Source organism: Maniola hyperantus, chromosome 16, assembly GCF_902806685.2.
Source record: "Maniola hyperantus chromosome 16, iAphHyp1.2, whole genome shotgun sequence".
NCBI lineage: Eukaryota > Metazoa > Arthropoda > Insecta > Lepidoptera > Nymphalidae > Maniola > Maniola hyperantus.
The window spans coordinates 172,887-244,975 of NC_048551.1; the positions used below are offsets into that span (position 1 = coordinate 172,887).

The 72,089-nt window shown below is 40.3% G+C and overlaps 7 protein-coding genes across 8 annotated transcripts in view; 1 reads left to right on the plus strand and 6 right to left on the minus strand.

The window, feature by feature from the left end:
- Window positions 1-5,384, minus strand: part of LOC117989349 (uncharacterized) — a 7,062-nt gene extending 1,678 nt beyond the window's left edge. The window contains exons 1-4 of the mRNA XM_069503923.1: window positions 5,341-5,384; window positions 4,549-4,780; window positions 2,826-2,842; window positions 295-417 (exon numbers count right to left, since the gene is read on the minus strand). Of these exons, the coding sequence (XP_069360024.1) occupies window positions 295-417; window positions 2,826-2,842; window positions 4,549-4,780; window positions 5,341-5,352 (384 nt within the window). The 5' untranslated portion in view covers window positions 5,353-5,384. The remainder of the gene's footprint in view (window positions 1-294; window positions 418-2,825; window positions 2,843-4,548; window positions 4,781-5,340) is intronic.
- Window positions 5,385-11,580: 6,196 nt separating this feature from the next.
- LOC138403431 (neuropeptide-like protein 31) lies at window positions 11,581-12,923 on the minus strand. The gene is made up of 2 exons (XM_069503924.1): window positions 12,810-12,923; window positions 11,581-12,161 (listed from the first exon to the last, which is right to left on the minus strand). Exons 1-2 carry the CDS (start codon window positions 12,921-12,923, stop codon window positions 11,910-11,912), a joined length of 366 nt encoding a protein of 121 aa, XP_069360025.1. The 3' UTR covers window positions 11,581-11,909.
- Window positions 12,924-27,095: 14,172 nt separating this feature from the next.
- Window positions 27,096-30,103, minus strand: LOC138403421 (uncharacterized). Its single transcript, XM_069503886.1, has 3 exons — window positions 29,956-30,103; window positions 28,795-29,031; window positions 27,096-27,561 (listed from the first exon to the last, which is right to left on the minus strand). The coding sequence occupies exons 1-3, from the start codon at window positions 29,965-29,967 to the stop codon at window positions 27,334-27,336; spliced, it is 477 nt and encodes a 158-aa protein (XP_069359987.1). The 5' UTR covers window positions 29,968-30,103; the 3' UTR covers window positions 27,096-27,333.
- A 6,234-nt stretch (window positions 30,104-36,337) lies between these two features.
- Window positions 36,338-38,259, minus strand: LOC117989713 (lamprin 1.8-10-like). Its single transcript, XM_034977126.2, has 2 exons — window positions 38,232-38,259; window positions 36,338-36,817 (listed from the first exon to the last, which is right to left on the minus strand). Exons 1-2 carry the CDS (start codon window positions 38,241-38,243, stop codon window positions 36,440-36,442), a joined length of 390 nt encoding a protein of 129 aa, XP_034833017.1. The 5' UTR covers window positions 38,244-38,259; the 3' UTR covers window positions 36,338-36,439.
- Window positions 38,260-44,671: 6,412 nt separating this feature from the next.
- LOC138403379 (involucrin-like) lies at window positions 44,672-48,563 on the minus strand. Its single transcript, XM_069503698.1, has 2 exons — window positions 48,549-48,563; window positions 44,672-46,441 (listed from the first exon to the last, which is right to left on the minus strand). Exons 1-2 carry the CDS (start codon window positions 48,561-48,563, stop codon window positions 44,672-44,674), a joined length of 1,785 nt encoding a protein of 594 aa, XP_069359799.1.
- A 1,019-nt stretch (window positions 48,564-49,582) lies between these two features.
- On the plus strand, window positions 49,583-53,696 carry LOC117989715 (gastrula zinc finger protein XlCGF8.2DB-like). Of its 2 annotated transcripts, XM_069503732.1 has the most exons (6): window positions 49,583-49,974; window positions 50,156-50,375; window positions 51,705-51,883; window positions 52,567-52,650; window positions 53,028-53,281; window positions 53,556-53,696. In XM_069503732.1, exons 1-6 carry the CDS (start codon window positions 49,698-49,700, stop codon window positions 53,565-53,567), a joined length of 1,026 nt encoding a protein of 341 aa, XP_069359833.1. In that variant the 5' UTR covers window positions 49,583-49,697; the 3' UTR covers window positions 53,568-53,696. The 2 variants fall into 2 exon arrangements, with proteins under 2 accessions (XP_069359833.1, XP_034833018.2); XM_034977127.2 differs by having other exon boundaries at window positions 53,028-53,686.
- A 5,328-nt stretch (window positions 53,697-59,024) lies between these two features.
- LOC117989716 (histone-lysine N-methyltransferase SETD1B-like) lies at window positions 59,025-61,554 on the minus strand. The gene has a single exon (XM_034977128.2). The coding sequence runs from the start codon at window positions 61,552-61,554 to the stop codon at window positions 59,263-59,265; it is 2,292 nt and encodes a 763-aa protein (XP_034833019.1). The 3' UTR covers window positions 59,025-59,262.
- Between the last annotated feature and the right edge of the window lie 10,535 nt (window positions 61,555-72,089).

The window sequence follows — 72,089 nt, forward strand, 5'->3', positions numbered from 1 at the left end:
AATGCTGTATGCCTTGTACACAACAGCATACAGCGCTGATTTTCAGGCGGGACCCTGACTTAGATGTGCACCCGTAAGTAACTCTAAAAGTGTCTGATGAACTTGGCTTCCTTTCCAAAATATTTTCACTACTATAAACACTAAAAGTAATTTAAGTTATTAAACAAAACACTATTTGATCACTTTTGAAAAACACTTTATGTAAATATTATATGATTTGATCGTCAACACAATTTAGTACTTATTTTGAAAAGGATTAATTAAGTTAAAGTTTAATAGTTAAGAATGACTTACAAGGAATTTCATGTTGAGAGGAGTAGTCAGTTTCGGGAGTGGCGACTGAGTATGTGTGTTCAGAGCGACTTGATCCTTATATATCGCGAGCGAGTCCTTGCGCGCACGATGACTCGCTACTCGCTACAATATAGACGTACGCTAAACAAGGCTATAGCACATCTGATATATAATAATTGCAGAATATTGATGATTGTGTCAAAGTTCACGATGTGAGAAGGACGGCCTCCCCCACTGATGAGTTATAAATAGCATCAGGATCCGTCTAGTTGGCCCAGTAATACATGTCATGTCTCACTGGTTGTATGTCATGTCATATACATGTCAAAATATAAAGAAAATATAACATAGTCGTGATAGCCTAGTGGTTAAAACATCCGCCTCCTATTCGGAAGTTCGGTGGTTCGATTCCGGGCACGCAACTCTAACTTTTCGGATTTATGTGCGTATCAAGGAATTAAGTATCACTTGCTTTAAAGGAAAACATCGTGCAGGAAACTTTCATGCCTGAAAGTTCTCCATAATGTTCTCAAAGGTGTGTGAAGTCTACCAATCCGCACTTGGCCAGCGTGGTGGACCATGGCCTAAGCCCTTCTCATTCCGCGAGGAGACTTGTGCTCGGTAGTGGTAATGGGTTGATCATGATGATGATGATCACAATTTGGTTAAAGTTTCAACAGTCGATGGTAGAGGATCCATAAGTCAGGAAGAGCGAGTATAACAATCAAGATCATCATCATGATCAACCCCTCACCGGCTCACTATAGAGCACGGGGCTCGTCTCAAAATGAGAAGGGTTTCGTCATACCACGCTGTCCAAGTGCGGATTGGCAGACTTCACACACCTTTGAGTACATTATGGAGAACTTTTAGGCATGCAGGTTTCCTCACGATGTTTCCTTCATCGTTAAAGCAAGTGATATTTAATTAATTAAAACGCACATAACTCCGAAAAGTTAAAGCTGCGTGCCCGGGATCGAACCCCCGACCTCCGATTGGAAGGCGGCCGTCCTAACCGCTGGGCTATCACAGCTTCACAATCAAGATACTGCATCGAAATCTATTTAAACAAACTTTATTTAGCATTAAACTAATTAGTGCCTATAAAAGGGTTATTTCAAACAAACCGTATTCTACGATTAAGCTGTCGCCTACAGTTGTCGTCGTCAGCCGTCGCCTACGTCATAACAGATATCTACATGCCAAGTTTCAGCCCGATCCGTCCAGTAGTTTGAGCTGTGCGTTGATAGATCAGTCAGTCCCCTTTTCATTTTACATATTTAAGACGAAAGAAAAAGCTGACTGACTCAGTGACAAAAAGTTAGAGAGGGTAAAATAGGTTGGAAATTTTGTCATCCACGCAGACAAAGTCGCGAACATTAGCTAGTCACAATATGTTAAGTTTATTTTTTGACACAAACCTCTAAGCAAGGGAAATCAAAATATGGTATCTGTTGTCTTTAATATTAATATTATATTATGTATTATGCAACCCCATAGATAACACACTATATACTGCAACCGTGCCGTATCATTATTTGGGGTCCGCATGTCGCCGATTTTCAGCAACACAAACAAAAATTACAGAAATAATTTGAAAGACTGTTAAGCATTCAAATCAACTTGAATTAAACTGTAACCCTATGCCAATAAGTCCACTTTTACAATGCAGCGTAACGAGAGGTCACTGACCACCAGCGTAAAAACAATCCCACGCTTCTTTAAAACTTCAGTTCTACACTTAAACAAACTGCTTCGTCAAAGCAAAGTTAAGCTTAAAGCTAACCCTTATGTTTCACTCAAGGACGCCCTTTAGTAATGGATTTGAACTTTACGTCTTTTGGTCCGGAAATATTAAACTGTTTTATGTTGTACGTTGGGTTTGTACCCATGAGTCAGTGGGTGAAGTTGTAGTTAGTAATGGAGTTGTTTGTAAACTGTTCCAGCGCTCCAAGTTGATATTTAAATGTTACATGTAGCTGATATTGCCGTGATAAGCTTGAGCTTTTCAAATCAATCATTTTGATAGAGCTAGTCGTTGCCCGTGACTCTCCTGTTTGTTGCCCACCATACAGTTTAAATCTAGTTCATGTCAACTCGTCACCAATCTATTACTGACGAGTCACCTATCAGCTGATGTTATAAGCGTGCACAAGTGTCTGCACAAATATTATAAGTACTTATCTCTTTATTCCGCACTCTCAAAAGTCAAAGTCAAAGCTATTTATTCAAAATAGTACAGTGTTTGAGTGTGAATTGTTGAATTTGTAAGATATCATAATCCGTTCTGACAGCAATCCGACATGACCAGCGAGAGATCAGTTGACTCTCCGAGGCACAGGAGTGTAGGTAAGGTAACAACATCTACTTTCTGACTCGAATTACTTGACAGAAAAACCAACAACTGTTCTTGGTCCAAACTAATACTCCATCCGCAGCCGAATAACTAAGCACTACACCTAAGAGGTAGTTAAGTTCGTAAGTTTTCATACTCGGGATTCGGACGTCTACAAGTAAGTACCTATACTTACTTTCAGAAGCCGAAAGGCTGGAAGTTGGAGCCGAAAAGTCCTAGAGTGGAGACCGCGAATAGGCAAGTGTGTGGGGCGTCCTTTACAAGTATTCAAAGAGGGTGGCGGGAAGTCCTTGGATGAGGAAGGATATGGTGGCAGTCATTAAGGAAGGTCTATATCCAGCAGTGGACGTCCACAGGCTGATGATAATGATGATGACTTATTTTCAATAGAAATTACGAACCAGAATAATAAAAATAATTATTTTCAACTAATATAGTTAGATAAACTTATTGACGTTGTGTCTAGTGCATTGGCGAGTATGGCGTAATGTGCAGATAATCAAGTGTACAAAATGTAATCTAGTTGCTAGTATGAAATAACAAACAGACAAGTAGATTGTTCCAGTTCACTTGCGTCACAAATACATTGCCAATAACTATCATATATACATATATTATTTCACATGCCCTTGATTTGTCTTATTAATTTGTATTTATAAACGATACGAGTGTAATGTGACCCAAATTGTAAAACCCCAATTTAGCAAATTTAAAAAAAAAAGAAAATATGAATATTTGATTCATAAGGTGACGACTCAAATCTAGTCTCTATAGGATTACCTATAATTGTAATCTTATCTTATAAATATATAAAAGGAAAAGGTGACTGACTGACTGACTGACTGACTGACTGACTGACTGACTGACTGACTGACTGATCTATCAACGCACAGCTCAAACTACTGGACGGATCGGGCTGAAATTTGGCATGCAGATAGCTATTATGACGTAGGCGTCCGCTAAGAAAGGATTTTTGGAAATTCAACTCCTAAGGGGGTGAAATAGGGGTTTGAAATTTGTGTAGTCCACGCGGACGAAGTCGCGAGCATAAGCTAGTCGTTGTACAAAATCCATACTATACTTAGGATGAGACCTATAGAGCGCACTCTGACTTTGCTTAGACTTAAGACAGAGTTAAAACGAGACAGAGCTATATCTCTCACATAAATCTGTCTCTTTTTAAATCAATCTTTCTTAAAGTCTGAGCAAAGTTAAAGTGCGCTCTATAGATCTCAGCATTAAATGCGCAAGGTATCTGTCTGTCTGCTAACTCTTCACAGCCTATCAATTTAACCGATTTTGACGAAATTGGGTGCAGAGATAGCTTGCATCCCGGGGAAGGATATAGGCTACTTTTTATCCCGGAACTTTAAAGAGAGGTGGATTTCACAATAACAAAGTCGGTAAGCTTAGCTTTGATTTGAATTAATTATTTAAATAAGTAAGTACTAAGTCTTCTTATTCTTAGTAAGTAATCTTTTGTGGAAAGCTTATAATTCAGGTACAAATAAAGTAAACAGATGTATACAGGTTGTAAACTAAATATTTATTGGCACAATAATGCACGTATCACATTACATATTTTAAAATATTTATAAAATCACAAAAACCTAGTTTCGCGCCTTTCATTTTAAAAAGTTCAAAGGTTAGGATTTAATTGACTCTTTTGATAGTGAAATAAAATGGTAACAGAACAAAGAACAAAATATATAATTATAAAAATACAATCTGAAGAATTAAAAAATTGACTAGCTAGAGCTACGAGTATAATAAGTCAATACCCTGGTGAGTCAGTTCTGTTGGCCTAGCAGCAGGACTACCTAGAGGACTGACTTATATTTTTCTAAAAGATTATTTGGTAGTAGTTGCTGTCGATTGGTTGGTTTACCACCATCCACCTCGGTTCCAGCCGTTGCCGTAGCCGCCGCTGTAGCCGCCGCCGTAGCCGCCGCTGTAGCCACCGCCGTACCCGCCGCCGAGACCGCCGTAGCTGCGGGAGATCACGATGGGTCTGCTGTAGCCACCACCGTAGCCACCACCGTAGCCGCCACCGTAGCCGCCGTTCCAGCCGCTGCGGATGTAGCCGGCAGACACCGCGCTCAGGGCGACGGCCGCCAGGAGTACACACATCTGTTACAGACAAGCTTTTAAAAAATCTGTTTTGTCCCCAGAATATAATATTTTAGGTAGATAATGATCGACTGTTATTTGACGACCTTCCTACCCTTACCTACTAGATGCAGGTAAGGGTAGGTGGGTGTGTGAAATGCTCTACAATATTGAAACCACTTTTTAGGGTTCCGTATCTTCAGAGAAATATCACTTCGTTGTCTGTCTGTCTATGAAGACCCGAGCCCTGCGTGTGCGGGTCCGTCTCGCCCTTGACCGGTTTTTATTAAGTTTTAATGTATGAGTTACAACTCAAAGGCTTAATTTTAACTACACTGTTATATTTAACCGCTGCACCGAGAAATAGTTTGCGCCCATGTGCATACATTGTAGCGCAATATGATGAACTTGTTCCTTTACATTTTGGCACTGTCCACTGAACATTTAAATTCAATTTTACTACTTAATCATTTTCGAAAAACACTTCCTAAAATAAATATGATTTATTGATTTTATTGTAGATGCCTCATTAAACTTGATATTTTAAAAAGATGAAAGTTAAAATTCTAAATGAGACTTACAAGGAATTTCATTTTGCTAGGAGTGGTCAGTTTCGGGAGTGGAGAGCGAGTATGTGTGTTCACAGCGACATAGTCCTTATATACCGCGAGCGAGTCCTTGCGCTACAAGTCAGTGCAGTCGAGTCCGTATGCTAAACAATTCATATTCTAATCGCTTCCGATACTAAAATAATAATTACTTACACAAAAATTCATGGCTCTATCAAAAATTCATGATATATTATCAGAACGGCCTCTTTCACTGACGAATCAAAACCAATGTTATAAATAGCATTAGAGTCAGTAACTCTTTTCTTTTCTTTATGGGTACATTCCTCATGCAACATTCCACATGTTTGGCTGTTTGTATGTCATAGCCATTTTATTAGAAACTGTTAAAGTTTTGAAGCTAGACTGTTGCCAAATTAATGGATCTTGTTAGCGTAGGTTAAAAACCAGCCAAGTGCGAGTCAGGCTCGCGCAATGAGGGTTCCGTACTACAGTCGTATTTTTTGACATTTTGCACGATAATTTAACAACTATGATGCAAAAAAATAAATAAAAATCTGTTTTAGAATGTACCTTTCATATGATACCCCACTTGATATAGTCACTCACTTCGAAAGTTGAAAATACTAATTATTAGTTCATAACCACAATTGAATTTTTTTGTGTGATCTAACCCTAAATTCACCGTTTTCAGATTTTGCCCCAAATGTCTGCTATAAGATCTACCTACTTGCCAAATTTCAAGATTCTAGGTCAACGGGAAGTACCCTGTAGGTTTCTTGACAGACAGATAGACAGACAGACAATAAGGTGATCCTATAGGGGTGCGGTTTTACCTTTTGACGTACGGAACCCTAAAAAACATTGTATAATATCATGAAGTTTGGAAGGTAGTACGATTTCAAAAGTGAAATTAAAAAGTAAACATATAACTGAGTAAGTATTGTAATCTAATCTATCTTATCTAATTATTATTATATATAAGGAAAAGGTGACTTCATTTTGTCTGTCCTGCTTTGAATTATAAATGAGTGGATTCAGCCATTTGTCAGGGTCCACGTTTCAGCGCCATTTATGTGAGAACGGGAAGCACTGAATTTTGTTGTAAATGAAAGAATTTAAAAATATTTTTTTAGGGTTCCGTAGCCAAATGGCAAAAAACGGAACCCTTATAGATTCGTCGTGTCTGTCTGTCTGTCCGTCCGTATGTCACAGCCACTTTCTTCCGAAACTATAAGAGCTATACTGTTGAAACTTGGTAAGTAGATGTATTTTGTGAACCGCAAAAATAGAAAAAAACAATAAATTTTGGTGGTTTCTAAGTATGTAGAAATGAAACTCAATTTTTTTTTTATCAAACCCGTACGTGTATCTTTGGATAGGTCTTCAAAAATGATATTGAGGTTTCTTATATCATTTTTTTTCTAAACTGAATAGTTTGCGCGAGAGACACTTCCAAAGTGGTAAATGTGTGTCCCCCCCCCCCCCCCCCGCCCTGTAACTTCTAAAATAATAATGATAAAACTAAAAATAATGATATTTAATTTAATATGCAAAATGTCGATAAAATACGATTGTAGTACGGAACCCTCAGTGCGCGAGCCTGATTCGCACTTGGCTTGTTTTTTTAATATACCTGAGGAACTTTGTTTTGCTTGCTTTTATAATGGGGGGCGATAAATCTACTCTGTGGCGATAAGTCATGATTTATGTAGCCCCTTTTCCTAAATAACTCATATTGCACTCAATTAAAAATCTATAGTTTTCTAGAACCTGGCACGAAATTATAAACAAAATTATCACAATTTTTTGTTTATGATTTCAACAGTCAAGGATTCAATATTCATGAGTTATCAATTTTATGCTCGCATAGTGACTCATGATAATATATTATGTGTAGTGAAGCTCATAAAAACAAACCAACCAACATTTACTAAATTATAATAATAATACAGATATCTTACAGTTTTTAGAGTTCCGTACCTCAAAAGTAAAAACGGATCCCTTATAGGATCACTTTGTTGTCTGTCTGTCTGTCGGTCTGTTAAGAAACCTACAAGGTACTTCCTAGGGACATTCGGGGAAAAATAAATTTGTGGTAACATCACACAAAAAAAAAATTGTGGACATGAATTAATAATTAGTATTTTATATTTTCGAAGTAAGATAACTATATCAAGTGGGGTATCATACGAAAGGTCTTCACCTGTGCATTCTAAAACAAATTTTTATTTATTTTTATGCAACATAGTTTTTGAATTCAAAATGTCGAAAAAATACGACTGTAGTACGGAACCCTCGTTGCTCGAGCCTGACTCGAACTTGGCCGGTTTTTTCAACTTATCGTGCAAAAAATTATATGGTCTTAAAAAATAAGGACCTACCAAATTAACAATAAAAATAAGTAAATTATGCCAGTACCCGTAGTACAAGATTTTACGTCTCACCAAACGAAACCAAATTCGAGAGTCGAAATATTTCCGCGTTACAGTAAAATGGACCTAAACAGCCTTGAATTGAAGTCAAATATTCAATGGCACTGATTTGAATTTCGCAATGTTGCCGCTTGGAGCGCTGGCTGTAGAAGTGTAGACAAACTTGAGCTTTAAAACAAGGCTTTTAAGATCCAGTTTACTGTAACGCGGAAGTATTTCGACTCTTGAATTTGGTTTCGTTTGGTGAGACGTAAAATCTTGTGCTACGGGTACTAGTTCAGTAGTAGGCAGTAATGTAAGGAATTGTAATGTAGGTCTACAAGTCCTGCCTAGTTACATGTCTCGGCGAGATCGCCTAGTTAGCGACAGGACCGTGTTTGCACCCTGTTTTAATTATTTTAGGTGTAAGTTATGTTATGCTTCTTTGTATTTGTAAAGTATTTTGATGTTTTTTTTTTCAGAAAACCCCCTGATATTTATATTTCAGGGTTCTTGAGTGTCGGTAAATTTAATATTAAAATGTTTTTAACATTTTAATGTCTATTGTATAAAATAGTAGGTAGGTTTATTTATTTTAGTGTCTATTGTATAAGGTAGTAGGTAGGTAGGTTTATTTATTTTAGTGTCTATTGTATAAGGTAGTAGGTAGGTAGGTTTATTTATTTTAGTGTCTATTGTATAAGGTAGTAGGTAGGTAGGTTTATTTATTTTAGTGTCTATTGTATAAGGTAGTAGGTAGGTAGGTTTATTTATTTTAGTGTCTATTGTATAAGGTAGTAGGTAGGTAGGTTTATTTATTTTAGTGTCTATTGTATAAGGTAGTAGGTAGGTAGGTTTATTTATTTTAGTGTCTATTGTATAAGGTAGTAGGTAAGTAGGTTTATTTATTTTAGTGTCTATTGTATAAGGTAGTAGGTAGGTAGGTTTATTTATTTTAGTGTCTATTGTATAAGGTAGTAGGTAGGTAGGTTTATTTATTTTCGCCACTGCTCTCATGACACCGATGCAAAAGTCCTGAACGTTCCCCACATACCAGGGAACTCCAGTCTCTGTTGTCCAGCTGACTCCACCTGCGTGCAGGACACGCTCAACTGTTAGCTGGGTGTCCGTGGAGCAGAAGCACCCGGGTGTGTCGTCGGAGAGAATGTGCAAGTCCACCGTGAGCGGTCTATCTCGAACTGTGGCGGACCTACTAGATAGAGGTCGTTGGTGTACGCAATAAAGTACTAAATAAATAAACTGATAATTTAAGGCTTTGGTATTTCATGGTTTAACGACATAATAAAATGTAAATAGCGGATACCTACCACGATAATATAAAATCGTCGTATTAATCGTGTGTTCGGTTTAAAATTGCATTTATTATTCGTGCATGTAAAGTAGTAAGTCAGTGGCCAATAAACAATGAACTAAAGTAGTCGTGTTTTCTTTCTCCTGAAGGCCAACTCAAGTGAACCTTATTGCAGCCACCATCGTGGTAGGTACGTAATACCTACCACGATAATATAAAATCGTCGTATTAATCGTGGTAGGTACGTAATACCTACCACGATAATATAAAATCGTCGTATTAATCGTGGTAGGTACGTAATACCTACCTACTTACATTGTACTAGCTTCTGCTCGCGGCTTCGCCCGCGTGGCCTACAGGAAACAAATAGCATTTTTTTTCAGAAACAAACATTATAACATCAGGACGCACACCCTGAACAGCACCGAATAACACATATAACCTTCCAACCCCCAATTCATCCCTTTAGGGGGGGTTAAATAGTTAAGTTAATAACATCAATAAATAAAACTGTCCCATACAAAATTTCATCCCCTATTTTACCACCCTTATGGGCGAATTTTCATCACTTAGGGGTGGAATTTCGAAAAATCCTTTCTTAGTGGATACCTACTCTTTACAAAGAATAGACCCTCCAAATTTCATGTCTTTAGGACCAGCGGTTTAGGCTGTGCGTTGATATATATGTCAGTCAGTCAGTCAGCCAGTCAGTCAGGAATCTCTATATATATGTATATAAAAATGAATCCCTAAATGTGTTGCTGATCGCAAATCTCGAGAACAGCTGAACTGATTTCACTAATTCTTTTTTTATAATATTCCTTGAAGTACGAAAATCCTACGAGGATGGTTCTTACGGAGAGAAAAATTTAAAAAATTTGAATCGACTGTTAGGCGGAATAAAGTTCGCCGTAAATAAACAAACCTTATGCATATAACAAATATGGCTTCGATCCAGCTTAGGTACTTAAATTAGGCATTTCACCGTGCATGCAAGGTACAGGTTAACCCATTACCATCTTATACTGCATCGTCACTTACCACCAGGTGAGATTGCAGTCAAGGGCTAACTTGTATCTGAATATTAATGGAGATGTTTCGTAAACAGTTCCAGCGCTTGAAATTGATATTTAAATGTTACGCTGAGCTGATACATGACTGCCATAAGCCTGAGCATTTCCAACCACTCATATCTGCAGAGCTAGTCGTTGGCCGCGGGTATTGGACCACAATACATCACGGATCATATTATACCTACTTAATAATTCTTATTATTTTCAAAAACTTAGGTTTCATGCTCAAAATACTTACATAAAAAGCCGCTCAAGTGCGAGTCAAACTTGTATACGAAGGGTTCCTCCCTACCATCGTATAAGCATCTATGCGTATAAGATGTATTCATGGCAGCCATTTTGAAATTCGTCACCTTGATTTTTTATTATTTGTTGCTATAGTGACAATAGAAGACACATTGTGTGAAAATTTCAACCCGCTCTATCTATTATGGTTGATTCCAACATCAATGGTTGATAAGATACAGCTCGCTGACAGACAGACAGACGGAGAGCGGAGGCTTAGTAATAGGCTACTGCGTTGTCACTCTTCCTAATAATAGGTAATCAGGGTAATCCTGTATATTTTCATTAAAAGTTCAATGAATGTAGTCGGACAAACTTACATTGATGTTATGTTTAATGTACTGAGTAGAGACTATGGCGTAATGAGATCATGAAGTCTGCAGATAAGCTAAGTGCCTAGTTGCAAGTACATCTAATACTACACTGACAAGTAGGTCCAGTTTAGTTGCGAAACTAATACGTTGCAAATATAATATTTGAGAATAGGAATAGATTTATTTGCATGATTGTAGGTTTTATAAAAGCCGTGATAGCCTATTGGTTAAGACATCCGCTTCCTATTCGGGAGGTCAGGGGTTCTTCTACGTTTTGAAGTTATAGCTTTTTGGAAACCTGCATGTCTGAGAGATGTGTGAAGTCTGCCAATTCGCACTTAATTGAGGAATAAATTGGGCATAATGACTGTTCTTGTACCGAAAACCTGCCAAAGTATCCAATTTATTCTCGGATTAGTGTTATTTTACGTTGGTGAAATCAGCTCTTAATAATATTAGTATTTGATCTCCCAATTTTACAACTAATCTCTAGGTATATTTCTGGCGCATAATCAAATAACGTCATAAAATAAGTAAGTTCTGATCATAATTACCTAGCTTTAATTTGTCAAAGGTGAAAATAAAGTAAACAGATGTATACAGATTGTAAAGTAAAGGTTTATTGGCACAAAAATGCACATTTCACATTACATGCTATACAAGATATTTACAAAATCACAGATAAAAATTCCTTCCCTTTAAAGATTGATTCAAAGGTTAGGATTAAATTAACATATTAGATAGTGGAACGAAACAAAACTTAAAAGGAAAACTATACAATATTATAAATACAGCAGAGGATCGAGAGCGGGGATCGTGCTAACTCCCAGGCCTGCAGGACGTACTAATGAATCACTCTTGACACTTGGAGAGAACAAGTAGCTAGCGATCAGAATAAAACCGATTCCAAATATAAAGCGTACTTTGAAATTCTTACGGCTTTACTTGTACTTGTAAAGTTTCATAATGTTTTAGAGTGATTTATTAATATGGGCCCATTTTCCTGAAACTCTAAACTCTAAAGCCCTGACTCCGAAACTGAAGAATTGAGCATTTGACTAGCTGGAGGGCATAATAACTGCGTGAGTCGGTATTCTGATGTGCCGAGATAAGACTGGCAGAAGACATTTCAGTGAATAGAAGGAGTAGGTATTTGGTAATAGTGAAGTTGTTGTTGGTCTGATTACCACCAGCCTCCGCGGTTCCAGCCGTTGCCGTAGCCGTTGCCGTAGCCGTGGCCGTAACCGCTGCCGTAGCCGCCGTAGCCACTGGAAATAACGATGGGGCTGCTGTAGCCGCTGTAGCCGCGGTTCCAGCCGCCGCCGTAGCCGCTACCGTAGCCGCCGTTCCAGCCGCCGTAGCCGCCGTTCCAGCCGCTGCGGATGTAGCCGGCAGACACTGCGCTCAGGGCGACGGCCGCCAGGAGTACACACATCTGTTGGCAAACGTAAATGCTGCTTTAAACTCATAGTCTTTGGCGAATGTCCACTTAATCCACTTAGGTATATATTCCACAAATCGTCATCATGATCAACCCTTCGCTGGCTCACTACAGAGCATGGGTCTCGTCACAGAGTGAGAAGGGTTTTGGCCATAGTCTACCACGCTGGCCAAGTGCGGATTGGCAGACTTCACACACCTTTGAGAACATTATGAACTGTTGCATAGGTATAGTTAAAAGCCACTTTAGGGTTTTGCATGGAACACTAAAAAAGTTTTTAGAAAAATGCATGCAAACTTTGGAATCAACTCCCTTCGGCGATGTTCCCATTAGATTGCAACATGGGGTTATTCAAGGGGTGGACCAACAAATTCCCGAAAGGCCGGCAACGCATTGGTGGTTCCTCTGGTGGTGCTGCAAATGTCCATGGGCGGCGGTAATCACTTAACATGAGGTGACCCGCCTGCTCGTTTGCTCGCTATTTTTTATTAAAAATAATAATAATAATCACGTCCAATTAACACTTAAAATGAAAATATGATCCTTTTTATGTTACTTAATCCAAATTTTGAAATAAACAATTTTAATTTATATGTAACACAAATAAAATTAAATGATTTTATTTTAAAAAGAATGACTTACAAGGAATTTCATGTTGAGAGGAGTAGTCAGTTTCGGGAGTGGCGACTGAGTATGTGTGTTCAGAGCGACATAACCCTTATATACTGCGAGCCAGTTCCGAGTCCTCGCACGCATAGTGTCGCTGCGGGCGACATATTGGCCCAAACAAGTATTCACATCACCTCCTTTAATTGCAGAAAAATTCATGATTCTATCCGAGTCACAGAACGACCCGTACGTGCGAGGAGGACGGCCTCTCCCACCGACGAATCAAAACAAATATTATCACAAAATTAGCCATTATATCGCCCATTAAAGCTTTTATCAGAAACACGAGCATGCCGCGTATAAATATTGCACATAAATTATACTAAATAGTGCCAAAAATAGCGTATCCTAAAAGAGACAAATCGATTTACCTTCTCAAGGCGATCCAAGTGCGTAGGTTTGTGAAAATGCGGATGATGTTGGGCAGGTCTACAACATCGACGTCCTGAGGCTATAAACTCCAAATGCCACAGGGCCCGGTTGGCGTTTACGCCTATTCTATGAATATCATAAATAATTCACGGAACAAAAATAATTCGGAATTCGTTCAGTTATTTATTATCGCTACATTATCATAGACGGCTACGAACACAAACCATTAATTTATTATTAATGTTTATAATTTGAAGATTGATTATTATTATAACGCGGAGTTCATGTTAGGTCACACCTGTTGTACCTCGTATATAATGATAGGGGTACGTATACGATGCTTGTGTATGTTATTAACTTTGAAGGCTCTTCCTGTGAGAGAGGCTCGGTCGAGTCCCGATACCAGATGCTGGTTATTTCATTCTTTTAATCAGTATCCTTAAATTCTTCGCCACTACCTGAGTTCAACTAGTCAAAAGTTACCATTTCCTATACCGAACGATCTTTTGCCTTCGGTATAGAAACTATCCTATATATTGACCTAGATTATTAACTATAAGTAGGTATTATCTAAAAAGAGTTTAGCTATAACTTGCGTTTAACTCTCTGAACTCTGATTTCCCGGGATAAAAAGTTGCCTATGTCGCTTTCCAGGTCTTCACTATAGCCATGCACAAATCACGTCGATCCGTTGCTCCGTTGCGATGATTGAAGGACAAATCAACACACACTTTTGCATTTATAATATGGGTAGTGATAGCATGGATGTAGATATAGATTCCCATGTTTCTGAGGCAAAGTAATTATCTAGTTGATAGATTACTCCAATCAGCTCCGGCGCTGAGACGCAAGTCGCCGTCCTCGCCCGAGAGTGGCCACTTGATGGTGACGCTGAACACATTATGTTGTGACACGGTGTGACTAAAACTTACAAGGAGTATTAATGCTAAGCTGCAAGTGTCGCAGATTTGCATACAATAAATACGATTGACGGCAGGTATTGATGAGTTTGTTTAAGGCTAGGACAGACAGCGTGGGTAGAGTTATTATAACGAGTAAAATTTAACTCCTCACGTACCATTTTAACTTTATGTGTCAAATTTTATGTGAAAAGTACGATTTTAGTCCTTATTTTAAAGATGAACTGTAATTTTGACATGACAGTTGACCCATACCCTCTAACAATTAAACCTGGAATAGCGGTGGAATAGTTATACTCTGTTTTGTCTTTCTCTGTCATCAGTAATTTGACATTTGAAGGAAAAAGACAAAACAGAGTATAACTATTCCACCGCTATTCCAGGTTTATTTGTTAGAGGGATAGAGTAGAGACAATGGCGCGTGAGGAGTTATTTTGTACGGACTATATTATGTTATTTATGACAATGTCCCGACCGAATTTTGGTCACGACATCAATAAAGATTAGCCAACACGTCACCCGCACTCGCCCGCACCGGGTCAGCGCGGGGGCTGTGCGGGTGCGCGGGGCGTTCCTTCCCCGATTGTCATCTCGACTTGTCGCGTACTATAGGTATGCTGTGTTGTTCAAGCCTTAAGGCACGAAAAATGTGAATTAAACTAGTATTAAATAACTGTAATAATAATGTATAGTTTAGATATCTGAGACACGCCTTTGACTGAGTGTTCTGCCATTAAGGGTTGGACGACAAGGCATCGGATGTAGGAACTTCGGAATAATTTTTGTTGCTTCTTTGGAGAAGTACTTAATTACATACTCGAGGCGCTGCGGAGTGCGGAGTGCGGAGTGCGGAGTGCGGAGTGCGGAGTGCGGAGTGCGGAGTGCGGCGCGTTGTGAGTGATCTTACTCTTTCCTGTAATTAGCGACGGACGACGGTGTCAGTTCATATTATATGTCAATTATCGGAAATTACATTATAGTTTCCAAGCCTAGTGGTTAAGACGACGCCCTTCTATTCGAGAGGTCGGAGGTTTGATTCCGGGCGCACACCTCGAACTTTTCGGAATTTTGTGCGTTTTAATTTAATCAGGAAAACATCCTGCATGCTTGAGAGCTCTCCATAATGTTCTCAAAGGTGTGTCTAGTCTGCCAATCCACACTTGGTCAGCGTGGTGAACTATGGCCTAAAACCGTCTCACTCTGAGAGGAGACCTGTCCTCAATAGTGGGCCGGCGATACGTTGATCATGACGGTGATGACATATTTCCCGCGCGACTTTATTACTTGCGACATTTTAAAGTAATTAATTGAATGACACAAAATCTTGAAATTGGTAAAACCGAAGTAAATATCAGTTAAGTTTAGTTGTAGAACAAGTTGCTATAATAAGACATGTTGTGGTGATTTTTGTAGCGCAAGGCTTCGCTGCACGTGCTTTGTATTACAAGTCAAAATTTGGACAGTCTATGTACAAAGGTCTGGCTCTAGTTAACGCGCAGGTGTAGCCAGTGCAGGCACTAGTGGCAAACTTACGCCTTACTATTTAATGCTAATGCTGGGCTCAATTTATCAATTTACATTAAAAGGGCATGGAAGCGAATTTCCAAAATATTACTTACAGTAGTATGAGTACAGTTATCATCATCATCACCAGCTCAAGCACACACAGCACAAGTCGCCACGCTGGCCAAGTGCGGATTGACGGACTTTACATACCTGTGAAAACATTATGGACTCTCGGGCATGCAGGTTTCCTCACTTAAAGCTAATTATTATTTAAACGCATATAACTTGGAAAAGTTAAGGGCGCGTGCCCGGGATCGAACCCTAGACCCTCTGAATAGGAGGCCGAAGTCTTCCACAAGACTACCACGCTAAGTACGGCACAGCGCTGAGTAGAATTCAACGCGGGGTTATGGATATATATATATATATCCATAACTTGTATATTATACTTGCCACTTCTATGCTATCCTTTCGGTCGAAGATGGAGAATGACAAAGTCGTTTCATGGTGCACTCAGGTAGATCAGGAGTTTTGTCAAATCACTAAATAGTTTCGTGCATATGTACTTGAACGTCGTAGGTCGTATGCTTCTGAGAATCAAGGACATTCAACACGTCTATCATTTTTATGATAGTGTTTTTACCTACACTTCAAGGAAATGGAAATTTTTAAATACAAATCAAAAATTGCGGACCTGGCAGCATTCGAACCTGCATCTCCGTGGGAACCGCGCCCGAATGCCTCGACCGCTAGGCCACGGTTCACTTGCTGTTGCTGCCAGTGACGTAAAAAAAAAATTCAACACGTCATTTAGTACGACCAACAACAACATAATATTACTTAAACAATATTTTAATGTAACGTGTTCAGGAAACTAGAAAACTTAGTATCAAATTTCATCAAAATCAGTTAAACTGTTGGGGCGTAAGAAGCTAGCAGTCAGACGACAGACAGACACTTTCGCATTTATAATATTGGTATATGATATAACACATGTTAATAAAAAGAAATGAATAGAATGACCGTGACTTTGTCCGTGTGGATTTAGGTTTTAAATAGATTAGCTTAATCCCGCGACTTCGTCCGCATGGACTACATAAATTTGAAACCCCTATTCTACCTTGTTCGGGAATTAATGAAGGAACTTAATATCTAGAGAATTGTCTTCCATTTAACTTTTGGTAATGGGACAGGGTGATAAAGACTGCGTACATACAGTGAATGAAGTAAAACAAATATAATCTGACATGTGCGAGTCGGACTCACACACGAAGGGTTCCGTAGTACATGAAATAACACTATTTAATAATTATTTATAATTTCCATGGCGGCTATTTTGAAATTTCTATTGTTTGTTATAGCGGTAAAAGAAATGCATATTCTGTGAAGATTTTACCTCTCTAGCTATTACGGTTCATAAGATACAGCCTATTGAGACACTTACAGACAGACGGACGGACAGCAGAGGCTTAGAAATAGGGCCCCGTTGGCACCTTTCGTGTACGGAACCCTATAACGAAACTGTAACTTTCATTTTTCTTACTTATAAAAAATAAAATTAAAAAATTTCAATGCTAATATTACGCAAGTGTAAATGTAGTAACATGCGCCAATCACACTAATGACTGGATCTTAGGTGTCCGTATATATAATAATATAATGAATAATGTTCAATTGTAGCTAAAAGCAAATCGCTATTGCTATGTTGTCGTAATTGGGAGCTCTACTTAGGTACTGCAAAAGTGCAAGAGCGTCCAATCATCGAAAATATTATGATAAGTTATGTTTAAATAAAAACGTGATGAAATGATCACTTAGGCATAGGTAACTGCAATACATTTGTAAGAATTGTCGTAAAATCTATAGTTACTTATAATATAAAACTCTAACTGGACCATTTTTGTATATTAAATATGTAAGTATTTTCAAAATCAAATAATTTATTGAAAATAGGTAATAAATTACACTTTTTGATTGTCAGATATTGGATTTTTTTTTATTTTTTTTAAAGAATATAAGCCATGTTAAATGACTAATATTCCCCTTTCCTCTCCAACAAAGCATCAAGCTTGTGCTAGGAGTAGGTACGACAATAGTGCAACGGGCGGGGTTTGAACCGTCGACCTTTCGGTTTTCAGTCCACTCCTTTACCCGTTGAGCTATTGAGACTCTAAAATTTTGTAAGATATAGTGGTGATAATTTTTACGCAAACTTAAAGCTAAAGCTACGAGGGTTCCAAACACGCCCAGGTCTGAGAAGAGCCCGTTTTGATAATTTTAATCGCAGTAAGCATTATTCATCGTCATCATCATTATCAAGATGTCCACTGCTGGGCATAGGTCTCTTGTGGAGAGTTCCACACGCCACGGTCTTGCGTCGCCTGAATCCAGCGGCTCCCTGCGGGGGATCCACTTATGGGGAGTTTTCCAACGTTGCGCTTTCCGGTGGAAGATCACCATCCCACCGTAGCGACCTCTGTGCCCTGCTCATTATTGAGCCAAAAACAGTATTTCTTTAATTTACACGCACAAGTGAAATATACAACCTCTAAAATGGGTCCTAAAGTCAAGGGAAACGTTGTATATTATAATTGGTTTCTGATCTTGAAAATAGAAAAAATGAGACAACATAATATTTTGTACATCCGACATACATTATGATAATATGGATCGTCTTGGATGTAACGATTTTGCGGCACACAAACATGTCCGTTCCGAGGTCCACGCGTTGCGCAAGCGTCTCTACTGTACTAGAATATAACATCATGTTACTAGCCGTGAGCCGCGACTCCACGCTTTTTATCCGACTGCGGTGAAGCTCAAAGGAGGGTTATTTGTTTGACCTATGTATGTATGTATATATGTCCGTTCGTATGTCCCCTCGTAACGGCTCAACCGATTTCAATAAATGATACGTTATTAGATTTTTCTTGGTAGCGCGAGTGTCACTACGAAGCTAAAATTCTAAAAAATCTAAATGGCGGATTTTATGCGCTTTAATGTGCGGGCTGAGAAAAAAAAACATTATTACTCACATTTGAAAAAAAATCATTTCATTTCATTTTACTTATTTCAATTCATTTCATTTCAATAATCTTGTCTCAGTCTGGCATGAATTTTGTGATTATTGTGCGCGTGATTTATATTATGGTCGTAATTTATTCTCCAAATTTAAATTTAAATTTGATATAATTTAATTATTATTTTGTTTTCAAAAAAAATGTTTAAATCTTGATAAAGTATGTCGGCGCGAAGGCGTTAATAGTTAATCGTAGTCAATCAAAAGTTAAATATTACCTTGTTAACAAAGTACTAAAATAGCCTCAGAGTTTGTAAAGTTCATTAATCATAGTGAACAATTGAAAGTGATGACGAATTGTTATTGTGTGCGAGTGATTACGCATGTTTTGGTATAAATACAGGCGGGCGACGTCTCAGGAAGCATTATTGCTTGAGACGTCGTGCTGCTCGAACCTCTCGAGATTTGCAATGAAAGTAAAGTTCAAACGAGTATTGTGGTTTCATTCATAATGGATGAAGATACTGAACACAGTGACGTCAGCAATGCTGACGTCACGCTTTTTAAATATGGCTCTGAAACTCTTTAGCCGTCATCAGAAGTGGGATCGACCGCTATTCCACCAGGTCGATCATTAGATTTGCTGCAGCAAAACAACCTTGACGTCGAACCTCGAAATGAAGTAAACTGTCAGTCTATTGGTTGGGGTTCCGCCTCAGTTCTACATGCAAATGATGCAGATGATGCAGACAATGTCGGAACGTATGTGTGCCCCACCTACTGAATCAAAGATCAGGCAACAGAATAAAAACGGTGTGCTACCATAATCTAAAAACTTATTATCCAAAACCCTGTGCATGACACTACTCCTTCCCCATCCTCTACGAGATCCACGAGTTCTATCCACGAGTTTATCCACGAGATTATCCACGAGACTATCCACGAGACTATCCACGAGAATATCCACGAGACTATCCACGAGACTATCCACGAGACTATCCACGAGACTATCCACGAGACTATCCACGAGACTATCCACGAGACTATCCACGAGACTATCCACGAGACTATCCACGAGACTATCCACGAGATTATCCACGAGTTTTATCCACGAGATTATCCACGAGTCTATCCACTTGTTTATCCACATCCACAAATATCCACAATAAGTGAAATCTTTCACTTATTACCCAAAGACCAGAAACATAAAAGATGTGCTGGTTTACTAAAAACATAACTAAGCATCATCTGATGCTCACAGATACCAATCTCAAAAGAAAAATAATTGTTTCAGAATCAATATCAATCGTCAGGCTGGTGCAGAGCGCGCACCGCCTGTCAGTATGGCCGTGTCGGCGCGAAGGCGTTAATAGTTAATCGTAGTCAATCAAAAGTTAAATATTACCTTGTTAACAAAGTACTAAAATAGCCTCAGAGTTTGTAAAGTTCATTAATCATAGTGAACAATTGAAAGTGATGACGAATTGTTATTGTGTGCGAGTGATTACGCATGTTTTGGTATAAATACAGGCGGGCGACGTCTCAGGAAGCATTATTGCTTGAGACGTCGTGCTGCTCGAACCTCTCGAGATTTGCAATGAAAGTAAAGTTCAAACGAGTATTGTGGTTTCATTCATAATGGATGAAGATACTGAACACAGTGACGTCAGCAATGCTGACGTCACGCTTTTTAAATATGGCTCTGAAACTCTTTAGCCGTCAAGTATAATTATGTAAATTTTAGAGTAACGTTGAAAAATAGGTTACAACTCTATCCGTATACCTTACACGTGCTAAAGCCTAATACAAACAAACAGACAAGTTATAAAACTTGATTATTAGTAGAGGTTAAAAAGTACGTAAATATTTCAAGTTTTCCCGTCGACGGTTCACATCTCGTCGTGAAGTTCAACCTTTCCACAATTCGCTCCACTTTTCGTAGAAAAATACAAGTTTTGCGTTTATTTACCAATATAGTTACTGTCCTTCAAATAATATACAACTGGTTTTAAAATAAATACAGAAAAAAAACAGGATCTAGATTTAATTTTATGACTCGACCTGCCTACTTAATTAATGTGACTTGATGAGTAGTCACTAGAGTCACTAATCAGAGAAGAATTAAATTATTACTTTTGACGGTTCCGTACCCGAAGGGTGCCAGTCGGACCCTATTTCTTAGTTTCTGCTGTCCTTTCCTCTGTCCGTTCATCTGTCTGGCAGCGGGCTGTTCTTATCTCATGAACTCTCATCTCAACATCTCAATACTTAGAGAGTCGAAGTTTTCACATATTATTTTTGTATTGCCATAGCAAAAAATAATAAAGAATCAAGATGGCGAATTTCAAAATGCATGCAAATTAAAGAAAATAAAAAGTAGATACGTAGTGTTAGATCTTGTACGATGGTACGGAACTGTTACGGAACCATTCTTTGGCATGGTGACTGGTTTTAACTCTACTGTATAATTTAGTAGGTGTGTATTCAGGTTGTTATTTATTTGTTATCGGTTCATCCATTTCCTCATCCAGTTACCAAACTACACATTAGATATACCCCTACCCCTTCCAAGTTACCCCCTTCCATTTTCGACTGCATCATCAGACGAGATCACTTACCATCAAATGAGATCGCAGAAAAGGCTAACTTGTATCTGATTAAAAAAAATAGATTCTCAGCGTTTCAAGTATCATATATGTATAGGCTATATGACACCATATCCAGTCCCATAGGGTGGATACGACAAACAAAAACACGACCACAAAAAGTTAACTACAGATAAATAGATTCGTTTTGTATCGAAGATGACATTCCGAGTAGATATATAGGTACTATACTTAGATATCCTAACCTAAATACTAATTTAAATGCGAAAGAGTGTCTGTGTGTCTGACTTCTATCTTTTCACGGTCCCTTCCCTTTAACTGATTTTGATGAAATTTAGCACAGACTTTTAGCTTATATCCTGGGGATGGACATAGGCTACTTTTTGTCCAGGGAAATCAAAGAGTTCTCACGAGATTTTTTTAAAAACCTAAATCCACACGAACAAAGTCGCAGGCGTCTTTAGTATTTAAAAAATGGTCCTTCCGGGTTGGCGTTTTTACGGAGCGTAGGTACTTAGTCGGATTTTAGTTTAAAACACAGAAATAAAATGAATGTACCTACCTACTTATAGAATAGCTACTCCAAACAACAGTCACGTTCCGCGCCTTCTAACTAGTCTGTCGCGTTTTGTACGTTTTTTGTTGAATTCTCTATTGCACATAAACACGTACATAGGTGAACTTTATACTTAGAGGTACCTATTCTCTTCCAGTTGACCTTCCAGTTGATAGTGGAGATGGGGGCAAAGGGGATAGAACAGTGCGTGGACCACCAACATAGGTACGTCAGCAACTCGCATTAGAAGGTAGAATTGTTGTTGGGAACGACCTACAGAGAACATGAAGATCATCATTGTTTGCAACTTGATCTTGTTCACTTTTTGTTGATCTTGTACGATACACGTTACTTAACTTAAAAAGTGAATTCTCAGTTCAATTGAAATAATACCTATTAACTTACTTATCTTATATATATAAAATTCAAAGTCCTGACTGACTGACTGACTGACTTATATATCAACGCACAGCCTAAGCCGCAAGTCCTAGAGACATGAAATTTTGAGGGTGTGTTCTTTGTAAAGAGTAGGTATCCACTAAAAAGGGTTTTTTGAAATTCCACTTCTAATGGGGGATGGAAGTTTGTATGAAAGTCCGTCATTTTTTAAAGAAACATCATCTTTTTTTTAAGAAAAAGAAGAAGGACTTTCATACAAACTTCCATCATCATCGTCATCGATGAAAATTGGTATTTGGGTTTTCGGTAACAAATGAAGAAATATGTATTGCAGGATTTTTGGAAATTCAACCCCCACCTCGATTTTCTAAATTCCACCCGAGCGAAGCCGGGGCGGGTCAGCTAGTGTTCAAATAAAATGTTATCTCTACGATATACTTAGTGTACAAAGGGCTTCCTTTGTACAAATACTGTTAATGTTTTGGCGACGGCAAAAAGGAAGTTCTCATATTATGTAAATTATATTTAAATCGATTTTAAAATTTACGAGCGCCGGATTTCATTGGGTTTTTACAACACGGTGTCGAATTAGTGATACTGTTTACTGCTTAGCTAGAGGCTAGAGGACGGAATATTAGTTGTGACAGCGGACCACAAGGTTCTATTAGGCAATTTTGTCTCAATTTAGTTGTTTTAACAAGTGTACAAACTTCCGACTTGATTAGATTATTAATTAGTGAGTAAAAGTGTTCAAACACATTACGATAAGGATATTATGGAGCTTAGATACCCACCACGTTGCAAAACACCAGGCAGGTGCGACTCGGACTCGCACAAGGTTCCGTACTCATAAAAAAAAATTCGTGGCGGCTATTTTGAAATTTTTATTATTTATTGTTATAGCGGCAATAGAAATACATATTCTGTGAAAATTTCAACTCTCTACCTGTTATGGTTCACGAGATACAGCCCAACAGACAGACGAACGGACGGACAGCTAGGCCTTAATAATAGGGTTCCGTTGACACCCTTCGGGTACGGAACCATCAAAAAGAAAATAATTATATTTATCCGCTGTTGGTGTCACAGACAGTACATACGAATGTTCTATTGTCACGCGTCACACCACGCATGGGTGTACAATATAAACTGCTGTACAGTGTACGTCCCTCCGACAATCCGGGGTTCGATCCCGGGCAGGGCACGAACCTCTTACTTTTCAGAGTTATGTGCGTTTTAAGCGATTTAATATCAAGTGCTTTAACGGTGAAGGAAAACATCGTGCATGCCTGACTCCTCCATAGTGTTCTCGAAGGTGTGTGAACTCTGCTAATCCGCATTGGACCAGCGTAGTAAACTATGGCCAAACCGTTTTCATTCTGAGAGGAGACCCGTGCTCAGTAGTGAGCCAGCGATAAGTTCATCATCATGATGATATAAATAATTACTTATGTAGTGTGATTGGTGGGTTACATTACAGAATTTTACATTGGCGGCTGGCACTGAGTCAGCATAAAAGAATTTTAATAACAATCATAATATGTCAGTACATCGTATTCCTTATTGCTTGCCCTTTTCTTTAGATAATAATCAATGCGATGGACTTCCAGATCCTTCCGCGAACAACTCCACCAGGATAAGTGTTCAACTCTTAAGTTTACTGTCACTTCAACTCTAAAGTTAAGTTAGTAAGTTAAGTTTACTATAATTGTGATAAAATTCCATTTATTTTACTTTCTAGTAGTAAGTAGATACATAACCGACAAAAATAACAATGTTTGGCATATACAAGGACATCAAAAGGTACATAGGTATTAAGAAAAGGCCTGACTCCCAACTGACTGACTCATCAACGCTCAGCCCAAACCATTGTACCTAGAAAACTGAATTATTGCATACCTAATACATATTTAGTTTATAATGTCAGCTAGGAATAAGGCTAGAATTTCCTGAATTCCCATGGATCCAATTCTAGTTTACTTATATGAAGACCGGTATTGCAAAATGAAAAAAAAATATATCGAAATTACTTTAAAAAGTGTTATTAATAATTGTGTGTGTGTGTGTCGACAGTTTAACGTGCTCTTCGAGGTACGAAGTCAAGGCCCAATGAAGAGCTATTAAATTGGTTACCCAACCAGAACCTGAAATAGAGCAACGTAGCCTAACCACAACAATCGACTTAAAAACCATAAACGAGAATATATCAATTTATCTACACTAGTAGTATGTGATAACGTCTGCTTATAAATAATTATGATATTCAACTGAGTTGGGTTCACCTTAATCATACTTTAATTTAACCGATGACGTGATATATTGCATAAAGCATAAAGCATAAAGTATATAATTTGCATAATATACGAAATATTATGATAGCTGTTCTCTATCGATTCATCAAAGTCACTGATCTAATGCTTCTGTAACACTTTCATTCATAAATGTTTTATAAATACTACTTACTTATATATTATAGTTTTAACCTTTACTAGTTCATTCATACGCATTACAAGTTCCTATGTACATACTAAAACGTGAGAGGGTTTCCCCCCTTGTTTCTGAGACGAGCACTCACTGTCATCGGTGCTAATAAAAATGAGCAGAAAAAGTAGTTTTCCAGAAGTTTCTGACTACCATTTACTTTCCTACTTCATTTTAAAAATAGAGCATAAATTTTTCAGAATGTAGCAACTTATTAATTTCATATAGACCATCCAACGTTTATTATAAAATATCAGCTAAGTAATATAACAATTAACTTTGAAATGCTGATGTCACTTATCAACTTTATAAACAAACATCATTGTTTTTTATTACTTTATGTTTTTTTTGTTTATTTCGATTCAATCCTTGACACAATAAATGCAACCTTTCAAAACATTTAGAGGTCCTGATCAATATTTAATACAAATATTATTTAAATGTTCATTTTTGTAAACTGATATTATTTTATATATTTTTTCCTTGAGACGTTATTTCTTCTATTTCTATATATAAAAATGAATCGCTGAATGTGTTGCTGATTGCAAATCTCGAGAACAGCTGAACCGATTTTGCTAATTCTATTTTCATAATATTCCTTGAAGTACGAGGATGGTCCTTACGGACAGAAAAATTAAAAAAAATCCTGAACAAGAATCGACTGTTAGGCGGTACGAAGTTCGCCGGGCCAACTTGTCTTATATATAGCAAAGTTTTGTGATAATGTTGATGTGAGTTTCATGATATAAACTTGAAAAAAAAACCGGCCAAGTGCGAGTCAGACTCGCGCATTGAGGTTCCCGTACAGACGTATTTTTCGACATTTTGCACGACATTTTGCATATAAACCAAAAACTATCACGCAAAAAAAAAAAAAAAAATCTGTTTTAGAATCTACAGGTAAAGTTTTTTCATATGATACCCCATTTGGTATAAGTAGTACCTACTTAATCTTACTTTGAAAGTTGAAAATACTAATTAAGTATTTGTTTTTTTTTTTTTGAAATTATTTGAAAGTAACCAAATAATAATACGTAATTACATAATTATTATTTAAATCTAAATCTAGTTTTAATAGAAGACCACAGGAGATTACATAAAATTATAATGAAAACTATTTTAACAGAATAGTATTAGAATAATGCTCATGAACACATTTTAATTTTTTGTGATGTAACCACAAATTCACAGTTTTCGCATTTTGTCCCTTTACGTGTGCTATAAGACCTACCTACTTGCAAAAACTTCATGATTTTAGGTCAACGGGAAGTACCCTATAGGTTTCTTGAGATACAGATAGACAACAAAGGGATCCTTTTTTCCTTTTGAGGTACAGAATCCTTAAAATAAGAGCTTTCCAATAAACAGACGGACTGACCCGATGCTATTAGTATTTACTAGTTCTTCCAACAGGAGCTGCCTTAATCACTACCCATATTGTAAATGTAAAAGTGTGCTTGTTTGTTGGTTTGTTTGTTTATTGGTTTGTCCTTCAATCACGTCGCAACGTAGCAACGAATTGACGTGTTTTTAGCATGGGTCAATGACCAGGAGAATGACACAAACTACTAATTATCCCGGAAAATTAGATACCCACGGGATTCTAAAAACCTAAATAAACGCGAACGAAGTCGCCGGTATCAGCTAGTATCCTTATATATTGTCATTTGCATAAAAGAAAAACAAGACTAGATAAACCTTACCACGCATTTGATGTCCTCATTTAAATATTAGGCATTAGTACTTAATAAAACAAATATTATATTAGCATAAAAACATGGCCTAGTATGTATTTCCGGATACGTTTGCATTAATTAATTAATATTTTAAAATGCAAAGGAGACCGATCAGTTTTGGGCCCAGTTTTGGGCCCAGTCTTGTTACAGAAAAAAATTATTGGAAAAAATCCTTTATTTTATGATAAACCAAAATTACAAAAAATAATTTGAATTTACAGTTGCTAAATATAGATTAAATATTAACGGAAATGTTTGTGTTTTGTCGAGATTATGAAAACAGTTCACTAGTCGTCCAATTATTATTTTATTATGACTTGATTGGTTTCTGCAAAAATATTGTTCAAATGACACATTATCTAACACAACCTAACCCATGGATTCCAGTCCATACATTTTGATTACGCAATTGTCACTCAAACTGAAACTAAAGGAGTCTAAAGTAGATATTTTTGCCTAACAAATCACACTAATTTGGAACTTGGAACGGTTCATCAATTTTTGGAGCCAGCAATGTATGGGAGATGACCGGTCTCCTTTTACATTAATATAATTTTAAACTCTGCTTTAGCGATTAGTTCAATTTCGGAAGCTGCGTGAATCAAACAATTACAATAATTTAAATGTTTATTTAGTTAACTTACATACTTAACGTATTCCTATATCTTTGCTGAATTTGTACATAAGTGTGTGGGAAAACAAACGAACAGACATAACATTCTACTATATTCTTTACATTTTTATGTGATACAAGTTAGCCCATGACTGCGATCTCACCTGGTGGTAAGTGTAGATGCAATCAAAGATGGAAGGGGGCTTACTTTTATTTAAAAGTTTCATTCAGTCTGTGATAAAACTAAGGTGGGATTGACGCTACATTGCTGAATGTATATTAGTGTTGATCAGCACCATGGGTCAGCGCCGTAGCTCTGTTGGTGGTAGTGGACGGGAGACGCGTAGGTCTGCACGGGGGTGTAGGTTTGCGCGTAGGTCTGCACGGGCGCGTAGGTCCGCACGGGGGTGTAGGTCTGTGCGGGGTAGTAGCTCTGCACCTGCGGGGAGTACACGGGCTGCTGCCTGGCGGGGTACGCGTACACTTGCGGCCGATACACTTGCCGGCTCTGTACAAGCTGAAATAAAAATAAATAGTCATAAATATTACTTTGACTTGGAAAAAACCTGATTGCTATTATAATAACTAAACAAATTATAAATGCGAATGTGTGTTTGTTTGTTGGTTTGTTGTTTTGTCTTCCTATCACGTCACAACGGAGCAACGAATCGACGTGATTTTTTTGTATGGGTATACTTTAAAACCTGAAGAGCTACATGCTACTTTTATCCCGGAAAATTAAAAAGCTCCCACGGGATTTTTAAAAGCCTTGATCCACGCGGATGAAATCGCGCTCATCAGCTAGTAAACTATAATTACTTGATATTAGTAATAAACTAATTATATAATTAATACTTAATTAATAATTGTAAGTCTGCCAATCCGCAGTGGGCCAGCGTGGCAGACTATGGCCTAAATCATTCTGATTCTGAGAGGAGACCCATGATCAGTAGTGGGCTGGCAATGGGTTGATCATAATAAATAAAATAATTATGATAAGTTTTTTTGTAGATTTTAACCGTTTCGACGCTTTTGTGTGCAACGTACAATGTAATGTTACGACGATGTACGAGGAGCTATAAAAGACATCAACGCGCACGAGGCTCGTTGTTTGTTACAATTCTCATACAATTAATTCCTTTAAAGATAATTAATTAGTTATTTATTCATAATTATTTCGACCATATACCATAACGATGTTTTATATGTCAATATAAAAACAACTTAGGTACTCGTATGAAATACTTGAAAATTAATTTATGCGAAAAAGTATAGAATTGCGAACCATGCTGGGCATGGTCTTAACAATATGGACGCTGCGGTTTAAAAAACGAATTGGTTTGCCCTTGTTTCAGTTTTTCATACTAACTACCATACTTCTTAGCTTCATCATCACATACCTGGGGTGCCTGCAGTCAAGGGCTATCTTATGATTGCACCAACAACTAGAGATACTAAGACATCCGCTTCCTATTCGGGAGGTCGGAGGTTGCACCTGAGGCTTGCACCACCTTTCGGAGTTTCACATTGTAAATATCACTTGAAAACATCGTAAGGAATCCTGCATGCCTAAGAGTTATCTATAAGTTCTCAATGGTGCGTGGAAGGCTACCATTCTGCACTTGGCCAGCGTGGTGGACAATGGCCTAAACCCTTCTCATTCCAAGAGCAGACCCGTGCTTATCAATCAATATATCAATAGTAAGCCAGTGATGCGTTGATCATGATGATGTTGATGAGAGATACTAACCGGCTGCTGGACGGTGTAGATGGGCTCCACCGCCGGCTGGTACTGCTGGTACTGCTGGTAGGGCTGGTAGGCCTGCAGCGACGAGGACTGGCGGCTGCTGGTCTGGTACGACGTGGAGTGCTCGCTGTTGGACTGCAGGGACTGGTACCCCGGGTTGTTGCCGTACTGCAGGCCGTAGCTGCGCTTGTCGCGGTTGGCGGGCACGGCCGCTGACACAGCCGCCAGGGCCAGGATGATCTGTGGAGACACATTACAAGTCACTCCAGCGACATCAAATAGCATCAAGATCGGGAGCCGCAACAGAAATGGCTGAAACCTGCAAGCGGCGCAAGTATGCCTTTCTTGTCGAGAGTTACATTGTTGTTCCGTTTGCTGTGGAGACCCTAAGGCCGTGGAGTCTTAGTGCTAAAACAAATTTCACTGCAATTAATATCCTCATCTGGTGACAGAAAGCCTGACTGATTTTTTGCGAAACGATTCAGCCTGGCTGTCTAGCGCGGAAATGCAGCCAGTACTCTTGGCACCAATATACGCGGACATGATTTGAATTATTAGATAGGGCTAGCTTTAAGTTTTATTTAAATACTAGCTGATGCCCGCGACTTCGTACGCGTGGATTTAGGTTTTTAAAAATCCCGTGAGAACTCATCAATTTACGGGGATGAAAAGTAGCCTATGTCCTTCCCCGGGATATAAGCTAACTCTGTACCAAATTTCATCAAAATCGGTTAAAAGGTTGGGCCGTCAAAAGCTAGCAGACAGACAGACAGACAGACATACAGACAGACAGACACACTTTCGCATTTATAATATTAGTATGGATTATCAATAGAAAAAAAAAGTAGGACAACTACTTAGTGTCTCTTATGCTATGTCTGTGACTCTACCAAAGGTTCGGAATGCATAATATGCTAATAGCAAAAAAAATGCTTTAACTTTCAAAACAATTGTTTATTTTCCTAAAGCATTACCAGCTATTAAAAACTTCAGTTTGTGAAGATCACAATAAACTTTTAAAATTTTGTATAAATTATCCCATTTATTGAAGAATTGAATTTAAAAACACTGCTACTTATTTTCAACTTGTTTAGTAGTTTCGTAAAACTCAGTCATTTTGCTCGAAATGAATTTGACGCCTTGTTTAACAACAGAGCAACTCACCAAAACCTTCATGTTGCTGAGCGGATTCCACCGAAACCAAAGGACGAAATAGCACCACCACCGGGAGGCTTTCACAACTATCTCGTGAGATGTCCGAATGGCCTTATCTTATATACAGATAGGACGAGATCTAATAATAAGATCGTGAAATAGTCGCGGCTCAACGAACAGGATCCGTATGAATCCAACATAAACATTTCAGAGTAATAACTCCGCTTGGAGATCCGCAGAACTTTATTGTAGCCCTATGTCAATATTTTCATGTCACAACAAGTCAAGGACCTCGTTGACGCAGTGGTTAGTGCAGCAGTCTTTCAAGTAGGAGGTGTCAGGTTTGAATCCGAGGCAATTATAGATTACTAGCTTATGCTCGCGACTTCGTGCGCGTGGACTACACAAATTTCAAACTCTTATTTCATCCCCTTAGGGGTCGAATTTTCAAAAATCCTTTCTTAGCGGATGCCTACGTCTTAATAGCTATCCAAATAGCATGCCAAATTTCAGCCCGATCCGTCCGGTAGTTTGAGCTGTGCGTTGATAGATCAGTCAGTCAGTCAGTCAGTCAGTTAGTCAGTCACCTTTTCCTTTTATATATTTAGATTTTCTTAGGTCTTTGGTCCAGTCTAGTTAGCGGCTTCGGCTGATAGTTACCAGTTTACCGCCAATTTAGTAATCCATACGATTTGTGATGCAGCAGGGAAACAGTTTCTGGTTAATCTTAACAGAACTGTTGAAGTTAAGATAATTAGGTAACTTAGTTAAAATTAAAACTGTTGGTGTGGGTATCTGACTTCTTCCCAATAACATTTAAGGTAGTTACTTTTTTATTTTTAACCGACTTCGAAAAAGGAGGTGGTTCTGAATTCGGCCCGTTTTTTATGTAGGTACATCGATTTTTTCGCGGTTTCTGGACCGATTTGCAAAATTTTTTTTATCAACAGAGGAAGTTTTTGTGGTGGTCCCATAAAAAATTCTGAATTCAACTCCTTATTCCTAATGCTGCAGGGTTACTGCCCGCCTGAGTTATCAAGATTCAGGAAGTGTTTATAGTGAATTAATATTGTTGGTACCAAGCAACGACCTCATGCTTGGACTCCAAGTCCCAACTCCTCAACCCTGATGATGTAGGGTACAGTACTCCTAAACTATAATGATTCAGGAACTACTGGGAATGGTTTTTCAGAATTTCCACAATAGGGAAGCCGTGACAGGTCAACTAGTTACAAATTAGCAAGTAAAATATTCGCAATGAATATACGGAACTACTTGAACATTTACTCGTCTTATGTCTGTCACGTCGTTTACGTGTCAGCAAACAGTTTGCGGATGAGTTAAGTACATAATCTGCTATTCTGCCCACGCGCTGGGAATACCACTAATTAAGTTTAATATTTTCAATTAGTAAGACGCATCAATCATAGACATCATTTTTAGGACACCAAATTGATATTTTAAAATAATTTTTGATCTTCAACATTTCAAACGATGAATGGCTGTTTTTTGTAATTTATAGTGTGAAAAGTGGTCAGTTTTGATAACCCGAGATTTTTGATCTAGTAAGAAAATATTAATTAATCACTCATAATAATTATAATCATAATCATTTATTTATTTCACTCAGATATGGTAGGTACATGTATATTATTTACCATGGTCTTAATAATTGTGATTGTTTATCATTGTTACTTCGGTGTAGAAAGTTTCAGATCGTTGGATTGCTGTCATCATCACGATCAACCCATCGCCAGCCGGAATAGAACGGCTTAGGCCATAGTCTGCCACACGGGCCTAGTGTAGATTGTGGTAGACTTCACACACCTTTGAGAACATTATTGAAATTCTCAGGCATGAAGGCTTCCTACTATGTTTTCCTTCACCGTTAAAGCAAGTGATATTTAATTACAAAAAATCATAATGTACATAAGTGCCCACCTAAAGCAATAGCTTTGTATGTAACAAAATTAAAACAAGACTTACTGGTAAATAAACTACTCCTTCCTCAAGTAGGTATGGGAGTAGAGGCCAAGATAGAGAAATAATTTTAACGATATTTTTTTAACAAATCTTTAGATTTTTTAACAATATTTTTATTATAAACAGTAGATGACACCACACCACATAAAACATTTGAAATATTGACATAATTCGTCATTTTATATATTTACTCAACAGAATCGAACATGTGTAATCAATTAATATTCCAAACATTCTTCGTTATAACAATATTGGATTATAATATTGTTATTTAACTAATGGGGTATATATTACCATAACAAGTTCATAGTTGGTGAAAAATGCCTTCGTTGTAAGTAAGCAACAGGCTCCGCCGGCAAAACGTGTGACTGTCGTCAGGCTATGAGACTATGAGGCTATGACCGGTTAATTACTGGATTTTATTGTATAATTAAAAAACAAGAAATCAGTATTTTTTTAATCAATTTATAATTTCTTTGACCCGCTTGTAGAAGCTTGAAAACGTATACGTAATAAGATATAAATAAATGGGTTTTATCTTATCTTATTAAGTTAATATGTATGTTTTTATTATGTTTACTTGTATTGTTGATGTGTGTAATAAATTACCTAGTAAATAGTAGCCTATTATCCTTTCTAGGTCTCTAACTATATTCTTAATATTATATTCATACGAAAAATCACGTCGATATATTGGTCCGTTGCGGCATGATTGAAGAAGAAACCAATAAACAAACATACTTTCGCATTTATAATACAGGAAGTGATATTAGCGTGTGGGGCTTGGATTTTACTTGAAGCGCGTTGGGCTCATGCTCAGGTGGAAGAGGCGCCGGATAACCAGCTCTAGAGTTGAAACATGTGATGTGTGGCACAGTTTGTTAAATAAACGTCTTTTCTTTCTTTTCTTTTTCTTTCGATGCTTTTCTATTTTCGGTGTAGATACGTTTTCATTAATATATTTAAATTTCACATACGTAGTTTCACTTAAATATCACCATAATATTATTATATTGAGAAGCCTTCTCATAACATTGGTATGTAAATTATTATTTGGCAAAAATATTCATCAAATTATAACAAAATTCCTTGAAGTACTACTTGACTACCTTATACCTACCTACTATGTGTATCATCGACGTTGTTATAGTCAATGTAGGAAGAAGGCAGATTATAGCCCTTTCCCTTAGCCCGTAAGTTGACCTTTTGTGTGACTGTGACTTTTGGTAAACACAAATCGTTTCAACAGTAAAGGTCATCAAAACAAATCTCTTTCAAGTAGTTAGGTAAATATATAGCAAATCAATTATAATATTTTGTAAATGTCTCTGATCTGGTCTACTGGGAGGGGGGAGCTTCGGCCATGGCTAGTTACTATACTACCGGCAAAGCGATGCGTAGAAACGAATTAGGTATATCATGGGTTTATCTTACCTCTTCCAAGTTAGTGCTGTTTTATTAAAGAAACCATTTTACTTGGCGTCAGAGATCACACAGCAGCGGCCCAAAGGCAATTATTTTATTATTTTTAAGCTGAGTTTGTTGTGGGCTCTTCTCAGATCTGGGCGCATTTGGAACCCTTGTAGCTTTAGTTTTAAGTAAGTACGTATTAATTATCACCACTATATTATCTTACAACTTAAAATTTTGACCATCAGTAAGCGTAAAACTTTACCTATTCTGAATAAATAATTTGAGTTTGAGTTTTGAGTTTCAAATAACCTTTTACTCTGTTTAGTCTGTCTAGGTCAAAGGAAATATTAATAACTAGCTAATGCCCGCGACTTCGTCCGCGTGGAATTACGTTTTTTTTTAAATCCCGTGGGAACTTTTTGATTTTCCGGGATAAAAAGTAGCCTATGTCACTCTCCAGGTCTTTATCAATACCCATTACCCATGCAAAATCAAATCACGTGAATCCGTTGCACCGTTGCGACGTGATTGAAGGAAAAACCAACAAACCAAAAAACAAACACACTTTCACATTTATAATAGGGGTACTGATAACAGGGGTAGTGATTAGTTTCAATACATTAGCTCGCTTCCATCTTAGCCTGCATTACCACTACCAGGTGGTAGGTATTGTAGTCAAGATCTATTTTGTAATTACAAGATCTATCTTGTCATTTTGAATTAAAAGAAGATTTTGAACTTTGGAAGAGGCAATAATCGTTTATTTATTTCTTGAATATAGAATTATAGTTCCGGGAGACTAGGTAACTCATATTCGTGTTGAATGTAAGCTTTTAAGGTTTATTTTCTTTAAACTCTTGCGTAACGGCAACACACTGACTCCATATGTGGCAAAGAACGCAAGTTATAATATCTAGAATCTAGATCATGAGGTTTAGGAGCTTGTTGACGTGCGACACGACATGTCTTGCGATATATCGTTATCGAGCACCGAGCCCCTGGCCTGTGAAATTACGTAATGTTCTTACTTGGATAATATCAGATATAGCCTAGTAGTTAAGACGGCTGTTCGGGGATCGGAGGTTCGACCCCGACACTTGTCTGACTTCCTACTTTTCGGAATTATGTACATTTTAAGCAATTAAATATCACTTCCCTAAATGTCTGTGAGTTCTCCATGATGTTCTCTAAGCGTGTGTAAAGCCAATCTGCACTTGGCCGGCGTGGTAGACTATGGCCAAACCCTTCTCATGTTGGGAGGATACCTGAGCTCAGTAGTGAGCCGGCGACGGGTTGATGGTGATGCCAGCAACTTCATCCGCGTGGATTTAAAATCCTTTTTTCAAAATCTCGTGAAAACTCTTTGAAAGTACCTTATGTCACTCTTCAGGTGTTTTGCTCTGTCCATTCATAAAATCACGCCAATCCGTTGCTCCGTTGTGGCGTGATTAAAGGACAAACCAATAAATAGGTATGGGAAATGATATATGAGATAAAATAAGATTAGGAATAAAAAGACAACATTAATAAATAAATAAATAAAATTGATTTATTTCAGGTTAACATACCTACCCATAATTATAAGTCAACACTAATAAAAATAAGATACTAATACATAAAATAATGTTTATTGTAAAACTAGTTTATGCCCACAACTACTACACAAATTTCAACCCCCTATTTTACCCCCTTAGGGGTTGAATTTTCAAAAATACTTTTTAGCGGATTTCTAGGTTATGGCTATCCATTTGCATGCCAAATTTCTGCCTGATCCGTCTGGTAGTTTCAGCTGTGCATTGATAGATCAGTCAGTCAGCTTTTAATTTATATGGATACTAGCTTATGCCCGCGACTTCATCCGCGTGGACTACACAAATTTTAAACCCCTATTTTACACCCTTAGGGTTGATCTTTAACTATGAGATTTTAACATAATATGAGCTTAATAAAATATGTCATACTACTAATTGCAAAAATATTCACTACAAAACTTATAGACAATATCGACAACTTCAAAACTGACAGACTTTCATACAAACTTCAAACCCCTATTTTACCCCTTTAGGGGTTGACTTTTGAAAAATCCTTTCTTAGCGGATGCCTACGTCATAATAGCTATCTGCATGCCGAATTTCAACGCGATTCGTCCAGTAGTTTGAGCTGTGCGTTGATAGATCAGTCAGTCAGTCAGTCACCTTTTCCTTTTATACATATAGAACAAAGTTAAAGTTTATTGTAAAATGAAATATATAATAAGAGCAAAGGTCAGCTGTGGCCTGAATCCAAACTCCCAGGCCCAACCTGCCGGCCGGCGCGCGGCGTGTCGCAACTCGCAACTCGCAAGTTCCGCTTTGGAGCGAGCAGTCGTTTCCGCTTGCGACACGACAACTTTAAGGAGTTACTAATAGATTAAGCTAGTTTTTCGATCGCGTTGTACATTGGGAAACATTTAGTTCTTTAGCTACGGCGAGTTTTTGCGACGAGGTCGAGACTCGACTTTCGAATTATTTTGATTTACTTACTCCTTGACATGTTTGTTTATCTTGTACCCTTTATTTGGCCAATTAACTGTACTTATCTTTATTTTTATTGTCTCGTTTAAAATTGCAGAAATAACTTGCTAGCTTAAGTCTTTAAAGTAAACTGCGACACCTTTTCTCGCGATTTCGTTTAGTAAGTGTCCTTTTGACTTGGAATAATTATGAGAATCGTTTCTTAGTAAGTAGGATTCATATAGAGAGCATATGTAAGAAATCTTAAGTTTCTAGATCCACCGATTTGAGCAATACGTCGATATATCCGTCACTCGTCAGTTAGTCTCCCTATGAGTAAAGAAGATGAAATGTGCAATTGAAAATAAGGAGTTTCAGCACATTGAGATATAACAAGAGAATTTTAAGCATATAAACACTATACGTTGAGGTTTTTTAGAATTTATTGAACTTAAATTAACAATCCACAATCGAAGCGAGAATACTTTAATTTGGCACTGAAAGACCCACGCGACTGAAACGGGTACCACATACAATCGATCGACTCGCCACCTTTACATATACACAGACATTACAGACTATAGACAATTATATTGTGTTGAGGCTCAATGCCAGCCGTGGCCGAGACCGAGGAGCGGCGCTCCGACCAGCCCGTGGCCGCCGATGAGGCCGTGGCCTCCGATGACGCCGTGGTCGAGGATGGGCGCGGCGGCGATGCTGTGGCTGATCACGGGGGCGGGAATGGCCACGCTATGGCTCACGATGGGGGCGGAGGCGTAGCTCACGCCGTGTCCGCCGTAGAGCCCCAGGCCGTGGCCGCCGTACAGGCCCAGGCCGTGGCCCAGGCCGCCGTAGCCCAGGCCGCCGTAGCCCAGGCCGCCGTAGCCCAGGCCGCCGTAGCCGAGGCCTAGCAGGCCACGCTTCTCGTTCTTCTTCTCCTCTGCGCCGTAGACTGCGGCCGCGGCCAGGAGGAGTACGCACAGCTGGAAAATATTAAACAAATTAAGATAATACTTAATTTAATAATTTCATTACGGACAATTGTCAAATCTGTTGTCAGAAGGGCTGGCTATTTTGCACAAAGGATCAGCCTGGCTGTTCAGCGCGGAAATGCAGTCAATATTCTTGTCACACCACCCACCGTTCCACGCGGGCTTGAGGAACGAATTATATAACACTACTTAGCTTTAAGTTTTATTGTAATATTTTCGATAAAAAATAATAAAATTAGGTAGTGCCAGTCTTGTTTAATGGGAACATTGTCAACATGACCTGTCATTTTAGTTGGTGTCCAACTCAATCAACACCAGCTAGAATATATGCGTCACAACAAGCACCGGTTCCTATAATCAAGCAGAAGAAGCTTTTTTATTTAAGTACTTACTACAGATATAAACACGCTTCGATATACTTACGAATAAGTAAGTATGAATGAGCTTATTTTGCAACATTGACTTCTAGACTTTTCGTGAGAGTTGATTTCGTATCAACATTTTAAATATATTTCTTGGTCAAGTAAATATACTTTAGGAGCTCTATTAATTTTCTTTTAAACTCTAAGTAGGTACATCAAAATGTAATTAATGATACGTACAATTAAATTGTTTATTTGCATCACAACAAAGGCTTAGGATAACGCAAGTTTAGAATACTTTTTTAAAAAGCAGAAAAATTTAAGAAATTAAAAAAAACATATTTTTAGCTGGTAGCACCTAGTTTTTAGGGTTCCGTACCTCAAAAGGAAAAACCCTTATAGGATCACTTTGTTGTCTGTCTGTCTGTCCGTCTGTCTGTCTGTCCGTCTGTCTGTCTGTCTGTCTGTCCGTCTGTCTGTCAAGAAACCTACAGGGTACTTACCGTTGACCTAGAATCATGAAATTTGGCAGGTAGGTAGATCTTATAGCTGACATTTGGGGAAAAATCTGAAAACCGTGAATTTAGGGTTAGATCACACAAAAAAAATTAAGTTGTGGTCATGAACTAATAATTAGTATTTTCAACTTTCGAAGTGAGTGACTATATCGAGTGGGGTATCATATGAAAGGTCTTCACCTGTACATTCTAAAACAGATTTTTATTTATTTTTATGCATCATAGTTTTTGAATTATCGTGCAAAATGTCGAAAAAATACGACTGTAGTAAGGAACCCTCATTGAGCGAGCCTGACTCGCACTTGGCCGGTTTTTTTTAAAGTTTTCACATTTTACATAACTATCAAACATAGCTGGAATGATCAACTGGCTGCTGCCAGAGAGATGCGAATTCGAATCCTGCCAGTTCCAAATTGTAACTATAAGAACCTAAACATTAATTACGTTTAGTAAAATGTACAAAATATGTAAACACTTTAATAAGGTGAAACTTTTTCTATGGTTTGCAATTAATACAATACTTACAGTAGCCTTCATGATATCTAGTGCTGCCTTTAGGGGTTCCTGTTAGACTTAGACATCGATAGGGCTTTAGTGCTTATATACGTGCCCTGCGAGCGCCCCTCTAGCTCGCCTAGCGAGACCTAGGTATCATGGCAAGCCTAAATGCACTTCAAATTGGTCTATGAGTCAGCGGGTCAAAGGAAATGGAGGAAATACCATTTCCCGTGGACTAGATACAGGTAAGTCTAAAGCTTACTATAATGATTGAATGAATGAAACTAAACAAGATACAAAAAGTGATTGAACAAGTTAGGCGCATTTACAATAATAGCGATAACGCTAGCGGCCTAAAGGTTTCACTTCACTTTGTAACAATCCAATGATCACCAACAAAACACCACAATTTGAGAAAAAATTGAACAATCCATATCCATACTGAATATTATAAATGCAAAAGTGTGTCTGTCTATCCGTCTGTCTGTTTGACTTTTTATCCCGGTCGTATCTGTCAAGAAACCTATAGGGTACTTCCGGTTGACCTAGAATCATGAAATGTGGCAGGTAGGTAGGTCTTATAGCGTATGTCAAGTGAAAAATTCAAATACCGTGAATTTGTATTTACATCACTAAAAAACATTTAAAATGTAATCATCCCTTATTATAAATGCGAAAGTGTGTTTGTTTGTTGGTTTGTTGGTTTGTCCTTCAATCACGTCGCAACGGTGCAACGGATTGACGTGATTTTTTGCATGTGTATAGATAAAGACCTGGAGAGTGACATAGGCTACCTTTTATCCCGGAAAATCAAAGAGTTCCCACGGGATTTTTAAAAACCTAATTCCACGCGGACGAAATCGCGGGCATCAGCTAGTGAAGAAATAATTAGCATTTTCAACTTTCAAAATACATAAGATTAATTTACCAAGTGCGTATCATGTGCAGTGAAAGGGCAAGACCTGTATATTCTAAAACAGATTTTTATTTATTTTTATGCATTATAACTTTTGATTTCTCGCGCAAAATGACGAATAAATACAACTGTAGTACGGAACCCTCGGTGCGTGAATCTGATTCGCACTTGGCCGGTTTTTAAGGTACCTAAGTATACAAAGGAGTTGTTTACCCGCAACAAAAATACACGTCATTATCATCATGATCAACCCATCGTCGGTTCACTACTGAGCAGTTACGGGTCTCCTTTCAAAATGAGAAAGGTTCGGCCATACTCCACCACGCTGGCTAAGTATGATTGTCAGACTTCACACACCATAGATAACATTAGAGAACATATTTTTGAACACAGATAAATTGACATAATATAAGTAACCAGTTGGCCTGCAAAGTATAGTAGCGACAGGTTAACATGGCAATCGGGGTATGAAGCAGGGGGGATGCCCCGCACTCCCGCACGTCACCCGCGCTCACCCGCACCGGATTAGCGCGAGGGCTGTGCGGGTGTGCAGGGCATTTCCTCTCCGGTTGCCATCTCCACCTGTCGCGTACTGTATATAATAGTTATTATTTCAGTGGTCTGTTAAACGCTAGATACATATAATTGAGGCGGCCCGTCTGTCGAGCACCTGGGACAGTCGCCGCCATTGGCACACGATCGTTATACCGACAACAGGTCTTGCGGCCGCATGCAGTTGTTATATAAACAGCAGGTACCTAACTAGATAAGATGGCGTGTTTATATGTTTTCAATATACGTGTGAAAGGCGATAGTAAATAGGATACGTAATCGTTAGAATAGAATAAAGAAAAATGGCGACTCTTGGTTGCGGTTCCAAAGACTCGACGAGTAAAGGAGTGGACTGAAAACCAAAAGGTTCAAACCCAGCCCCTTGCTCTAATGTTGTTTCTACTCCTAGCAATAGCTTGACTCTTAGTTGGAGGGCAAAGAGGAATATTAGTCATTTTATATGGCTAATATTCTTAAAAAAAAGGATGAATGGCTCTAAAAATCGTCGCAGAGTGTTTTGCAACTGAGGACGAGCCTTTATCGAGATGTTCGATAAAGGCTCGTCCTCACGATCTTCACAATATCCTTTATCGAGATGTTCGATAAAGGATATTGTAATTTTTGATAAGTAATTTGAAATTGTACTGTTTGACATTATATACGAGTATAATTAAGTGACAAAAGTTTTCGATTTCTATTATAAATGTATAATCATGTTAATATTAAATTCAAGCAAAATATTTGCACACTGTCGGTGACAGTCGATTGTGTAAGGGACTATTGTGTTATTGTTAACTTGTTATGCCCACAATTTTGCAAATAAAACATTTATTTATTTATTTATTATTTATTATTATTTATTAAGGCTCGTCCTCACGATCTTCACAATATCCTTTTTGACGATACTCATAATAATAATTCATTCAAAACATAGAATTCATGCATAGAAGTAGGTACTACCTACCTCAATACCTACCTACCCATATCATCACTACCCATATTACCTGTCACCACCCATCACTACCCGTATTATAAATGCGAAAGTGTGTTTGTTTGTTAGTTTGTCCTTCAATCGCGTCGCAACGGGGCAACGGATCGACGTATTTTTGCATGGGTATAGATAAAGACCTGGAGAGTGACATAGGCTACGTTTTATCCCGGAAAATCAAAGAGTTCGCTTGGGATTTTTGAAAACCTAAATTCAAGCGGACGAAGTAGCGGTCATCAGCTAGTACTTAGTAATTCTAAGCACTTATGACACTCGTGTTTTAATGAATCTTGGTAGATAATTAACTAGTTTTATTAGTATTTTTTATGAGCTGCGAGTAAGTAGGTACTTACTTATTTACACAAAAATGGTTTTGTTGCTCAATTAAAGATACAGAAATGTAGCGCAGTATGAGGGCTTTACTTTCAATTATTGCACGCACCTAGAAATAATTTCTTAGAATTGTACTTATTTCTATCAGAATGTCGCCCGTAGCCGTATACATCCAACATTATCATTTATCACACACACGCTATACCTAGATCACTGACACTATCAGCAGTTCGTTTTCTCGATGGTATATAGGGGTCTTCCACACTCGTCGCACAGCCACTCGTGTTCCCTGGGCAGCTCCCACAGCTCGCCCAGCACCATGCGCTTCGTCTGACACCGCGGGTGTGGCGTGAACTTCGCGAAGCCAAGGTCCAGAAGGTTCCTCTCGTGTTCGATATCCCTCAGTATCCGCAGCGCTCGAAGGAGGAGCTGAGGTCGAAGGCTTGTGGGGATTGTTGGGGTCGTAAGCACCATGCCGGTGACATGCGACAGGGCGATGACCGGCCGGTCGAGAGGCACGGATGATATCAAACTTTTGGCGAAACTTTCTTCACTTCTTGAGTAGAGACTGTCCATGGTGATTCTTTTCCCTACTTTACACTTTATTGTGTACTAAATGATATTGAGAGCTTTGCATAGAAACAACGATCCAACCCCTAACTAACTTAAATTAATGAATACTTTCTGTATCGCTTCACTTGTGTCTGTGTGGACCATACTAATTAACTTACACCATTTAAATAATTATTTTATGTTGGCAAAAACATTTAAATTATAATTATTAACTGAATTTAGGTTCATTAGAAAGTATTCCTAATGTCTTTAACTAATGAAAGATTCGTGAGAACTAATAGATTCTTTTACTTATTATAATGACCTACTAACTACAACACATAAATTAATGTGATTTTAATTTGTAAAAAACTCTTTGTCCTTACGTTACCTATATAATTAGTAATTAGTTTATGTGAACACATAAATACTTACTTATGTTTGTACGTTACTTTGACATTATATAAAATTATGGAGACAAATAATATACTATAATGTAATATTAGTAAGGTACATGTCGCTCGTATACCTACTAAAACATATGTAGATATCTACTACATATATTTTAGTTATCAAAGACATTTTCTTTCGTAACGAAAACTAGAAATAAATGAAATTAAGTTTTCAATTTTTAAAGAAATTATAGCAATCCAAATACCTAGAATTGAAAAAAAAACAAATTACGCATACAGACCTACCTAGTAATCGAAAATTGTCCGCTGTCGGCTGAGACTTATTTAAATTGACAGAGCTTATTTGGTGCAGTTTCCTCACAGTGTCGGTAAGTTAATTCAAATATATTTACCTACCTACTAGCACATGTTAGTTTCACAATGTTGCGTTGCATAAAACCTAGCCATACCATTTTTTATAGGTACTTATTTCTAGTTTGAAGGTATACAAGGCCCATTCGACTGCTACGGTCCTCCGACTAACGATGACTGCTGACGTAAGGTCTGGGCTCGTACCGGAACTATGCCTCCCAAATGCCTTCGATTTTATGTGAAACACTGCACACTGTGCGCCATTATTGTTTCTTACAGCTTCCCAATAGAACTTCGTAGAATATTTTAGCCATTCAAAAGAACTAATCTATATAATAATCTAAACATATAAAAAGAAAATGTGACTGACTGACTGATCTATCAACGCACGGCTCAAACTACTAGACGCATCGGGCTGAAATTTGGCATGCAATTAGCTATTACGATATAGGCATCCGCTAAGAAAGGACTATTGAAAATTCAACCCTTAAGGGGGTGAAATAGGGGTTTGAAATTTGTGTAGTCCACGCGGACGATGTCGCGAGTATAAGCTAATCTAAATATTTAAAAGGAAACGGTGACTGACTGATCTATCAACACACGGCTCAAACTACTAGACGGATCGGGCGGAAATTTGGCATGCAGATAGCTATTATAACATAGACATCTGCTAAGAAAGAATTTTTGAAAACTCAATCCCTAAGGAGGTAAAATAGGGTTTGCTGTACTCCACGCGGACGAAGTTGCGGGAATATATAAGCTAGTTTACGTAATAAACCTATTTTACTGTTTCCTGATTATATCAGAGACATGATTGTATGTGTGGAAACAGATACCCGTAGCGAATATTATGTAGATGAGGACCGGATGGTGCAACGCGCGACACGCACGTGCGCACGAGTGGCGGTCAAACCAACCGCTGTCCCGCACCGGGCTAGCGCGGGGGCTGTACGGGGCATCCTCACCCCGATCGCCATCTCGACCTGTCGCGTACTACACCTACAAGGTTATACAGAGTGAAATACCAATCACTAACTAATCTCGAAATCTCAGAAACTATTGGATGGTAGGTTCCTTCGGGCGTAAGCATCAGCTGAGAAAGGGGGTTGAGAAAAAAGAGTGAGGTGAGGTAAATTTATTAATCTCATGAGAAATTAGAAATTGTACGCGGACGAAGTAGCAGGCAACTGCTAGTAACATTATATTGCCGTTCCCACGGCTAACATAATATGAGTGTGGAAGGCCTTGGTATTATAATTATTTATTAGTTCGATTTTGGACTTGGACTTTATTGGTTTATGGTTGTTTATAAAACAGTATGGTAAGTCTTACTATACGTACGAGTACTTAGTAAGTATTATAGGTAAGTATCTGTACGCAGCCGTGATAGCCTAGTGGTTACGACATCCGCCTCCTATTCAGGAGGTCGGGAGTTCGATCCCGGGCACGCAACTCTAACTTTTCGGAATTATGTGCGTTTTAAGAAATTAAATATCACTCGCTTTAAAGGTGAAGGAAAACATCGTGAAGGAAACTTTGCATGTCTAAGAGTTTTCCATTATGTTCTCTAAGGTGAAATCCGCTACTTAATCCACACTTGGCCAGCGTGATGGACTATGGCCCAACCCTTCTCATACTGAGAGGAGACCTATGCTCTGTAGTGAGCCGGCTATGGGTTGATCATGATGATTAGCTGTAATCTGTATAGTATGTACGAATTCATTGAAAAACTTTTAAAAACGTAGTTATAATTTTCTTTTATTGAAAAATGTGTTTTACAATAAATAAACTTAGTGCTATGTTAATAATACTCGTAAATTAAAAAATTAGGCAATTTTTACATTACATCAATGCAACGCATTCCGCACTCTACTCCAACCGGAAAAATATTTACATTTTTCTTGCATTTCTTCACATTCAACACTCTCCCAGGTGACTTATATCTCTATTCTATTCTGTTCTATTCTATGATCAAAACTTTCCTGTCAAAATAGACGGAAAGACAAATCAGTGAAGACTGAAAAATTACCTTTGTGTACTTAATCTCTCTTCATTTACAATGATCCTATGGCACAACGTTCCCCAACGTACTGAGAGCGTCTCTAGCTATGTACCAAATGAGTATAGGCACTCGTACATATCCTGCCAAGTGCCAACCGTCCAACAAAGGTCAACATTTCGTAAAGTAAACTTATCACAAATATCTTTCGACGAGGTAGCGATAACGCATAAATGCAAATAAACTATCGCTATTCGCTATAACCAGGCGCTGCTGGGCGCTGGCTCGGCGACTGAACTTTGAATGGTACACTGATGACGTAGTCGCACTGTCAAGTTACAAGCTATACGGTTATAGCCGTAACTATTGGAAATGGTCCAGCGGCCGGTCGATGGGAGGCTGCAGCCCGAGGGGGATGTGGTTGTGGTACTGCGGCGGTTGCTCTGCGCCATCCTCCGAACTCCGCCCTTCCACGCCCTGGTGCGGCGCTCCATACTCCTGGCCCAAGTGCGCTGCGTTGTAGTTGTTCTGGTTGAAATCCTGCCCGTTTGGAGAAAAATCTTGACCATGCTGCGAGAAATCTTGACCGTGCTGAGCATAGTCTTGGGCGTTTTGGGCAAAGTCTTGGGCGTGGTGGGCGAAGTCGTGGCCTTGCTGAGCGAGTTCTTGAGCATGGGCAAAATCTTGCTGGTGCTGTCCAAAATCTTGTCCTTGTTGAGGGTACTCGTTGGGTTGCCCGTATTCCGGAGAGAGTTGTTGCGGCACGCCGTACTCGGGCGCGGGCTGCTGTTGCTGGCTGTGCAAGCTCTGCTCGTACTGCGCCTGCTCGATCTGTTGTTGGATGTGATGCAGTTGGTGCTGGTAGTCGTGCTGCAGCTGATGCTGGTAGTCGTGCTGCAGTTGATGTTGCTGCTCGTGCTGCAGTTGATGTTGGAAGTCGCTCTCCGTGTGGTGTTCGTACACTTGGGTGCCCTGCTCCTGCGTGAAGTGGTGATGATGCTGCGGATAGTGCGCCTCGTGAGACGTGGCGAAGTCGTGTGGCTGCGCCGGAGCCACCGGAGACCACCCGTCGTGCTCTACAGATACTGCAGGTTGTGTCGCTTGTAGAGGAATACCTTGGGGTCCGGCTTGAGTGGGATGTAAATGGAAACCAGGTTGCGGTAGCGCTTCCTGGGTGGGATGCACGTGAACATGGGGCTGGGGAACTAACTGTGAGTGAAAATGAGCTGGCGTTTGTTCGACGACGACATTATGCGTGTGTTGCTCCACCAGCCCGTGTGCGGCTGCCGCTTGAGGCACGAGGTGGTACGGATGCAAATGTGGACGCTCGAGGAGCACTTGCGATGGAGCCGGCAGAGCTGGAGCGGCGGGTGCGAAAGGTGCTTGGTAAAGAGGAGCTTGGTAGCTATTTAGGAGTGGGTATCGAGGATACGTCGCGAAGAAGGAAGACTGCACGGCTCCACCGGGACGAATTATATAAGGGAAAGGCTGGCTTATGGGCAGAAGTGGAGCAGGTAGAGCAGGTGGTGGAGGAAGAGGTACAGTTGCGGCGGGAAGAAAATGTTTCAGATGAAAATGATCTGGAATTACCGGCACTGGCGGAGCGGGAACTGGAAGTTGTGCGGGGAACACGGGGGGCGGGGGCGGCGCGGCATTCACTACGGCGACTGTCGGGGGAGGCGCGGGGATCACGGGAGCGGCATGAGCCACGGGCGGCGCTGGAACTACGGGCACTAAGGGCCTCGGGGCGACGTGAGGATGGTGATGATGGAAATGTTGATCAGGCTTAGCCACGTATTTATGATGAGGAAACTTCAGTGCGTAATGCGGGTGCGGTAGCCCTGGCACTTTGTGGCCCACGGGTACGGGATAGCGGTGGTAGTGAGGACCTGCCACTGGTACCTTCACTGCTGCGACTGACGCCGTGGGCGGGTAAGTTACCACTAAAGGTTTCACTACAGAATGGGTCACGTATGGTATGTCGTGGCCCAGCTTGAACGGAGGCACGCCGGACAGGATGCCTCGCTTGTGGTGTTTCCCCGCCAGGCGGCCGAGGATTCTTGACTTCACGCCTTTGACGTGCGCGACGTCGGCAGCCGCCGCCCACACGCACGCACACAACGCCAAGGAGATCTGAAACACATTACATATTTCACTACAAAATTCTACGAAGTACCTACGTTTCGTGGATTTTAACACAAGTTCTTTTGAAAAGTTATCGCTTTATTAATGGTTTTCTAACAACGAACTAAGCTAAGCATCATAGCAAGGAAATAAAGTGCAAATCTCGTTTTAATGAAGATTGCAAGATCTTTTATAAAAATTTAGTAAACAGAAATAGAGCGAGAAGAATCTGTTACAGAGTTGTAACTACGGTGGCTTTATCTAGTGATCCCACCTCGGGATGCCACCTCGGTATGCCGCCGGGTTAAGTCGCTGCTGTTTGGTGTCCTTCAATCTTTCCAACACTAGCCACCCACAGCTGGTGTCTTTACAGACATGTCTAGAAACACATATTCATGGCACAAGACGCAAATGCCCAACTATGGTAACTGGTAACAAAGTCCTGAAAAATCAGCATCAACGCATTGGCGGTCTGGTGCCAATGTTCATAGGCAGCGGTAATCACTTAACACCAGGTGCCCCGCCTGATCATTTGCTCGCTATTTATCTATCAAAGCTTTCTTCTTGTCCGATAGAGAATCCCCAAGCCGCACTTTAGGAAAGCACATCACTATCACGTCACTGCACCACATGTCACATGTCACTGCATCTCCGTGGATACTCACAAGTGAAACTCTCATGTCGTGCAGTCGCCCGGTCGGCGCGACACTCGTCCAACAACCAGCTGCATGTTCCGCCTCCACCCTTACTTATAACTTAAACCTGCCAATATTAGTATGTGGCCAACGTCCAAGTTTCACTCTTGCTTCCGGACGTAACGAGCCTCCCCCTTGCGGCTTTCGATCGTGCCTAAATAAACTTCTATCAGAAACGAATGATCAACGCAATAGTCACTCTATTTAATTGTGAGAAAGTTAACTTTTAGTTTGGACCGATTGTCCACCACGGTCACGTAGGGCGCTGCCGTCATACGTGTAACATGTGCGAATACGCGCATACCAATCAATCAAGAACGTAATCGAGAGAAAATTGTACCACCAGTCTGAACAGGGACGGATCTTTCAACCGTGTTTCTTCAAATTAGAGATACTTACTAAACCGGTGAGCGGCGCTAGTATGATTCTCTTATTGAGAGTTTCATTTTTGTTCCGTTTGCCGTGGAGACCCTGGGGATATGGGGTTTTAATGCTAAGAACTTTTTACGAGAAATTTCACCGCCTCAAGTGGTGACAAAAGGACTGGGTTATTGTGTGACTAACTGTTCATCACGGAAATACTGGAATAAATAGAGGAATAGCTAGAGAATGGAAATATAAAAGAATAGAATAAGCCTAGTGGTTAAAGATTCAAAGATTATTTGTTTGCGGACGTAGGACTTTATTTGGGGATTTAGGACGTCCGCCTCCTAATCTGAGGTCAGTGGTTCGATCCCGGACACGCACCTCTAACTTTTCGAAGTTATGTGCGTTTTAAGTAATTGTTCTTGAGAGTTCCCCATAAGGTTTTCAAAGGTGTGTGACACATGGACAGCGAGGTAGACTATGACCAGTGGCATGCAGGTCATAGAGGCATAAATGCACTGCTTACCCCAGTTGTAATAGCTCAATGTAAATTTTACATTATGACCTGCCAGTAAACAGGTTCCCACCTAACTAATGCCTACCCTGGCTTCAAACCCTGTGCACGCCACTGACTATGACCAAAACCCTTCTCACTCTGAGAGGAGACCGGTGCCGCGGTGCTTTGTAGTGAGCCGGCGATTGGTTGATCATGATGAATGGTGCAATAAAGAAACATACAAGTAAATACCTATAATACGCGACAGGCTGAAATGGCAATCTGGAAGAGAACGCCCCGCACACTCGCACAGCCCCGGCGCTTATGTGCGGGCGAGCCTAGGTGACGTGCGGAGTGCGGGGCGTCCTCCCGCCGCATACCCCGATTGTACCCTGAAAACATTACACTCCCTTGTTCGAGCAGTCGTATAAAGCGCGATGGATACGTCCCTGTGCGTGCAGGACATTGTGATGCGGCGCACGCGCGCGGTTACCAAATGTTCACATTACTTTCCTTCGTTCTCGCTATCACCGCGCACCGCGCACCGCGCACCGCGCACCGCACGGTAGCGCATTATCTGCACTTGGACCCATGTCGCAATCATTCTAATCTGTGTTACGTAACGACGTGTGGGGAAAATGGGTTTATGACTGGTTTACTGGTCCACGGACGGCGGGTACATCTTAATCTATCTTTAGTACCTTTCTGTAACTGGTATAGGTGGAAGTTGCAACAACAAATTAACATCAAACTATGATAAAATCTATTTAGTCAAAACTATAGCAATAAGCGGTGATAGCCTTGTGGTTAGGACGTCCGCCTCCTATTTGGATGTCGGGGGGCTCGATCCCGGGCACGCAATATGTTCTCAAAGGTGTGTGAAGTCTGCCAATCCGCACTTGGCCAGCGCGGTAGAGTATGGCCAAAATCCTTCTCACTCTGGGAGGAGACCCGTGCTCTGTAGTGAGCTGGTAATGGATTGATCATGATGATGATGATGATAACAATTTGAAAGAATCACTAGCAAAATACACTTTCCACTTTCATTAGGACCGAAAAAGGTTTACTATAGGTATACTATAGTTATACTGTGCGTTATAAGGAACCTGTACCGTGGTGGACCGTAGGGTTTAATTAAAACCTTCTCACTCTCAGTGGAGACCCGTGGCCCTACCGAGGTTGTTTGACAGCTACAATGTCACGATCGCAATCATCTCTGATTGGTTAATGCTCGCTCACTATTGGCCACAATGCATTGTTGCAACAAGAATCGCACAAATTCAGCCAATCAGAACAATTGAGATTGTAATAATGATTGATGCAGGTTTTAGACAATCGCCCTACTGTGCTCAGTAGCATGGCACCGCGTCACTTTCGTGACGATTGTACCTGTTTTGATCCCGTATTTACTAAAGCATATTTTGTAGCATGACAGTAGAAAAGATACGGGGAAGTAGTTAGTTACCTTTTATGTCTAGATTTACAAAAAAATACGCAGCAAAATCTAAGCATATTATGCGTAAATCGAAACGTTTTATGTCACAGAAGTTTCAACGTCAACATGATTTTGACATTTGTTTGTTTTGATTTTGCCATTTGCAGTCCCTGTGCAGTTTATTTTTTACCCAATATTTTCCTTTCTTTCTTAAAATTTTCGCTTTAACTTAATAAAAAGTAGAAATCACTGACTGAATATCCATTTAAAACTATGGAAAACAATTATTGTGTTGCTGAAAATCTTGATAATGTGTGTCGAATATGCTTTGAAATGAAAACCGACTCTTGTTCATTATTTTCAAAGAAAGGTGATTGTTGTATTTACGAGAAACTGGTAACAGATGCTAAACTACAGTTTCACATTAACGACGGAGGCCCAGCATCTATCTGCAGCCAATGCCTCAACGAATTAAATGTGTTTGCCAAATTCTTGGACAAGTGTAAAAAGGCCAATGAAATATTTCTGCAATTTAAAAAAAATCTTAAAGGTAAAGTTATATGAACGAGTATATTACTTATTCTTAAGTTTTAGACTTAGAAGCCAAAATAAAATGCAAGGTTATACTAATTTCCTCAATGTTTTCACAGATGGACTTAATAAATTAAAAATACTTTTTTAAGACATGTTAATGCTTCCTCTGATAAAAATTTTCAAAAACTACGTTTCAGATACTAGGCACGTTGACCACAGTTCCAACTACTCCATAAACAATGGTGCAGAAAGAAAGAGCACAGAGAATACTTCAAATGAGAAGGAAGACTGTATTCAAGCACAGGCCCAAGATGTGGACAGTCAGGAGCTGAAGAGTTCTGCAAACAAACCTGCGTCACACACATGCCAGTTTTGCTGCAAAGTGTTCACTAGAAAGTTTAATTATAAACTACATCTGTGAGTATAATTATTTTATGAAAATTCAGTATCAGCTAGTAGATGAATTTATTAGACTGAGCAACCTCCTTCGTGTTTTCTCCAAGCTACGCGATGTTAGCTAAGAGAATTGTGCTGTGTTGGCACAACTAAAAGCCACACAATGAACATGACTAACATGAATAACAACAACAGATTTAAACTAATGCTATTCTTTTGTGTAGGGTGTACCTATTTAATCAAAAGTATAGCAATAATAACATGTTAAATTTGCATGCATCATTTTAACTTTTTGTGTCACTTTTATTGTCAAAAGTACGATTTAGTCCTTATTTTAAAGGTGAACTGTACTTTTGATATGACAGTTGACCCATAGAGTTACAATGGCGCGCGAGGAGTTATTTTGTATGGACTATAGTTTAGAGTTGTGTACAGCAGAATTAACCACAATAGCTGATTAGTTCAGAAAACTAAAACCAAAAGATTGACAAGTCAAACCTTAGCCATTACTTTGTTGTCCAAAGTACTCCTCCATATACTACTTTATTTTTTTTCTGTATTGCGTGTAAGTACTATCCAAGTTCCAACACACCTAGTTTCTCCTTTCACCAAAGGTTGCCTGGTAGAGATTGCTGTGCGCAATAAAGCCGCCTTTGCATACAATTATTTTTTTAGTTTTAGTTTCTTTGTCATGTTATGTAATATTTTTTATGTGCAATAAAGTATTTCTATCTATCTATCTATCTCTATCCTCTCTCCCGAAGCTTTAAATAGCCATATTGGAAAAATCAAGATTATGGATAGGGTCACTTGTGTTCTGAATGTGCTACTTACAGTATTGAAGAAAACATTGCCTGAGAGGTCTCCATAATGTTCTCAAAGGTGGTTAAAGTGCCAGGCCGCACTTGGTCAGTGGGGCCTGTGGACTATGGTTTAAACTCTAATCCCTTCTGAGAGAGAGCCATGTCCACTAGTAGGCTGGTGATGGGTTGATCATGATGATGATTTCCATTGTTTACATCCAGAATGTATAAGCTATTGTTTACATGCGGGAGATGGAGACCCAGGACCTTTTATACTGGATATAAACCTAGATCCTGGTGGATTTCTGTCTCGGGCAGCATCACCTAGTATATATATTACTAGATACTACTTCATCCGCGTTTAGGTTCTTTTAGAAACCCCGTGGGGACTCTTTAATTTTTCGGGATAAAAAGTAGCCTATGTCTTGTATATGACTTGTATTTCATCAAAATTGGTTAAACTGTTGGGCCGTAAAAAGCTAGCAGACAGACAGGCAGACACACTTTCGCATTTATAATGTTAGCATGGATGTACAACTGTTTCCAGCAAGCGGCACAGCGGCGAGTGCAACTGGCAATGCCGCGCGTGCGGCGCCGCGACGCCGACGCGCGCGGCGGCGCTGCGCCACTGCGCGCCGCCGCCGCGCAAGGCGTGCCCCGCGCCCGGCTGCGGCAAGAGCTTCACCTCCGTCACCAACCTCAACACCCACATCAGGAAACATAATGGTAGGAGCACCGCACGCAGTGCTATATGCTTATTGTAAGACTAGCTGATGCCCTCGACGTCGTCCGCGTGAATTTAGGTTTTTAAAAATTCCGTGGGAACTCTTTGATTTTCCGGGATAAAATGTAGGCTATGTCATTATCCAGGTCTTTATCTATACCCATGCAAAAAATCACGGCAATCCGTTGCACCGTTGCGACGTGATTGAAGGACAAACCGACAAACAAACACACTTGCACATTTACGATAGGGGTAGTGATTTCACCTATGTTGATAGTATTTGAGAGTTGAAACACTTTAGCGTTAAAACAAAATGGCTCTTAATTATTGTCTTGTTTGAATGCTCAAGTTTGTACATAATATATTTACAGCCAGCACTCCAAGTGGAAACATTGTGTAGTTAAAATCAATGGTAATGAATTATTTTTGACTTTAAATCAAGAATCTTTAGGTCCATTTTAATTTGACGTTATTTTGTGTCTACTCTCAAATACTGTCAAAATTGGTTAGAAGTAAAATCTCATACTAAATCTACTGCTCTAAAGGAGTCTATTTCAGTGTGTATATGTATATGTAAAGGCTATACATATTTTATTTAAAAAAAAATTGAGAATTGTAATAAGCTACCCGTGCGAAGCCTGGGCGTGTCGCTAGTTTTGAATACGTGGACGTTGTTATGTTTCAGGAGAGAGGCCGTACAGCTGCGCGCAGTGCGGCAAGACGTTCGGCAGCAGCAACACGCTCGCTGACCATACCAGGATACACACAGGTACGAGACGACAGAAGTTCAACTGACGCCGCGCGACTCCCGCGCCTCCTATCGCTGGGACTTTCTTGTCTAAACTTAACTAAAATGACAGGTCCAATTGATTATTGCTATCGCTTTGCTGCTCTCTGCGGAAATTTTTTTAGCGTCTTCTGCTGAACCTACGTCTGTATCACTTCCACACGCCCCGGTCTTGCACCGCCGTCTCGGTCGTTGTCACATGTCCCACTAGTGGGCTTGTACAGCGGAGAGCGCAGCGTTATAAACTTATAATACCCTTCACTAGGTGGACAGACCGAATGTGGCATGTGGAAATCCCTACAAGAGACCTAGGTTTCAGCAAGCATATGATAATGATGATGATGAGTGGTGTGCGCCAGGCGCGAAGCCGTACATGTGCTGGGTGTGCGGCAAGCAGTTCGCGACCAACAAGCTGGGCGCGCACCTGCGCACGCACGCCGCGCGCGCGCTCGCCTGCCCCGCGTGCCCGCGCCGCGTCGCCTCCGCGCGCGCGCTGCGCCTGCACGCGCGCACGCACGCGCCGCCCGCGCGCGTGCACGCCTGCGCCGCGTGCCCGGCGCGCTACTGCCACAAGCAGTCGCTCAACAAGCACCTGCGCAACGCGCACGGCCTGGTGAGAACATTGTACTACACTAAATGCTGCGACTTTTGCTTGAGCGCTACGATGCCACAGACATGCATGGGGGGTTAATAGCTATCAAACATGGAACCGAACCACTCTCTACATGGGCTTCATACAATCGGCAGATGGAGTAGAGTAGGTACTCGGTACTTTGACCCTGTACTACATGGGATGCAAATTATCTCTTTATTGAATATCGTCAAAATCGCATTAATAATATTACTATGATATTGATTAGTGGATGTAACTGTTCTTTTGCTTTCAGAAAACATCGTAAATGTCGGAAACCAAATCGTCGAACCGAATGAACAACAATTCTTTTATAGAAATATTATAATTTATCTCAGTTTTAATTACACAATCAAGTAATCTAGTCGTCAACCAAAGAATAAACTTTAGTTTATCCTAACGTTCTTTTTTTAAAATCCCTTGGATACTTTTTGATTTTCCGGGACATATAGTAGCCTGTGTCCGTCAAACCTCCTGTACCTACTCGTCAAAATAGAGACAATCTCTCCTCTCAGAATGAGAAGGGTTTGGCCATAGTCTACCACGTTGGCCGAATGCAGTCTTCGAGCACGTCTTTGAGAACATTATGGATAACTCCCAGGCAGGTTTACTCACGATACTGTCTTTCACCGTTAGGTATAGCAAGTGATATTGAATTGCATAAAACGCACATAATTCCGACAAGTTAGAGGTGCGTGCTCGAAATCGAACTCCCGACCTCTCAAATAGAAGGCCTTAACCACTGGGATTTCACGGTTTTGCTTAGTTAAGTAGTTAGTTTGCTTAGTATAGTTAAGTAGTTTAACACTGTGCACAATTTAGTTGCTAGTCCAATCTAGACTAACAATCAGGTGGCGAAAAATTAGCTGCGGTCAAGGTCTGCTCTAGCCTCTACCTACTAATCGATGGCCACTGGCTGTTGTGCGACAACTGCACACACAGATATAGCCCTTATGTCTTTCGCAATAAATGGGACATTCCTATGAGAGAGCTGTTCACTGAGTACGTGTGACCTAACTACTGTTAGGTTAAGTAGAAAGCGCTAGGACATTGACTTGATTTGGTCAGGTGACTTTGTTTGAACACTTTAATGTTGCTTTAAAAAAAGAATATTAGCCATGTTAATTATGACCTATATTCCCCTTTCCCCTCTCACTGAGCGTAAAGCTTGTGCTAGGAGTAGGTACGACAAATAGTGCAACGGGTGAGTAGCCGAACTAAATTTAAAAAAGTCGAAAGTAAAAACTCTATTACACACAACATAAATTACAAAAACAACAAATTATTATATTCACTTCTGCAAGTTGAGATGAAAAGCGGCCTTAGCGGCTAAGATCAATTATATTATTTTTGTAAATGTAATCATCATTTGAAAGCCTAATCCTGCCTACCCTGGAACACACGATCCATGCTAGGTAGGTCTAATTTCGAGAAAGAGGTCAGCCGCCGCATCCAACTCGGCTGGGCAGCGTTGGAAGCTTCGAGGTGTCTTCTTGTCTAAAATCTCTCAGTGTTTGAAGACCAAAGTGTTCGAAAGGTGCGTGTTGCCAGTGTGCCAGTGATGATCGCTAACTATGGGCCTCACAAGAAAGTTCAGAGTCACTCAATAAGCGATGGAGAGACCTATGCTTGGGATTTTTTCCTCGATTTGGCGGTCGGAAACTGTACTATGCTTGGAGATTATCTATTACGTACGACGTAATTAAATCAGAAATTACCAGTAACCGACGTAACTCAATGGGTTGCGAAGCTGAAGTGGCAATGACCATACAACCTAATTATCTTTTGATCTACTTTGCTTTCTGTTTGTAAATAGCTGAAGACTAGCCATTTAGTTCTATAGAAAAGTGTTTGCTTGCTGTGGTGCTGTGGTTGCACATAATTATATCACCGACAGCTGATTTACCTATCTCTATCTGAATAATCACTATCTACCTACCTATTTGAAATTCGTTATAATATTATTTGCCTAAAAATATTGTTTTAAAGTTGTCACACACAACCTGAATAAATCGACACCTCCCACGTAAGTTGTTGTAAGCCACAAAATTGGCATTTTGCGTTTTTTACATAACAATGCCTATTTTTATCTATTTTACACATTCAAATTTAAAAAATGCTAAAAATGCTATTTTTTAAGGTACTTATGAGACGTATAATGTTGTATTTTTCAAACGACGACGACGTAAAACATCACATCGACCTTTACAACGTTTTACGTAGGACGAGGTCACGCATTTGCGCCTTGTATGTAACACATACAACAGATCACGCCGGATTTCAAACACCAGGTTTGTGAGTCAAGTCTCCGATATGTCTCGGTTGTCTACGCATTTTTTTATTCTATGATCATATTTTACTAAATTAATAGTGATGCCAAGCTAAACTATTGTATAGATGACTTACAACAATTTACGTCGTTGAGGATACCCAAAAACTGTGTTGTATATTGACATACAACCGTTTACGTTGCAGAATTATAATAATTTTTGTGTTAAGTAATACATACAACATTTTACATCGGTATTTGTTACTCAAAATTTTATTGTATGATCACATGCTATATTTTACGTTGCTATGACATTTTTTTATTCTTACATACAACATTGTACGCCAGTAAAACTAAGCTAAAGTTTAGTTTGATGACGATGTAAGCCTATGATAGATAGTGAAATAAGTACTCGCTAATAATACCACTAGGATATCATGTAAGTAACAAAAAATCAACACAATATTGTATTATTTCAGAGCCTACCTTGCCAATAATAAGTTGGTAGAGACTGTCCAGGTGGTTGAGACTTTCTTTACGACCTATCGTCCGAAAATAATAAATAATTTCTATGACCATACTCTCAAGCTCATGGAAAACAGACAACAAATGAGACTACAATCTAGAGCAGATGCATTTGCCTACCGGTAGATCTCTGATACACAAACACGCAACTTCGGAACTTTAACGCCGGATTAAAGATACCATACCAAGTTCTTTGGGCACATTACGAGGAAGAGTGGTACCATCGAATACCTCGTGGTATAAGGTCAGGTGGAGGGCACACGGCCACGTGGGCGTTCCCCAACTAGGTGGACAGACTTAATCCACTCCGCAACAAACATGCCTGTCTCCACGTGTGCACATAATGCCATCAACAGAAGTCGCTGGAGGGAGATCGCACGAGCATCAGTGAAAAATTCATAGCCACGAACACTTTGTCAAGAGTGAACGACTCAGAAGAAGAAAGATATCATAGAGTGGAGCAGGAGCTTAAAAATATTGGCAAAATATAAGAGCATGGCACAGGAGTGGTTCTTATTATTTTATTTTCTAAATTTTAAAAGATGGTTTGTTTGTAGTGTAACGGTCCTGTTCTTTAAAAAAGGCGATAACACCTTAATAAATAATAGTTTATTCACTGGAATTTGCATACAGAAGCAGTTTTTATATTAATTGAGTCACCTTACACATTCTACTAGGTACCTTCTGGTGTACGAATTAATAGTGAATCTTATATTGAAGTTAATTTGGTTTATTGCATACTGTAATTACCAAGTGAAACATTACTCAAGAAGAACCATTTCGCTTTAGAGACATGTCTACAAGCTGTTGTTATCGTAAGTCAGTCTTACAGGTTCGACGACTTTCAGCATCCTGAACAAGCTTGATTCTCAAACAGCTTAAGCACCATAGATCACATTCAGAAGCTGCAACATTTTATACATATAACTGAAGACTATAATCGGCCACTTTGCTAAGCGTTTGTGAACTTTGAGAAAGCTTTCGATTCAGTGGAAATTTGGGCTGTATTAAGGTCGCTATTGAGATTCCGGATTGACTACCGGTACATACAAATGCTGAAGTAGGTACCTGTACGAAAACACCACCATGTCAGTCCACATACAGGGCCAGACGAGTAACACTTAACGGGAGACACAACTCTCCGAAGCTCTTTACTGCTACTTTAGAACACGTCTTTAAGCTTCTGGATTGGAATTAACTTGGCATTAACATTAATAGCTACTCACCTTCGATTTTTCGATGACATAGTTGTTATCGCAGAGACTGGGAAACCGGATGTACTGCACAGTGACCTTATTAAAGTTTCATAACAAGTGGGCCTGAAAATTAACATGACTAAGACGAAAAGCATGTCTAATACCTATGTTTCGGCCCACCCATTAGTCGTTGAGAGCTCTTTGCTCAAAATTATAGAAGAGTGTGTAAAATTGGGACACACAACCAAGTTAGGTAAGTCCAATTTCGAGAAACAGATCAGCCACCGAGTCCGATTCAGCTAGGCAGCGTACGGAAACTAAAGTCTTCGAACAGCGCATGTTGCCAGTGATGACATAATATTATGGATTTGAGATTTGACACATAAGAAAGTTCAGAGTCACTAAGTGGGTGATGGAGACAGCTATACTTGAAGTTTCTCTACGTGATCAAATCTGGAATGAGGATATTTGTCCAAAAGCCAGAGTACCCGACATGAACGGTTTGGGAAGCTGCAGTGGCAATGGCCGGGGCACATAATTCAAAGGACTCATAGACGTTGGGGTCCTAAAGTACTTGAACCTCACACCAGAAAGCGCAGCGTTGGCAGACCCACACTATGTAGACAAATGATATCGAATGAGTCTCAGGGAGCCGCTGGATTCAGGAGACGCAAGAGCGTGGCGAGTAAAAGTCTGTACAAGAGACCTATGTCCAGCAGAAGACTTCTATTGGTTGAAAATGATGAATAGTATCACACATACAATACTATTTTTATAATTTAAGCAACGTACACTGTTGTAATTAACACATACAATGACACAAAGCCCTTGTTTTCCCCTGTAAGTTGTTGTAAGTATCACATACAACATTTTCCAAAGATGAAACACCACGTAAAATGTTGTATGAACAAAATCTTAGAAATTTGAAGTATTTTGATAAAGTATTTTTCAGAATAGTTAAAAGTACTGTAAATTATAACCATTTACCGAATTTCACAAAAAAATATTGAAAAATGAAACTTTAATTTCAATTTGTATCTTTAAAACGCTCTACTGAAAAGTTGCGGTTTTGGGGATACAACAACTTACGTGGGAGGTGTCGAAATCATAACATTTAATTACATAACTGTTGAGTATTATTATGTTAAAATCATTAGACAAATGTTACAAGGCAAGGCTTGCCTTTTGGGCAACTGGCAATTTCTCCTTCGAGATTTTGCTCTTCGGTAGTTTTTGTGGTGCTCTTAGAAAATCTGCGCAACAGTTGTAAAGAAAATAAATAAGTAGGTACTTAACAATTCAATTTAGCATGCTCCTATTACAGCAAGCTCTTTATAATAGGTACAACCTTGGGCGATCGATTGAGCTCTACATCTATAAGTTTACAATAAACGAATGTTTTGCAATAGGCTCGTAAGTCGTAAACAAATGAACGTACCTACTACCTACCTATTAGCGCAGGAAATTCGTTTGTGGCGAGTGAATGCATTTTAGATTAGAAAGCTATTATGTCCCACCCATGAACCCATATACCTTCTACTTGCCTGCTGCGAGGGTGGTATATTCAGATGCTAGACGTCGTCTGGGAGGCAACGACCTGCGACCGCTCCGTTTTCTATTTCATCTGTGGGACCTTCACCCAGTGGCGCGGCCGCGGGTCGGCGTCGTCGCCTTGTGGAAATCGAGTGTCACGCCCCAGCGGCCGATTCCACTACAATGCGAATAATGAAACAGATTTGACGAAACGCTTTATTAGGAAACTTAAATACAATTTTTCTTAACGCTAAGTATAAAAATAACAAAGAATATACAGTTTACTTAAATAGAACATCACAGGTCGCTTTCGATTTCGATTCGATCGACGCGGGACTCGGCCGCCGGACCGCGGCTCGGCATCTCGAAAGCTTTCGAGTCCAAAGCTTTTTGTAATAAATAAGTATGATTATGGCGGGTAGTCGCGCGGGTCGCCGCGCTCAGGCCTTCTTGGGCTTCTTCCGTTTGACGGTCCGGACGAGCGGCTGGTTGTCGTCGACTTGCACGTTGTGCGCGTGCACGTAGTTGTTCTTGTAGCCGGTCTCGCGCACGCGCGCGTTGGGGCTCAGCTCGTCCGCGCGCTCCTTCTCGCCCGACCTCTCCTTCTCGCTCGATATCTCCGCGTCGGCGGAGGCTTCGCTCTCCTCCAGGCGCTCGGCCTCGCCGGACCTCTCCGCCTCCTCCGATCTCTCCGCCTCGTCCGCGCCGTCCTTGTCGTCGGCCTGTTTCTTCCCGCCCTTCTTTTTGGTTTTTATTCTCTCCGGGTCGTCTCGAAGCCTCTCGTGGTCGTCCAGGAAGTGGCCGTCCCCGTCGGGCGCCCGCTCCAGGCGGACGACGTCGGGGTCCCTGGTGGGCGGGGGGATGGTCAGGCCGCGGAAGTACTGCTCCTCCTGCGAGATGGGCAGCTTCTTGCCGTAGTAGTCGAAGTCCCCCGCGGTGTAGTGCCGGTATACCGATCGCGTCTTCCGTTTGAGTTTTCGCCTGCGCTTCCGCTTCGGCTGTTCCGTCTGATATATCGCTTCGCTGTTCTCCGACTCGGCGTCGGAGCCGCGGCGGTAGGGGCTGTACCCGTAGAACCCGTTCCCGTCGGACCCCTGGTAGTTGTACTCGTACGGCTTGTACGGCGAGTCCTCCTCGCGCTCGGGCCGCTCGGCCGACTCCGGCCGTTCCCGGTGCAACTTCCTCGGCCGCTTCTCCTTGTATATGGGAGGCACTTGGACCGTCACCGTATCGATCTGGTTGGGGTTCTTCTCGGTCGGGGGCAACACGCGCGGCTTGAGTCGTCGGCGGGGGCTCAGCGTCGTGGTCGTGAACTCTTCCTCGTCGTCGTGGAGCGCGGGCTGGGGCTGCGCCTGCGCGTCCGACGACGCCTGTATCATAGACTGGTATCTCTCGTCGCTCTGGTCACTCTGGTCCCGCGCCTGATTGGCGAGATTGCGGTCGCCGAAGTGCACGGAGCGATAGTCGAACGCGGGTGTTTTTTTCATCTTCTTTTTCTTCTGATCCCAGAACTTGTCGACGGCTGTGCCGAATTCCCGCACTTGCTTGCTGCGTTCGCTCGAGTCCAGCATGTAGTCGTAGTCGGCGTCGAGGGCGGGCTGCGTCTGCTGCGGCTGCTGCGGCGGCGGCGGCTCGGCCGGCTCGTCGTACGACAGGTAGTCGTTGTCGGCTTGGTGCTGGACCGCATTGCGCGCGTCGATCGTTTGAATCTTTTGAGTCACTCCGTTTTGTACGACGAAGGCATCCAAGTACACTCGCGGCTTGCGCGGCGGCTCGGGGGGCAGCCTGGCGGCCTGGGGCCGGATGGCGACCACGGGGTCGGCGGGGGCGTCCTGCTGTTGGAGCTCCAGCATCTGCTCCGCGGGCTGCTCCGGAGGCGCGGCCGCCGCGGCGGTCGCCGGTTTTCTATTGAAATTGAAGTCCAGGCGGAAGTCGGAGGAGATGGTTTCGAGATTGGAGTCCGCCTTGGGCGCGGCTGCGCCGCAGGGCGCTGCGGTGGTGGGGTTGGCGCGCCCGCTGCCGCACGGGGGAGGCTGCGGTTTCGGTTTCGGCCGCGGCTTGGGCTTGGGTTTCGGTTTCGAGTTCGCTCGCGGCTTCGGGCAGGGGGGCGGCGCCGGCTTGGGTTTGGGCGGAGGCGGAGGCGGCGGCGGCGCGCAGGGCTGCGGCGCGACGGCGCGGCCGCAGGGCGCAGGGTCGGCGGCGAGCGCGAGGGGGATCTGCAGCGGCGCGTCGGAGCCCTGCGGCAGCGGCGCGTCGATGCCGGGCACGGGCGCGAGCGGCGGCGGGAACACCACCTGCGGCGCCTTGCGCGCCACGTTGTAGCCCAGCACGTCGGCTAGGCCGCGGAACACGATGTCGCCGAAGGTCCGCTTCTTGCGCACGACGGGGTCGCCGAGCGTGTCATTGCCGGCGAGAGCGTCGCTCGCCTCGACGATGGTCTCGTTGGCTACCCTGACGATGGCGCTGGTCTGGTCGGCGGTGTCGGCGATGACGAACACGTCGGCGGCTCGCGCGACAGTGACGAGCAGCAGCAGCAGCGGCGTCGCGCGCGGCATGTCGCGGGCTCGGGGCGCTAGTGTCGCGCGGGTCGGCGCGCGCGCAGTTTTGTCGCGCGGCCGTTGCCCAAGCGTCACGCGTCGGCGCGCCGCCCTCCCTCCATTCCTCTTCGCTAACACGACATAATCGATCCCGAACGGACCACTCGTATCGAGCCTGAGACCTAAGAATGTCATTAATTCATTGTATGAAATAATATTATTGTTCTCAATTAACAAACTGACTGTAGAAAATTTTCTTAAGTAACCGTCAGTTTCTTGCCTAATCGTTAATCGTTTTTTCGTTATCTGTAAGTAGAAACGTGGTAGAAACCATCAACTTCAAGTACCTAGTTACTTACCTATTTCAAAGGTAAATCATAAATGGCATCTTTACAGGTCACACATCCGAATCAATAATCAATTTATTCTATTGATCTACCATAGATAGATGAATCTGTCTAGGTGATGCAATAGGTATATTTTACCATGTCATTATCATCATAATCAATCCACTGTCGGCTCACTACTAAACACCGGTCTCCTGTCCAAATGTAAAGGGTCTGGCCATAGACAACCTCGCTGGCCCAGTGCAGATTGGTAGACTTCACACACCTTTGAGAACATTTTGCAGGTTTTCTCATGATGTTTTCCTTCACCGTTAAAGCAAGTGATAATAATCGAGTTGCTTAAAACACACATTAACTCGGAAAAGTTAAATAAAGGTGCGTGTCCCGAGGAATAGGATTGAGCCACGGACTTCCAACTACTCCTAGGCCTAGTCGGGAGGCCGACGGCGACGTCTTCACCACTAGGCTATCATCGCGGATTGTATATTTTAGGTTATGAGATAAATATAAAATACTAATCCTAAATTACTGGATTGAAAATGTAGTAAAACGTGAACACTAATCCAATACACCTAGTTCCTTCTTTCACCAAAGGTTGCGTGGTAGAGATTGCTCTGAGCAATAAGGTCGCCTTTGCATACAATTGTTTTTAGTTTTTAGTATCTTTGTTTTTTATCTTGTTTATGTCATATTTTGTGTGCAATAAAGTATTTCTATCTATCTATTAGCTATCTTCGTTATAGACAAACCTGTGTGAGGCTACTCTCTACTCTATGCCTCGTTCAATTTACAATTATTTAACTTACATTATGGAACTTTCACACGTTTCCAAAGTCAACGATCACGAGCCACGGCCACAGCTGACCTCAGAGAGGCATTGATAACAATGATATGGCGAATTATCCGATTGAGTAATAATTAGTTATTTAGTGAAGCGAGGTTAGGGCACGCGCTGCGCCGCGCCCAATCAACGCTTGGTTCTGGAAAAAGATCTACGAATATACAACAGCACGTCAGAGCAAGGCTTTATACCTAAACAACAATAGCCAGTGTCATCGGCGTCTTACGTCAAGTAGATTACCTAATAGCTAAAGAACATTATTTTTCAAAAAAAATTAAAAACCCCACGAAGCTTAGGGATAACGCTAGAAGTAATAGGAAGACAAGATTCATGTTACCCAAAGTCTGTAACTACTACGGTGAAAGGTTAAGTGGATATTTGGTACCTAAAATTTACAACGGCATAGAGTGGTTAAGGGAAGAGAATAAGGTCAGTGAGGGGGTGCTTAAGAAAAAGTTAAAGGAACACTTCCTTAGGGACCCCCTTACTGTTTAATTTATTATTAATTATTTGTTTTTTTATTTTAGTTTATTTTGTTTGTTACCTCAGATTGAGGATTGATCTCTGAAGCGTTCAATTCGCTGCAGCGATCAACCCTCAATCTGAGTATAAGTTAGAATATAAGTTTACATACATAAGTACAATTTAATACGTAGATTCTAGTTATTGTTAAGGAGCGCAAGCTCGCCAACAAACTGGCTCACCAGTTTGGCGAGAAAAAAATTATGTAAATATTTGGTGTACCTACGGGGTTCTTTATCTTTTTTTTTTCCTCCTCCTAGTAGTCCTCTCCTAACCTTTTACCAAATACTACGACTACTAACTAAGGTACTAAGTTTTTTATTAAGCCCTTGATTGCACTCTCGAGTCTCGCTTGATGAGGGTAAGTAAGTGACGATGCAGTCTAGAAGAGGGAAACGAGCTGACTTGTGATGGGTTTACGTAGAGATAGAAATAAGTATTCTAGGACTATGGTAATTGGTAAGAGTCATGATCAACCCATCGCCGCGTCGCGCGTCGGCCCACTGTTAAGCACGGGTCTCCCCTCAAAATGAGAAGGCGATAGTCAACCACGCTGGACAATTGCGAATTGGCAGACGTGAAACACCTTTGAGAACATTATGGAGAACTCTCAGGCATGCAGGTTACTTCACGATGATTTCCTTCACCACTGGTAACTGATACTTAAGTGTTAAAGCAAGTGATATTTCGAAAATCTTATCTCTCTTCATCTTTACCTTTTGAAATTATGATCTATTATTGTCTTCACTTATTTTTTACTTAATCTTTACGTTTTGAAATTATGTGTGTGTCTGGAATGAACCTCAGACACTCCGAATTCAACGTAAGTCCTGTTTTATTTAACCGACATCCGAAAATAAGGTGATCGGCCCGTTTTTTAATAGCAATTACTGCAAAACGATAAAAATAAAAGATTATTTAAACAGGTAACAATTCATTGTTTTAGAATTACAAAATCAAATTAGTTACTAGCTGATCGATGTCTACAGATTCAAAGTCCTTTTATAACATCTTAATAGTTGTATCACTTACTCTGTCTCAGATTGAAAGTGCTTATCTCAAAAAATAGCACGCGTTCACACGGTTGTTGAATCCTACGATCGTATGCTTGTGTGAACTGTGAACGCGTTCACACGGTTGTTGAATCCTACGATCGATCGTATGGTTGTGTGAACTGTGAACGCGTGCATTGATTGAAAATTGAAATACTGTTGGTGTTGACTGTTGAGTGTTGTCACTTGACACAAAATCGGACTCTACGAAAATATTCCCGCTACGGAAAATCTCTTACAAGTTTGTGGGTTGATACTTCAGTTAGGTATTAAGTATAGTTACTTTCTCCTTTAGGTACAGAAGTAGGGTAGAGGGCTTCCTGTTACCGTAGAAGATTTGTCGCTAAGTCAGAGCAGAGCAGCTACAATTCAAGAAACGAATGTTTGAGTCTATAACGCCTGCCAAAAAGTTATATTTACCTCACACCTCCAAGACTTTGCGCTGATGATATTTACCTCACACCTTCAAGACTTTGCGCTGATGATATTTACCTCACACCTCCAAGACTTTGTGGTGATGATATTTACCTCACACCTCCAAGACTTTGTGGTGATGATATTTACCTCACACCTCCAAGACTTTGTGGTGATGATATTTACCTCACACCTCCAAGACTTTGTGGTGATGATATTTACCTCACACCTCCAAGACTTTGTGGTGATGATATTTACCTCACACCTTCAAGACTTTGTGGTGATGATATTTACCTCACACCTCCAAGACTTTGTGGTGATGATATTTACCTCACACTTTCAAGACTTTGTGGTGATGATATTTACCTCACACCTCCAAGACTTTGTGGTGATGATATTTACCTCACACCTTCAAGACTTTGTGGTGATGATATTTACCTCACACCTCCAAGACTTTGTGGTGATGATATTTACCTCACACCTCCAAGACTTTGTGGTGATGATATTTACCTCACACCTCCAAGACTTTGTGGTGATGATATTTACCTCACACCTCCAAGACTTTGTGGTGATGATATTTACCTCACACCTTCAAGACTTTGTGGTGATGATATTTACCTCACACCTCCAAGACTTTGCGCTGATGATATTTACCTCACACCTTCAAGACTTTGCGCTGATGATATTTACCTCACACCTCCAAGACTTTGTGGTGATGATATTTACCTCACACCTCCAAGACTTTGTGGTGATGATATTTACCTCACACCTCCAAGACTTTGTGGTGATGATATTTACCTCACACCTTCAAGACTTTGTGGTGATGATATTTACCTCACACCTCCAAGACTTTGTGGTGATGATATTTACCTCACACCTTCAAGACTTTGTGGTGATGATATTTACCTCACACCTCCAAGACTTTGTGGTGATGATATTTACCTCACACCTTCAAGACTTTGCGGTGATGATATTTACGACTCGTATTTAAACAGCAACATACAGAACGCGGCCAATAGTGATGAACATCGATATTTAGTAGGTGACAGCCGATTTTTAGAGCACTGTATGAGACCGACAAAGCGTCATATGGGTATGAGTGACAGAGACAACGCTCTACAAAGATGAAATGTCATTCCAAAGGCCGATGTTCATCACTTTCGGCCGCGTACCGCACTCTAGCATGCTCTTCAGCGCTTCTAGTCAGTCAACGTAGTTTGGTTCTCGTTGGAAGATTAATCAATCAAAGATTGGTACGTAAATCTTTGAGCCCGTGTACTAAGTAAGTAATAATAAATTGAGTTACTTAGGCACTCCTTTAGGAAACTCCTTTTCTAATGAAGCATTTCATTTTGGATACGTTTCTGAATCAACATACCTACTTAATAAGTTAATATACCTAAGTTAAGTAAAAGTTACAGAAACTGTTTCGCACATTTTTCCGTCCAGTCTTCACCTGTTTTCATTTAAAAAGTTGCGAGGAATAGAACTAATTTCCGAAATGACGTAGGTACTTGTAGTACTTGTAGTAGGTACTTGTATAATAGGAAGAGTTTTGTGTATTATCATCATCATCATCATGATCAACCTATCGCCGGCCCACTACTGAGCACTTGAGCAGGGGTCTGTTCTCAGAATAAGAATGGTTTAGGCCCTGTGTTGTGTAATTAAATCTACTCTAAACTCTACCAATTTGTTAATTGTACCTACCTGACTGCGACCTAGTGACCTAGACTGACCGAGACTGCATTTCAGTTCTCCGTATTATTTTTGGTATTGAACTACCTATTAATTAATTTATGATTCGAATAAGTACCTTCAAGATATATATGAAAATGAAAATGAAAAATGAAAATGAAAATCTTTTTTATTCGTATAAACTTTTACAAGTGCTTACGAATAGTCGGATGCATCTACCACTGGTTCGGAATGCCTTTCCTGCCGAGAAGAACCAGCAAGAAACTCGGCGGTTGCTCTTTTCAAATATTTGATATAGGTACAAGATTATACCATAGGTGCAAAATAGCCTTCATAAAGTGAGATATAGGAGTGATTATTTGAGGTTCCCACGACGGTATTGCATTACAATTTACCAGATTAACGCGAGACATTGTTTAAACTTCAATGGCCAAAGCTGCTCGATTCACATCCATGTGGGAACCTCGCCCTCGAGGCTCGAGCTCAGCACTCGGCAGTCAGCACCCGACGAATATAATCACCATAATAGGTACCTACTAATAAATACTACTTACAGGATATACTAGCACAGTTTCACGATACTAAACTGTGCCGTGGGCCGTGAGCCATGCATGATGCCCATAAATAAATAAATAAATAAATAAATAAATAAATAAAATAAAATGTTTTTATTTCGACCAACAAGGATCATATTGGTGTTAGTAATTACACGAAACTTAAACCTAATTGTTAGTAATTATTAATATTAGTGTTAGTAATTACACGAAACTTAAACCTATTTGTTAGTAAAAAATCTATAACTATTTAAATTAGGACAGGATCGATTTGCCAGCACGTGAATCATACAACAGTGATTCAAGTACTGGCAGTCGATCCTGTCAGAAAATACCTTCAGGAGGCCGTTGGGGCTGGAGCGGACTCTACGCAACAGGGATGTGCACCGCGCCCGCATAGTAGTATAACAACAGTCTACATGCGCCTCGGCGAACATCCCTGACGCGTAGCAGAATCTGGGCAGCCCCATCAGCATCCTGAATGCATTACACATCCGCCTCCTAATGTGGAGGGTGGGCGGGCCTTCGACCCCGTATTCGTGCTAAGCAATTCAATATGATGCATTAGCGGTGATGGAAAACATCCTGCATTACCAGAGTGTTCTTAATGTTCGCAAAGGTATGTGAAGTCTGCCAATCCGCACTAGGCCAGCGCGGTACACTATGACCAAAACCCTTCTCATTCAGAAAGAAGACCCGTGCTCAGTAATTAGTCGGCGACATGTTAATGATGATGATGAAATAGAGTTCTAGATACACCATGATACTCATACCAATAATTTCAAATCTTCTAATCCTCCACAACCTGGCCTGGTTGCCTGGTAGAGATCGCTTCAAAGCGATTCCACTGATTGTATGTAAAATCTATTTAGTGTTACTTTTGTTTCTAGTGGTGTACAATAAAGAATATTAAAAAAAGTCTGTCGTCAAGATTTAGTTACCTTCATGTGACATAGTTCCATTCGCAGGCCACAAAAACTAGACCCACTTTCAATACATCTAGATGTTTACAGCCTGCAAGTGGACCGGATCTGTGTGCGGCGAATTAATGTTACACTTGACGATTTCGCACACTTCAAGGTTTCTTCATTATTTTTATGTAAAACTCGTCGCCCGCGTGAATTTTTGTAGGAAGGAAATTAATAATTACCTTATTACCTTGTAAAGAAATTTTAGTTTTATTTTAATTTTAGACATTTGTAACATTATCATTTAAATTTGTATTTAATGTGACTAATTTTATCAAAACTATGTACACGTTGTTAGGTATATTATAACTCATAACATATTGCATGCTAATAGGCAGAACTTGGCTGTACCTTTTTGTTTTTGTAATAGGTATCTGCACTGTTTACCCATATTCGCAATTAAGAAATTTGAATTGAATTGAAATTTTAATTAAATCAATTAGGTGTAGGTATTATGTACTTAGTAGTAAATTGTTAACTTTTCCCTTTATTGATATTAATAAATGCTGTTAGGCAATTATAAGTACACCCAATTACCTACATACTTATATTGATTTTACATCCTGAATTTCACGTACACATTAGATATTTTAGGTGAAACCTTAATAAATTAAAGATAGGATACTTACCTAATATCGTTTGAAACGTCACTGTGTGTGCAGCTCATTGCCTACCGTAGTCCCACCTGTGGGACTACAGAAATGTGATGGTATAAAATGGTTCCAAAAAGTTGCTTCAAAAATCGGGTTGACCTCTAATTTGAAGGACCAGTCAGTTAGTCAGGTACCCCTTTTAAAAAATAGATCCAGTAAGAATTCGAATAGATTTTTGCTTGAGTCAAGCAATTTGACCGTTTACAAAGTTTGCTTGACGCGACGTTCGGACAGTGTTCGATGTTCATGAGAAAAGTGCCGTTTGCTTGATCAAGCCGCTTGACGGGCGTATAGAGCATGCATCAAGCCGCTTGACGGGCGTATAGAGCATGCATCAAGCTGCTTGACGGGCGTATAAAGCATGCATCAAGCAGCTTGATCGAGCAAAACAAATCTACGTGCTTGATGTCAAGCCGCTTGACCGTCTCGGAGCCTCTTTACATCTTTTCCACGTAATGTATGACGTGAGTCACGGAGGCTTCCACTCGCCTGCAGCCGCCGCCCACCGCACGCAGCAGCAGCATCAGCAGCAGCAGCAGCAGCTGGCTAAACAACGCGTCACTCCAGCAGAAATCGCTGTTTATGTCCTCTGTTTGCTGACTGATTCACCATCGAACTGGTCTTACGTAGGACTTACTACACACAGCTCAGTGTGATAATTAATGAATCGATTGAAGTTTGTGGTGATGACTTGATGACTCAATTTCAATAATACTGACTAGTAGGTACCCTTATTATAAATGCGAAAGTGTGTTTGTTTGTTGGTTTCTTGGTTTGTTGGTTTGTTCTTCAATCACGTCGCAACGTAGCAACGGATTGACGTGATTTTTTGCATGGGTATAGATAAAGACCTGGAGAGTGACATAGGCTACTTTTTATCCCAGAAAATCAAAGAGTTCCCACGGGATTTGGAAAAACGTATTTCCTAACCTAATTCCACACGAACGAAGTCGCGGATATCAGCTAGTATTTAAATAATTACTTATGTTGTTTCGTTGCCGATGCCCGCACCTTCGTTCGAGTGGGTTTCCCTTTTTAAAAATCCCAAAAAAATTGTTCAATTTTCCGTGATAGAGATAAGAAGTGGCCTAAGGGCTAAGTACCTATGTCTATTCTCGGGATGCAAGCTATCTCTGTTCCCGTCAAAATCAGATAAAAGCATTTGTAAAAGTTTATTTAAATAAAAATCTTTATCTTTCATAATTAAACAGAACCCACTTGTTGTTCTGATCTTATATTGTAAACATTGTAATCTTATCTCGGTTCGGCTAGTTTCTCCTGAGGCGGCAGAGGTTAGATGGCTATCGCTGTTCGCTGTGTCTAGAAACTAGTGCCCAAACCATTTAGCTTTCGTCTGACCACCTAACATGCACATCATTTAAAATAATTGAGCGCTTTAAGAAAATATCTTATGAATAAAAAATTAGTGACTCCGGATGCTGGATAGCAAGTAGGAATAGGTACGGGAGCGTGCCGCCTCCTATTTGGGAAGTCGGGTTTCGATCCCGGCTACGCTCCTCTAACTTTTCGATTTATTTTAAAACCTTACATATACTAGCTTATGCTCGCGACTTCTTCCGCGTGGAATACACAAATATCACCCCCTTAGGGATTGAATTTGCAAAGATCGTTTCTTAGACTGCTCGCAGCGCGCCTTTGGTATCGAATATCGATTAACTATTGACATACCTCGGACACTTTTTGTATACTATACTATACTATCTATTAGTGCCCTTTCACACTGGTACACGCTGGCCGTGACCGTATATAGCATGTTAATAAGATGATATATTTGCACATAATACCTATACCAAATAAATCTAAATATAAATACATAATATCAAAGTTGCGGAACCGGCAGGATTCGAGCCTGTGTCTCCCCTGGGCTATCACATTTTCTTGAAGTGCAGGTAAAACACTAAGTATCATAAAAATTATATAAGTCAAAATTGATACAAACTTGTTAGAAGCGGTCCTGGATTAAACTTAACCAACCATCAGATGGTAGGTACGTAAATAATTAACGATCACATTACATCAATTACAGTGCGACAAGGCTACCATGGCGCGTGGCGAAAATCGGAACTAACATTGCCGTCAATTGTCCCCTTTGTTCCTGCAACAGCGCCCCCCCGTCAATGTCATTCAAGTGCCAAGAGAGCCTTGTCGCACTGTACGCCCGTGACTGAGAAACGCTGGCGTTTGTATGTGCCAGTGTGGAAAGGCTTTAATAGGATCACAGTAGGCGGCCACCTAATGTATGTTGCATCTACAACAGCACATGCTTTCCTTCACATTTAATTTCTTCTTATTAATTATTTTATTTATTAATAAGTAGGTATTTTGTTTTTATTAAATTTGACTTATTATGGGTATGTTAACCTGAAATAAATCAATTTTATTTATTATTAATTTATTTGCAACAAACGGCGTTATACAAATCCAATGAGTTCGATCAAATAGCAAGTAGGTCATTTTGAAAATTAAAATTTAATTGTTTATCGTAGCCTGTGTGTATCAAGGTTAATTGATTTTCGGACAGATCCAGGGTTGAGTTCCGTTGCGGCGTGATTGAAGGACAAACCAACAAACTAACTTTCACATTAATTAGGTATAATATGAGTAATGATAATTAATATATACTTACCTAGGTTTTGCGTGCTCAATGTTAGATACCTACCACATATTTCTATTTCATTTAATTTTCGATTTGCGATTGTTATAGGTATACGTATTTTAAGCCGTGATAGCCTAGTGGTTAGAGCGTCCACCTCTTATTCGGGAGGTCGGATGTTCGATCTGGGCACGTACCTCTAACTTTTCGGAGTTATCATCGTGAGGAAACCTGCATGCCTGAGAGTCCGCCATAATGTTCTCAAAGGTGTGTGAAGTCTGCCAATCCGCACTTAGCCAGCGAGGTAGTCTATGGCCAACCCTTCTCAGTTCTCATACTGAGAGGAGATCCGAGCTCTGTAGTGAGCCGGCTATGGGTTGATCATGATGATGATGATGATGATGATACGTACCTAAATCACAAAAATTGAACCTGATACTTACCTCAGGTACACGTACAGGCAGTACACGTGTACTTACCTCAGTACACGTACAGGCAGTACACGTGTACTTACCTCAGTACACGTACAGGCAGTACACGTGTACTTACCTCAGTACACGTACAGGCAGTACACGTGTACTTACCTCAGTACACGTACAGGCAGTACACGTGTACTTACCTCAGTACACGTACAGGCAGTACACGTGTACTTACCTCTTTAATGCATATTTAATTTTATTTATACGTGTAAAATAATTGTTGTAACTTGTGCAAGAGAAGTCACACCGTATTGTGTCAGTACAGACACAACAGTGGACGCTATAGGTACGTGCAACGTAAAGGGCCTCATATACGGTACGATTGATCTTTACCGATCGAAACGACGAATCGATAGTGTATGTCAAGATCGATAGTGATTTACAAAATCCAAGACGATGTCGGAAATCGCAACAAAAACCCATGCAATCATGAATATCGTAACGATGAATCGTCAGTGTATGGCTCTTTGCGATCAACGATTCGATTTTTGTCACACGAATACAGATTTTTCTTAACCCACACTTTTCTAGGTTTTCTTCTTTCTTCTGTGCCCAATCAAAGTTACCGCCTCACAAGTAAGGAAAAGA

Excerpts from the sequence above, each read along its gene's own strand:
- LOC138403431 (XM_069503924.1), bottom strand. The coding sequence starts at position 12,923 with ATGCGTGCGAGGACTCGGAACTGGCTCGCAGTATATAAGGGTTATGTC. Across the intron at positions 12,162-12,809 it reads CTCTCAACATGAAATTCCTT|ATGTGTGTACTCCTGGCGGC; the intron begins GTAAGTCATTCT and ends GTTTGCCAACAG.
- LOC138403421 (XM_069503886.1), bottom strand. Across the intron at positions 27,562-28,794 it reads TCTACACCGTCCAGCAGCCG|CTTGTACAGAGCCGGCAAGT; the intron begins GTTAGTATCTCT and ends TTTTTATTTCAG.
- LOC117989715 (XM_034977127.2), top strand. The coding sequence starts at position 49,698 with ATGGAAAACAATTATTGTGTTGCTGAAAATCTTGATAATGTGTGTCGA. Across the intron at positions 49,975-50,155 it reads ATTTAAAAAAAATCTTAAAG|ATACTAGGCACGTTGACCAC; the intron begins GTAAAGTTATAT and ends ACTACGTTTCAG. Across the intron at positions 50,376-51,704 it reads TTTAATTATAAACTACATCT|CAAGCGGCACAGCGGCGAGT; the intron begins GTGAGTATAATT and ends AACTGTTTCCAG.
- LOC117989716 (XM_034977128.2), bottom strand. The coding sequence starts at position 61,554 with ATGACATTCTTAGGTCTCAGGCTCGATACGAGTGGTCCGTTCGGGATC.